This window comes from Diadema antillarum, unplaced genomic scaffold, assembly GCF_040938485.1.
Source record: "Diadema antillarum isolate AM-2024a unplaced genomic scaffold, OU_Dant_1.0 seq00002493_RagTag, whole genome shotgun sequence".
NCBI classification, from domain to species: domain Eukaryota; kingdom Metazoa; phylum Echinodermata; class Echinoidea; order Diadematoida; family Diadematidae; genus Diadema; species Diadema antillarum.
This window is the reverse complement of record NW_027273097.1, coordinates 1-62095: the sequence shown is the minus strand read 5'-3', so window position 1 is coordinate 62095 and position 62095 is coordinate 1. Positions and strand designations below refer to the sequence as shown.

Here is a 62095-nt window from a genome sequence, read left to right as displayed (position 1 = left end):
CCAAAAAAGAACCCAAAAAACCCCAACAAAACAAACCAACCCCCCCCCCCCCCAAAAAAAAAAACCAACAACACAAAAACAACAACCACCCACAGTGTTTCCTAGAGACAACATTCTGACAATGCCATTTTTAAGTGCTGATAAGTATACCAACAAGCTGAAAAATCATGTAAAGTTACACTAGTATTGACAATTGAACCACATCATGGGAAAGGATAGCTAATGGCTCTTTTTTTTTGGGGGGGGGGGGTCATGCCAAGAGGATAATAAACTTGACCTGTTTCAGGCTTTGGGAATTTTTGATATCTTTTTGTCTTAAGAAAACAAGGACCATTGTGTTGTAAGTCGATTTAAATTTTGAAAACCACCACAGACCAACCCTCAACATTTTTTTTTTCACAGCTTTTAATGATTTCGAAAGTAAATATCATTTATTACAAATGTTGATAAGGCCAAAAAAAAAAATTGTTGCATTGGCGTAACATGAGATTTTCAAATAGGGTCGGTCGGGCGGATTTTTTTTTTTTTTTTTTTTTTTTTTTGCTACCTGCATTTTACGTGTAAAACTCGTGCTCAGCTCAGTAAACAGTTACAACTGCTGCACCGAATGTGCTGTGTTCATCTATTCTACAAATCATTTATGAGGCCGATATTACTGGAATTATACCCCTTCACAGAATTTAAAGATGTTGAAATCCCTATCCTGAATGTTATCACTTCATATTTTACTATTTTGACTTAGATAAGATAGATGCAAATTGACCCATATGTACGATCTTTTCATCGCACACGGCGATCTCTATTACAGTCCCACATATACAGATTCGTGTAAGTTCTCCACACAAGAAACCTATGGCAAAACTGTGCACAATACATCGCAGTCTGAATGCTACGTATACACTGAATAAATCTTGTTAGAGTACGTGTCCGTGTTGGAAACAGATGACGTACTGATCAAGGAAGGCTTATGCGAGGCGCTAGATCTCTCCCTCGTAAATCATCCGATATCCCCAGAGCCGTTTCCACTTCTGGGTTTGTGCGATCGCGATCGCAATCAACAAGATATTTGATATCGATAGCAAAAAAAAATAATAAAAAAACATGGGGTCGGCGGAATTTTTAGGGTCGGGCGGGTTACGCCAATGCAACATTTTTTTTTTTTTGGCCTAAGGGCATGTACATGTACACTACCGCTATGAAGTAACTTAATGTACCGTACCGCTAGCCGATCTAAATTCCCGGTAATGCATGTCGCAAGAGCCGGCAGAGAATAACGGTTTTCTATCGGTAAATGAAAGATCTTTACTCTTACCGTACCGTTAGATTCACCGTTAGACGAAGTACCGGTAAATGTCTTTTTTTTTTCTTCCCCACAGATGTAAAATTTACCGGTAACGGCGCGCGAAATTGGCCAAGCGATCGCGCGCACGTTACACACCATTTTAGGCATTGGATTTCATTGTTACGTCACAAAGCAAAGGACAGAGAAAAAAACTTATCATTACCGGCGGAGAAAGATCTGTTCTTGTACAATTTAAATTTTATTGAAACAAAGCCTGAATAATCTATATCCTTGTCTTTTTTTCATTGAAAAGTAGTATACAACCCCTACTCCCCCCCCCCCCAAAAAAAAAAACACCAACAAACACAACAACAAAGCTTTGAATGGATTAGTACGGTGGTTGATTTCCGCCAAAAGAAAAATACTTTTTTTTAATTACGGCGTTTATTACGGTGTAATAAGGCCCTAATTTACGGCGTTTTAACGCCCTACTACGGCGTAATAATGCCCTTATTTACGGCGTTTTAACACCCTAATATACACCGTTATTATACAAATGATGCACAGGATAGAGTGCGTTAGTGTAGGCGTAGTGCACTCGAGGGTATTTACAATTGTGAAACATGCACGAGGCGAAGCCGAGTGCATGTTGCACTACATTGTAAATACCCGAGAGTGAGCTACGCCTACACTAACGCCACGAAATAATCCTGTGCATCATTTGTTTTATAAAATGGGTCGAAAATTCGAAAACTAACATCATTTTTCAGCGTTTTTCATGTACCTTTGTGGGTCAAGACGTCCGAAGATGTTCGTCCCAAACTTTTACGCACGTCGCACTCGCGGAAGTCCCGCACATACAGTATAAGTATAATGGGGGGTTGGGTTTCCGGACACCCGCATGAAAACTTACTTATTTTACATAGAATATGCACCCCTTACCTTAAAGACTTGATATAGACTCCTCATATAGGCCTACTAGACAACATACTCTGAAAACGGCGTGAGAATTAACCTGCTAAATCGTTGGATTTGCTCTTCAAAGTGACTCCATGTACGCGTCCGGTCCCATAACGCTTGGTCTACTATACTGTACAAAGTGTACGTATAGTACAGTATACGTACGTACGCCACATATGCACAAGGGAAGACAGGCCGGCCGGCCAGCAGCCCGAACTAGAAGTTGTTTACAGGATTGACAGCGCGTACGCGTATGCATGCAATTCATCAAAGGAGCCGCCGCGCGCACAGACGATCGGCAATCTACCATAGGATTACAGGCAGTGCAGTTGTACTGAAGTAAAGGAAGGAGGTGTGTCTCATTTCAGCGCTTCCTATTGGCTACAATCTTGAACCCATTTTATAAAATGCCCTAATAATAATAATCACCATGAACCCTTTTCTGTGGTTTGTCATCTGTATAATTTCTACATGTGACTTTGTATCGGTATTTTCTAGAAAATAATGCACATGGTAAATGTGCTTATTACAAATTATGGCACATAAAATACCTTTAGAGGTAGGTTTTTACGCCAAATTGTTGCATTTTCAGCATATTCTCTGTAAACCTTTTTGTCCAGTTTTTGGTGGTCAAGAATGTATTTGAAATGAAATCAACAGAAGTAACCATATTTAGAACAAATTTGAAATATTTCTTTTGGATTGTGTCTGTGCGAGGCAATCACTGATCTTTGTTTTCCATATCCCTTTGAAACTTTTCCATATCTCTTTGAAACTTTTCCATATCCCTTTGAAAATTTTCCATATCCCTTTGAAACTTTTCGCAAGAGGAAGGCAATTTCAAACAAGGAGTAGATTGTGATGGAAGTTATGAAAATACCAATATGGCACAAATGTGTGGTTGATGCATTGCAACATGTTACATGGATGAGTAAGAATGAAGATTGAGATAGATGTCCAGAAATAATCGAACTACAAAAAGACCCAAAAAAAAATTTGAAAAAAAAAATGTGCAACGAACACAAAACAAATCTGAAAGTCACTACTCGTAGAGAGATTGTGAACTTGGAACAATTCCAGGGCAGTAGATGGAATTTTAGGGAGAGACATCCAACGGGCCCGATGCGCAGAAGAGAAACGTGAAATGAGAGGCTTCCTGTTTTTCGGGGTATGACTGTGTTTCACTGCGTAGCTCTGTTTCTAAATTTACTGTGCAACCTGCTGTGGTTATTTGCCCGTTGAGCAGCTTGTAAGGATCAGCAGAGGCAATGATATGTTTTCAATTCTCGCACATGTCGCTCTGTCGAGTACCATGGGAAATGAGGATGGGTCTAATTTTAGCTCATTCCAAATATGTCTGTCCGTATGTCTGTCTGTCTGTCTTTCCCTCTCTCTCTGGCCGTCTTTCTCGCTATTTATCAAAAGTGAGGCCGTTATTAGCAAAGCATTACATATATTTATAGATGTCATTCCCAGCTTTCTTCTTCGCACAAAACAGACTTTGATTAAACCTGTTGATTCCGAGGTACGTGAGTACCCTGTGGCTTGAAGTCATTGCGCATTTGGTTTGGGAACACACGGGGTATTTGTAAGGTTTGGGAAGGCGCAGGGTACTTGTAAGTTTGAACCAACGTGAGGGGAGCTCTTTTGTGTGCGCTGCAACACACACAAATATTTGAAAACTAGACAAGCACTCTGAGAGCGCAGACTTCCGCCAAGCAGCTCATTTCCACCACTGATCGTGTTCTTCCATAGAGATCAGGATTACACATGACATAGGACAGGGGGAAGGGGATGCACAGGTATGTAGTGGTGTTGTTGCATGTGTGCTACTATTTTTGTTTGTTTGTTTGTTTACTTTGACGAGGAGGAAGAGGTCGGTTGGGATTTGGGGCCCCAAGAGACACAGGCCCATTTGTAACACTGAGCTGTCAACTCATCTACAACATGTAATAAGCTTAAATATCTTGCAATATTTCACTCCAAATAATGCCACCATACCCATGTGATGAAGGCAGAGAGAGGGTGAGACGCGCTAGAGAAACTCCTTGTTGTTCGGCGTGTCGAAGAGCGTGTTTCTACTTAGAGCACCTCACATCCCTGGTATCGCCACGAATTTTGTCCAACGCAGCATCTCGTATTTTACGACCACTCCAGCTGTTTCTACTGAGCGATAAAATACGAGGTGATGCAAAGGTGACGTGCAAATGCGGCGATTCCGGAAGTCAGGTATTTTTAAGTCACAGATTTGGGTCACGCGCGCACTGCCTGTATACGATCCGAACCCTGCCTGCTTTGCTACAACTGCGTCGGCTATTTTTTGATTAGCCATTTCTCTTCGTCTTCCCATCCAATATACCCCGAACTAACATACTGGTATCCTGCCACTGACTGATGAGAAATCTTTGGAGATCGAGGGTCCAGTTGAGATTTTCTCAAGGCTGCGACATACTAATGTGGTACTCTCGTGATTCGAGACAACATAAAATGAAATAACGCGGTGTAAAATCAAGTAAGTGATGAGGGTTTAGTAATGCAATGAGTTAGGTTGTTAATCACGCGAACAATAGACGATGAATGCCACAATTCACATGTAACGTAACGTATAGGGCCTATAACACATACACAAGCGAGTTGGTACAAACAAAGCATGATGCGAACACGGTCGCTGTGTGTACACACGTATTTTGTACACATGTGTCGAAGGAGTGATTGAAAAGCGCGGGGAGAAATTCTAGACGTCCGATACATCACGAATTTCGCTACCCGGTGTGTTTCTACTGAGAATCGTCCTTCGCGTCACCACGCATCGACCACCTCAATAGATGGACGACGGAGCACCTCGCATCAGCCGGCATCGGCCACTACCCGATCTGTTTCTACTGAGGAAAAATTCGAGGTGTCACCGCGCATTGGCCGGTATCGGCCGGCATCGGCTGGTATCACCACACATCGGCTGGCATCACCTCGAATTTTCGTCGGTCAGTAGAAACACGCTCATTGCATGATGTTGAAAAGGCACCTCGTAGTCCCGACATTTAATCATTGTCTCACGGAAAATTCCGGTAACACTTGCATTCAGCGACATGCTAAATCCACCCATGGATACCCCAGTGTGGAAACTTTCTTCTGTCGGTTGTGATATGGCTCAACTGACTTCACACCAGACTCGGTAAAGAAGAATTTAAACACGAGTGCATGCCACGGACATTGGTCTCTCACAGGTGAGGATAGGGAAGAGTTGGAGTTCCTGTTCCACACTGTCTGCCAAGTATGTGGTTTCCATCAGACGCGTACAAGGGTTGGACCGTGGGTCTTTCTGTTTCGATATGATTCGCGCAACGTTTGCTCAGCAGAGAGGATATATGTTTGATACATCCATGTACGTGGTGACTTTATGGTTATGCATCTTCCTGTCCTGGTAGATACACAATTGTGGTTTGTTTGATGGGCATGATTCCCAAAATCCCAGAGCATCTTAAGTCTCCCACCCCCCCCCCCCCACACACACACACACAAATTCAGTCCAACTAGGAAGTATCTGATACCCCAGTGCATCCCCCACCATACACACACTCATAATTATAAAGAGCCATACTCTTCAAGTATACTGTAAAACCAGAATGTTTGCATGCATTTTATAGCTCAGTCGGTAGAGCACCGGGCTATCAATCCGGAGGTCTCGGGTTCGAATCCCGATGGAATCCCATTTTCTTTGCTCATTTTTCACTAATAAATTGCATTTTAAAATTGCAAATTTCATGAGAGCCAAGATTCATGAAATTAAAATGCATGTAATGAAAGTTCATGTGTACATTATGTATCATATGCATTGAATTCCAGTGGCAATTTGTCGAAATGTCATGCCGCAAAAAAGGCCGTCGGCTCCAATTCGTGAAGATTTCATGCCGCGAAAAATACCTTTCTTTGTAATAGCAGTAGTCCACAGAGCAGAAAAAATTTCCTTTAAAGACGTAAATAGTCCATGTTCAAGTTGGCTCTTGATGATAAGAATACAATTGAAGTGAAAAGTTTATTGTCAAATTTGCATATTTCTGTGATTGTGATTGATATCGCAGTTAAATGTGAAAACATGGATTATGTCAAAATTTCAGAACATATTGTTAGATGCGATGTATAACAGTTTCTGAAATTGTTGTATTTCTTCTGCTTAAAGTCAAATTTAGAGTGTTTTTTTTTTCGTTATTTTGCACCGGTATGCTGGAATACCAGACTGAAAATGCGAAAGAATGTGATGGGGAAAATACCAGGAGGAGAGATGTGGTCTTGAGATGCCGAGGAGTGATGCTGATCAAAAACCCCTGATACACATACGAGATAGCTGACCTGAGGCCGGACTCAGGCCGGCCTCAGGTCAGCTTTCTCGTACAGTTGTATGTGTAGACAGTCATACAAAACTCTGGCCATCCTCAGGCCGACTCCACTTTAGATAACCTCTGGAGGTGGCCTCAGACTGGCCATGGCTATGTGTAAATGGTACCGGGCCCGAGGGTAACTTTCAGAGCTGCAGATGACTGGTCACATGACCTTCGGCAGGGGCTAGAGCGTGGTAGAGTATCAAAACTAAATCAAACCCACTTAAATGTTTTTTTACTTTAACCCGTTGAGGATGGTTTGATTTGCTACAACACGCATTTCCCATGGACCCTTGCCCGAGTATCCTCGGGACTCGTCCTCGACGGGTTGAAAAGGGTGCTCCTACGGCACAGTAGGTAAAGGCGACGTGAGGCCGGCCCATGTATAAACAGGGTCTATGAGGAGCGTCGTTGCTCGAGCTGGCCCTGATGCTGGTGTGTAAATGGTCCACAAAGTGGCCTCAGGTTGGCCTCGGGGCCCTGCCATGTAAAAAGCAGGCCCCATGTGTAGCTGTAGGGCTTTGTACTTGGTATAGCCTTCATAAAAAGAAGACCAATAACACCACATGTGGTAGCTTTTGTTCCTACAAGACCACTTTCAGGACTTGAAGTTAACAATGAGATTGTAATAGTACCCTCAGACCTAATCAATAATGACACAGGAATAAAAGCTGTGCCTCTGTGTGTGTGTGTGTGTGTGTGTGTGTGTGTGTGTGTGTGTGTGTAACCCAGAGCCTGTCTGAACAGCTCCTTGAGATGCACGGCTGGCTGACTCCATTGTAGCCTAATCTCTATAACAAGGAGGACACTTTGCTCTTCCTTGCAGGACATCTCTCATTGTATTTCCAAATAGATCCTTGCTTGAACTGAATAGTGGTTAGTCTTGCTCCAAGCACCCCCCCCCCATGTTTAAAAATTCTGATCGTTTTGTGCGTCCCAACCAAGCCATTGATCTCAAGATGTTCAAACCTTTTTTTCAATGACTGTAATGAATAACTGTCCTTTTAATATGCTCTTGCACAACAGTCATGGTCGATACCGGTGTAACGGACAAGTACATAGGGCCTATGCCTACTTGTCAACTAGATCGAACTGAGCCTCTATAGGCCTGTCGTCATCAGACGACAGATTTGAGGAAGAAATTTTAGAGTGTGTGCAGAGTAGGGGGCCTAGAGGTAAGATGTATTGCAATACACACATAGACAAATTATGCATGGAATATAACAATCGCATAGTCGCGGTTATTACATACATGTATGTAATTGTACTGTACAACTTACAGAGTTTCGCGGGAGTTGAACCTGTGCCAAACCGAAGTGTCATGGTGGGATCATCCTTCACGCATGTGAAGTTCATTGCAAAATTTCGCTAGTCATTCTTCTGGTGCATAATTTTGCAAAGTTTCTTTCCAGTGTGAACAAACACCTGAAATTTTGCAGTGTTTTGCATTAATCACAAAATTTGCCAGTGAGAAATGACCCACATTTCACCTTTAATAGCAACAATTTGGGATTTACTAAATTTCCTGGAAAGCTATAAATACTGTAATCCCACCTTTTTCTCCCCCTTTTCTGTATGTCCTTGCACAAGAGGAGCTTTCCATATAACAGTGCTCAAAGGGGAGAAAACTGCAAATATCATGAAAGAAAGGAAGTGACAAAGAGAGATTTAGAGGAAGAGTGAAGCCAGGTTTTTTTGCATGCTATTTCTCAGTGCACTTTGTCTGGTGACGAATGCAACCCCATTTTAAGTTGTGAGGTGCGAGGTCATCCCACAGAACTGCGAGTTCAGGATTAGCCACTCCAGGGCATTGTGTTGCTGAAGTTCTTCGCAACTTTGTCATTATTTGCCTGGTCTATTTTTAGCAGCTATTATCCTCCTTCCGTCTGATAATGGGCTATTTGTGTGTGATTGTCTGGAAGCAACAGGCATTAAAAAGGCAAATTTTTTAAGGGGGGGGGGAGGGAAATGGTTGCTTTTGTGCAAAATGTTCTATACATTGGACACATCGTCAACAGATGGCTTGCTTATGTAGTTAGTGACCCATAACGGCAAGTTATCAGCAATGCTAAAAAAAGATTGGGAGCGTCCGCACTGATCTGTATCGCTGTCTCCCCTCGCAGTTGCCAATTGACCATTACTCTGCTTGTGTGGTTGGATCGTTTCCCTGTGGCAATATAATAGCAGAGGACTGAAAGATTGCAAGACGTCTCGTTGCCCATCTTGCTGTGAGAGAGATCACGGTAAAACCAAACCTGAGGTAATTTTTTTTTCTTCTACAAATTCTCCATTTTTAATAGTTAGAAATTGTCTCTTTAGAAAGTATCTGGATGTCGTTTTCAAAACCGTGCCAATTCAAATGCAGTTGATGTGTTTGTAAACTGGCACCAAGAGTTTTGTATCAGTTGCAAGGGACAGATGAGTGTTACTATTAAATGCCCATAGCTGACCGTGTGAAATCCTGCATTCCTCTTTATGCTGGATGATCCACTTTCGATAGCGTGTGGAGGAGAAATGCAAGATCGCGTATTATGCCGTTGCTTGTTATGTACTTTTGTATGGTGCTGCATTAGATCTTTTACGAAGCGCAGTTATTTGTCTCATATTCACAACATACCGCGCATTCACAATTGCCCCCACGTTGCAGGGACAGTCGCCAGAGATCTTATTTTTTTATGTTTTTTGTGACTGGCCTTGCACACTGGTATCTCGACTGTCCCCAAGCCCTGCCACTTGAACCCAGACTTTGTGCATGCGCACATTTGATGAATACAGCTGGGCGCTATCAGTTACAGTGCGGGACTTACCCCTTGTGGTAGGAACCAATGCGAACGCAGTGATAGACCTGAAATGTAGGCCTAACATGTTTGTTTGTGTCTTGTGTTATGGGATATGAGAAATTATTGTCTTCAATATATTGTAGGAAGTGCCATTCTTTTTTAAAAAATGGTTGTGATGAGGGAAATTATAGAAAGGCAGTGAAATGAGGAGAATTTGCTAACATAGAAATTTTGATTTCCTGCAAGTGATTTTGTATGAATTTAGAACACACTATGTGGTATCGATAGGTTATAGGCCTAACTTCCTATTTTTAATACTCATTCATGCATGATAAATGTTTTTTGAAGTAGTTTTCTATCTTTTGTTCAGTGAGATCTCGTAGTGTAATCCTCAAAATGTTCTGGGGGGGGGGGAAGCAGGAGATATTGAAAAAAAAAATCATTAACTGAATCTACATGAGCCACAAACTTAGTGTATGATTGATATACTACTGTACAGATATTGTGATCGAAACCATAACAAAATCATGCTAGGGAATTCTACCCCAAGAGTTTACCGGCAAATCATTCCTGTACAGTCTCTGCAATTATGTGCCTCGGAATGAAGGCAGCCCTTTCTTTAGCGATCATATACTGTAAAAGTGGATATTTTTGTGTGACTAATTTTTCGCGCTCGGCCGGTTGAGAAGAGTTTTTAATTCAGCGGAATCAAGACTTAACTACTAGAACAGTATGGCAGGCAAAAATATTCTCCTGCCCTTATTTTCGTGCTAGCTTCTCGGTGCGCGAAATGCACGAAAATTTCAACGCCGCAAAAATTTCCACTTTCACAGTACCATTTCTGCTTGATCATGTTTGATGATGGGGAGCCCATATCTGGAATAGTAGTCATGGCCCAGCGCATGCATTTAATGTGCCAGTTTGTGTTATGCATGCAATCTGACAATGTCATTAGTCCCCTTTTCTCTTACAGTGTGTATAAACGTGCCTTGGATTGCCTATGTATTTGTATGAATCAGAGCCATTACTTTTGAGTACCGGTATATCACATAGCACTTCATCAGTGTATAGCCCTTGAGAAAAGCGATGTATAATATGGGGGTGGGATAGGATGCTGTTACCACTCTGGAGGGATGGGGGAAAAGGATTTCCTCTTTCTTCATCCTGTGCAAGAATTTGCTTTAAGTTAAATGTTGGATTGTTTAAAGCAGCTACAAAATTATATGTAATGGTAATGGTAATAGTACTAATAATGATGATGATGATGATGATGATGATGATGATGATGATGATATTTGTAATTATAATAACCATAAAGAAGCACTGGTCATATCTATTCATATGTTCACTTGTGTACCTTGTCAGGAAAAATTTTGTGCTTCTCAACAAAAGAGAAACAAAAATTGAGGAAAGTCAACACTGTGCAAATTATATTTAAAAAAGGCCTTTCCACAGAGCAATGTTGCTTGCATAATTGAGCAGTGATGTTAGTGTGCATCGATTGACTCATAAAATGTCCATGATGTTGCTAATAGTGGAATAGTACAGTATCTCAACTGTTTAGCACTAACTTGATAGTGATTCTAACAGGGTGTTCAGATGCAAAAAAATTTGTACTAGCACAGTATAGCTACAAAAACGGTGTAGCAATATGATGAATTTATACATCTGAATGCTGACTGAACGAAACGACGTATAATGTAACGACGTATAGCGAAACAATGGTCAGAGCATCGTTTTGAACTAGAATATGATAATGAATCAGCATTCCATCATGTCTAAATGTGCGTCTGAATGTATGGCGGCCATAGAACGGCATAACTGGGCGGGGCTTAATGGGAGCGCGCACAAATGATGACCCCATGGCTGTCGCTCATGACCATAACAGCATGCGCAGTGGGAAACTGCACATCTATACAACGTTTTCCAGAACAGTTGAGATTAGCATCTGAACAGTCTGCAGGCTACTGTATATGATGATTCTTTATACGTCATTACTTTATCGAGTTTTGCCATAAACTGGCTTGCGTCTGAACAGGGGGTAAGCCACTGCCAGCACTGAGATTTGATTCACAAGTCCTCATAGTGTAAACACAGGGAAAACCTTGTATATCTGTAAGTAGAGGGTTAATGGGAAATGATTGTACATGTAACAGGAAATGTGGAGAAGAAGGACTTGTGTACCGTTCTCGTTGCACTCAAAGTAATGCATTTTTTGGGGGGTTGCGATCCTGATCACGACCCAATTTTGAAATTTTTACAGTGAAAACAGAAATACTGTGCAATCAAATTTTCCCAATTTTTTGCCTGAGTTTTCTTCTGATGCATGGAGCAGCTTCTGGTATTTTGAAACGGCGGCTCAAATTCACGTACAACGTAGCACGATACGATGTACAGCTGGCAACTATTTCACAATTCCGATTTGTGTGAGGAGATTTGCGTGAGATGTCTTTTTGAGTCGTGAGACAAAACGTGAAATTGTATGGTTAAAGTATACTGCGACCATGATCGAATTGCTGTAACACGCAGACATGTATAGTACCTTCAGCATCATTATCCTTGTGTTACACTCGTTTTTCGATCCTCCCCTCCCCATCCATCAGGAATGATGGCTGTTGCTGTGTAGCTTCGCAACTTTGAAATCAACACAAGTGCAAGTAGCATCATTTACGCTGCCTTCAAAAGAAAATGCGCTTGACGTGAATACAAGCTTTTCATGCTAAAATTTATACAATGTGCGATTTGTTTGTCATTTTCAAACAGCATTCGATTGTGAGAAAGTGCATGGGCAAAGATATCAATCTTAACCCCTGCTCATTATTAGATCCTGTCCATGCTTTCAGTGATAATGAGGTGTCAATGCCAACTGCAAATTTCCTTTTACTACTGATGACATGATGTACTCTCCTGATACGTAAACACGACAGTGTCAGGCAATCACAGTTAAAAAATAGGTAGCGTGGGAATGGGTGGGTGGCCCAAAGCATTGGCTGCTCACCTGAGTACGTTGAAAAAAACCACTTTAACCCTTTTTACACTTGTGTTTCTTAACCCCGGACTTTCTCTGACCCAGGACTATCGCTAGTCTCGTACCAATTTTTTCAGCTTTTTACACTCGCCAATTAGTCCCGTACTATCTCTTGTCCGGGGCTAAGGAGAAAACTGACCTTTTTACACTCGTATTTCTTAGCCCCGGACTTTCCAAACCACATGAATATTTATGATTACGCTGTGTACTGTACACGTACATGCACGCACCGGCAGCACTTGATTACCTCGTTTCTGATTGGTCAGTGAGGGTCGGACTTCGTCTCCGTCGCTTAGCCCAGGATTATTTTTTCGTTCTGTTTACACTCACTTGCTTGGCACCGCAATTGCGGTGCTAACCCTGCTATTTTGCAGGGCCAGATAGTACCGGACTATCAGTGCGGCTAGCCCACTTTGGCAAAAACAAGTGTAAGCAGAAAGTGGGCTAAGGATACTCCCGTACCAACGGTGGGGCTAAGGCCCCCCCCCCCCCCCCTTAACCCCACTGTTGGTACGGGAGTAAGCAAAAATTTACAAGTGTAAAAAGCCCTTAATACTAGTAATAGCACCGGGCAGCAAACATGAGCATCAAATTCTACGCACAGTCATCTTGACATCAGTCTAGATTCTTCATCTGGGTGTGTACTTCATGGTTCCACGACATTTGCTCCTGCGACAATTGTTCCCATGAAATATCTGCTCGCTAAGCCAAACATAAATTCTACCCACAAACATACAAGTGTACTCCTAACCCTGATCTCCTCACATCAAGTTTTAAGAAACCTAAAACCCTGTTAGAACCCTAACCTTTATATCGTCGCTGGGGCGACAAGACCTCGTATCTACAAAATGTCAAATGTTCATGAGAGCCAAAAAACATGGCGGCCAAAGCACTATAGCGAACGGGATAGCCTTTCCATGGACATGCCGTGGTGGCTTCATTTTTTGGGTAAGACAGTTAGGATTTGGACAGGACATCACTTAACCGATTATTTGACCATTAATGAAAAAAAAGTCATTTTCACCAAAATTGCAGATACAAGGTCTTGTCACCCCAGCGACGATATGTCATTTGAGAAAATAACATCGGAGCAATTATTGTAGGAGCAAATGTTGTGCCATAGCACCTTACACAGAGATCAGTGATGAAGCTGTCCACTTCATGGTATCCCCACTCTAGTGCATCTTTGAAAGTGTGCGTGGTCTATTAGTGACGAACTTGACACCCATCATCCAAACTTACTTGCGCGATCCTTATGCTTGGTATTTATAGACTTGGGTTTTATGCTCTGACCAAGTGACAGCTCGTCTTTCATGAGTGGATGCATTATCACTGATCTTTGACCGGCCTGGCATGACCTTAGTGGGTGGACTAAACGGGGACATCATCAGTGTCGGAGATTATCTGTGGTGTTATGGGAGGAAGCACAATAATCTATCAATAGATGCTGTTTCAAATTCTCCATACACATGCTATTGCTTCAGTGTTGTGCATTAGTCACTTGAAATGACTAATTTAACCTCTCAGTGCTCATTCATTATTCATGTCAAATGGCTAATGTCGAAGCCGCTGAGGATCACCATCTCAGAAGTTCTGTGTAGAAAGCTGTGTATGATCAGGTCACCAATAGTAATGACAAAAATGAAACATTAAATATGCAAGCATTCTGATATGTTCACATTGTGCTAATTATCTAATTATCTAAAATTATATCCATACGCACATACAGTACGCGCAATAGAAAACGCCCGACGAAAGTGCGTCCAAATTTCGTCCCAACGCTTTTTTCGTTGTTGATTTCGTCGGGGACGTTTTCAACGCTTTTTGCGTCCAGACTTCATGGACGGATTTTGGACGAATTCAACGAATTCAACGAAATCCCCGAACGCTTTTCCGAAGCTGTGGACGCTTTCAACGCTTTCAGCGCTTTCAACGCTTTCAACCCTTTACACGCGATCACACACACACAGGAAAGTTAGCTCTAATCGCGAATTGCTAGCTCTTCTTTCGTCGAAGTTCTCTAGGTTTCCCGTCCATTTCTCTCATTTTCTCTCTTTTGCTTTCGTATCATTGTATCCCTTTCTTTTCAGAGTACAATCATACTTTAGAGAGTATTTTTTCTCATTTTTATTAAGTGATTACCGTGTTTGCCACAATTTGGGGTGAGTTTTTGTTCGAGTGTTTGTTGAGTTTTTCGATTGAACGATGTGTCGATTATCTTCGTGTGTGCGAGAATATCGTACCCACTCGTTTGTTTCCGTGTAAGTATTTTTACCGTAAAGTGTCTTCATCGTTCGTCTTCACGCATCGGGTTTTCACCCTAGTTTTCCTCATCGTAGTTTTCCACATCCATTTTTTTTTTCCGGTGCAAGATACTCTGTGTATTTTCTGCTACGGTAAAATGCCATCGTCGATATTTTTTGAGTATTCATCGTAGTTTTCCACCTCCATTTCATTTTTGTGTGCAAGATGTGTAGCTAGGTCTGCGATGTCTGAATCGTTTACAGATGTGTTTTGTGAGAGTATTAACCACGATGATTTTGAGGATTTTGAGGGTTTCGCGGTGGATGAGATTGACTGGAATGATAGTGATAATGATAATGAATCTACACTATCTAGTGGTGTTGATATAAGAGCTCTTATGATGATGCAATTTATTTCGTGTGACCGACCATCATGACGTTGGCGATGACGAGTACGAAACGAGTAGCCTATACATGTACAATGTAGGCCTGTAATGATCTAAGACGAGAGTGACACTGACGACATGGCCTGGCCCTGGGGGCTGTTTTAGTGTTGCCTGCTGAGTAGGTGTTCCATTCTATCCTTTCAGTTATCTTTCTATCACTTTCTTCTTTTGACCCTGGATGGAAAAAAAAACCCTATCTTGCCATGTAAAGACAGAACACATACCATCATGAAATATCATGACATTACTAAAGTAATAAAAGAAATAAGTAAGCGATGAAAATTCTTGTTTGTAAAATCATAAATCAAAGGTGATTTCATATGAACCAGCTCTTTGAAACGTATTTAATTTGCCTATTGATACTTGCTTTGCAAGTATACATTTTCTCTCCCATGGACTTCGTGTCCCCCCCCTTTTTTTATGTGCTTTAATGATTATTCTAATTTGTTTTGTCAATATCATCATTATTGCTGTATTAATATTACCATACTTTGATATGGTTAATTGCATTTGTTGATTGACTCTAACTTTCATTTTGTTGCCTCCTCTTGGTACTTGTACAGATCCTTTCTAGGGCTTGCTGTTTGCTCACCCCCCCCCCCCTTTGCTGTTGCTATTTCACTCTTTACCTTTCTTTGTCTCTCTGTTGTTCCTTATCTTGTTTGATGTTGCCTCCATATTCATCCTTTTCCTTCAATGGTTGCCCCCTGGCCCTCACGACCATTACTAACCTTCCCCTGCCTTTTGTCTGTCCATCCTCCTGCTCTAATCCCCCTCCCTTTACCTGTTGGGCTCCTTGCCCATGACATCCTACCCTCTCCTTTTGTTTTCTTTGTTCCTTGTCCCTTGCCTGTTCCTGACTGTTCTTGTTGTGTGAAGTCGCTTTACATGTGTGTGGTTGCTTTTTATGCCTATTTGCCATTTTGCTTCTGACGAAGATTCTGCTATGATCGAAAACTTAGGTCCCTTTTGACTCTATCCTAAAAACATTCATGTACACTCCCAAAACTTGCTGGGCTAGTAATGAAAACTTCCATTATCTAGCAGGGGAGAGGGAATGCTTTCATTTTCTCAAGAGAGCTTTTGTGTGAGAGAATGCAAAACTTGATTGAGTGTTGCCAAGTTGTTTTCAAACTTCTTCATTTTATTTGATCTTAAGCATAATCACTTTCGTAAGTACATGTACAGTATTACGATTTCTTCTCCCCTGACTGTAATCGGAAAGTTTGCCATAAGGACGATCGCTAATGTGTTTGGATGTGCCGATATGCGAAACACGTGGTTCAGAAGAATGCACCATGTGCTACTTACAGTTGTACTGCCTTAAAGGTTACTGCAAGTTGAATGGATCGAATGCGCCATAGGCTTAGTTACGGTAAACAGTTTACGTTCGATGCGAATAATTATTACGTCTTTCAGGATCGAGGAATAATACACACAAAACATGCAAACAAACAAATCCACGAACGAGTGTTGATAACCAAAATTCATATGAAAAGTAATAGGCAGTTTTGATGAGCGTGAAATTTTATTGTCATGATTTTGCCGTTTAATCGGGTGGTGGCTGCATCACATAGGACATCTCAGTGAATTTGTCTAGGCATATGAGACTTTTCATATAAATCTGTGATTGCATTTTTGAGTGATTAATCAATTCCTTTTTACAGTTCGGGAACCAGAACATCAGAACATCTTTGCAATGATTCCTTTAACTCAACTCACCCGCGAGTTCTTGGATCGATATACTACACCAAATGCGCGCATTCTTTCGTCTGGCACCTGGGGTCTGGCACGCACCTGGTTTTGTGGAAATTTCCACAAAGGGAGAGGGTGGGGTTTTTCCAATCCCAAGAGACCGCATTATACACAAGAAGACAATCTCGTCGCTTCTATCATTTTCCGTCACTCGTGTTTTCCCCTTATTCTTTGCTAATAATGAACTTAACGATGGTTGTTCACACGTGGTTCCTTTTGTTGTGAGGTGTAGGTATTTTCTTTTTTTATCATTCTTGGGAGGGGAAAGAAGAGTAAAAGAGGGAAAACTTATTAAACGAAGGGCACGTACGCTCAGCATCCACAGCAAGCCGTCTTTTACATCAGCATCGTTGATTATCATCACTTGCACTATCATCAGGCATCACTCGGATAATTTTGTCCTTTTTAGCTCACCTGAGCCAAAGGCTCAAGTGAGCTATTGCGATCGCCCTTCGTCCGGCGTCCGTCGTGCGTCGTGCGTCGTGCGTCGTGCGTCGTCCGTCGTCCGTCGTCCGTCGTCCGTCGTGTGTCGTGCGTAAACTTTTTACATTTTCATCTTCTTCTTGAAAACCCCAAGACCGATTTTCATCAAACTTGGCAGGTAGCATCCCTAGGGGGTTAGGAACTCAATTTGTTAAAATGGGCACCATGACCCACCCAGGGGGCCCCCAGGGGGGCCCAAACCCCCCAAAATTAAGGAATCTTTAAAAATCTTCTTCTCTAGAACCAGAAGTGATAGAGCTAAGTTAATACTATGAGTTAGTTCATTGATGACTGTAGTTTCAAGTTTGTTCATGGCAGAATCAGGGATGCCCCCCTTGGGACCCAGGGGAGGGGGGTGGGGAGGGGTTCTAATGGGGCCTAAATTGTACATTTTCATCTTCTTCTTGAGAACCCCATGACCCATTTTCACCAAACTTGGCAGGTAGCATCCCTAGGGGGTTAGGAACTCAATTTGTTAAAATGGGCACCATGCCCCACCCAGGGGGCCCCCAGGGGACCCCCAGGGGGCCCAAATCCCCCAAAATTAAGGAATCTTTAAAAATCTTCTTCTCTAGAACCAGAAGTGATGGAGCTAAGTTAATACTATGAGTTAGTACATTGATGACTGCAGTTTCAAGTTTGTTCATGGCAGAATCAGGGGTGCCCCCCTTGGGACCCAGGGGAGGGAGGTGAGGAGGGGTCCTAATGGGGCCTAAATTGTACATTTTTATCTTCTTTTTTAGAACCCCATGACCCATTTTCACCAAACTTGGCAGGTAGCATCCCTAAGGGGTTAGGATCTCAATTTGTTAAAATGGGCACCATGTCCTACCCAGGGGGCCCCCAGGGGGGCCCAAACCCCCCAAATGAAGGAATCGTTAAAAATTTGCTCTAGAATCAGAAGTTATACAGCTAAGATAATACTATGAGTGAGTACATTAATGACTGTAGTTTCGAGTTTGTTCATAGGAGATCCAGGGGTGCCCCTCTTGGGGGCAGGGGTGGGGGGGGGGGGGGGGGGGTTGGTTAGGAAGGTCCAAATGGGGGCCTGAATCGTACATTGTCATCTTCTTCCTGAAAACCTCATGATAGATTTTCGTCAAACTTGGCAGGTAGCATCCTTAGGGGGTCAGGATCTCAATTTATCAAAATGGGCACCATGCCCCACCCAGAGGGCCCCAGGGGGCCCCCAATTCTCCAAATTAAGGAATCTTTAAAAATTTGGGCCCTTATTGTACATTTTCATCTTCTACTTCAGAATGCCTGGTCAAATTTTGGTAGAGCTGTGAATAATTTAGATTAGTGACTGCGTGAAAGGTGAACTTGCGATACTCAGGTGAGCGCTAGACCCGCGGGTCTCTTGTTTTTATAAACATTTAGAAACACGATCACCATCACTCGAGATAAACACGTAGCAGTGGCAGATCCAGAGGGGGCGCATGAGGCGCACGCCCCCTTTATTTATCGTGGAAAAAAAAAATAGAAGTGAAACCCGGAAGTGGCACCAGAAATATTAGTTGCGCCCCTCCCCCCTCCTGTACAGAATTCCTGGATCCGCCCATGCCTGTACGAAAATAAATGTCAACAGACAAAGTATCAACAACCTCCCTGACAACCACATAAACATTACCACAGAGCACACCGAAGCGGCTGGCATCAAACACCCTTCGAAATACTGCAGCAAAGCGCGAAATCGCCGTTACGAAAATGCATGTATATATACACAGTGCGAGGCAATTGAAAGATTACCTTTAAATATTTCAGAATATGAAAGGAACAAATAAAGTGATATGAAACGAAAGAAATCGTACACCAAACGAAAGGTATAACGACCTCCAATAGGCCCTTAGCCGCAGCATATCAATAAACATGACGTAAACCAAAGCACACGGAATATGCGTGTTTCGGATTCCTCCCTTCTATATTTCTTTCCTGAACTATTCCCAATGCCCGAATAAAATAATGACTAGTTTGTTACACTGATTTCTTCTTCTGAGGTAAGGAAGTTCGTTCGTCCGAAAACAAAAGGATTGACACTCTGAAGGTTTGCTAATCGGGCAATGCCCCCCCCCCCAAAAAAAAAAAACAGCCCACAAAATGCTCGTTAATCAAAACATTGGTTAATAATGTTAAAGACGATAATAATAATAATAATAAAAATAATGATAATAATAATAATAATAATAATAATAATAATGATAATAATGATAATAATAATATAACAATAGACAGAAATAAAACAATATATGGCCCCCTATAGCAATTACCCGCAGCATGATTACATTTTCGAATCAACAAACATGGATCGGCACAAGGAATGTTTCGGATTCGAAATAACGCCGTAACCATCGGAATAGCGCACCCGTTTTCTTTTTTTCGGAATAATGAACACCACGGAAATGAATAAATGATTTCAAACTAAGAATCCATCGTAATTCTTGCCTTAAAGATTTTCCTCCCTTCTATATTTTATTCCTGAACTATTCCCAATGCCCGAATAAAATAATGACTAGTTTGTTACTCTGAAACATGGTGTTGTGAGTCAAGGAAGTTCGTTTATCCGAAAACGAAAGGATTGACACTCCGAAGGTTTGCTATACCCATCGAACAATGGGGGAAACAAAATAATAGTAATACATTTTATTTTCAAACTAGGTACGAACATCTACAAGGTGTAGGGAATTTGCGTGTTACGGAACATTTTATCACTTTCGCATCAGCGAACTTTACGTGCATTGGGTACTACAAAAATGCCTCCCCCCAAAAAAAAAATGTATATGGCCTTTTTTACGATCAGTGGTGTAACTTTTGTACTCGGAGGGTCAAAATTTCAAACAAAATATTTTTTCATTATTCTGTTTGATTCCTGTTGGAAAGTATTCAAATTTTTGAAAAAATAACATTTCAGACCTTAAAGCTGAAGAGTTATTGGTGTAATTTAAGGAAAACCGTGGCACCTGAAGTAAATTTAAGCAAAATTTTGTTTTCATGAATTGCACCACAATGACAAAACTCTGTAGTCAAACTTCACCATGCAAAGTTTATATGGTTAACAACAATATATATTTTGTGAATCAAAACCATTTGGGGGTTGAATATAAAGTGAATTTAAAAAAAAAAATACATGAGATTTATAAATTTTTGGTAAAAATACCAATTGACATGCAATTTTTAAGATTTTAACTATTTATTGGAGGGCAAGCCAGGTCAAACTCTATACTATAACAAGTCTTTAAGAAGGGCTACCTTCCTATGTAGGTTAAATGAAATTCCAATCATTTCTTTAAATCTTGGATTTTTCACACATGGATGTTTCGGAGGTGACAGTTAACATAATAGAATGTTTCGGAGGTGACATTAATATTAACACTTAGTTTTTTGTAGAATAAGTGACAATAACACAAAACTTCTTCTTTTTATCAATGTTTTTAATAATTATAACTCGAGAACAAGAAATTAACTCCTGTTTCAAGCAGATAAACCACACAGAACAAGTGTTTTTTTACACTTCATTAATTAGCATGGGTACCGGTAGTTTGCCATCCATTTGGACGAAGGATGTAAGCTAAATATTGTAATCTGAAGAAACATGGCATTCCATTTTCTACCTTAAATTGAGATAAGGGTGTGAGATCATTTTAGTAATGTTTCTTTGCTCTCAGAACATTTTATTCCACAACACCAGGGAAGAATCACTCCGTTTCGGAGGTGACATTCAATGTTAACATTGTGTTGAAATATTCATTTACAGTAAGAATATGACGGACATAAGCTAGATATTGTAACCTGAAGAAACATGGCATTCCATTTTCTACCTTAAACTGAAATGAGGGTGTAAGATCATTTTAGTAATGTTTCTATGCTCTCAGAACATTTTATTCCAGAACACCAGGGAAGAATAACTTTGTTTCGGAGGTGACATTCAATGTTAACATTGTGTTCAAGTATTCATATAGTATGTCCCCCCCCCCCCCCCCCCCAAATTTACAATTAGACTTTTTCATTGATAGCACCAAATATGATTAAATCAGCTAAAATCTACTTTGGGGTCTTAAATCATAACATCTTAGCTCTATTTTGCAGAAAGCCCCAGTCAATTTGGTTAAGTGGTCTCAAAGAAATGTGGATTGTTATAAAGGATGTCAGGAGTCTGATTCTTCCAAGTTTAGCACTTGGATGCTCTTGGAACTGCATATTAATGTGTAAACACAATATACAGAACTTGGAGGGAAGGGATTCCTGACATGCTCTACAAAAATCCTCATTTCTCTTTGACCTCTGAAGCAAATTGAATGGGGTTTTCTGTAAGGTGTGGGCAATGAGTTATAGTTTCAATCCCTCAAATTGTATTTTAGATTGATTCACTATCTTTAAAGTTATCGTTGCGGAGGGTACCATTGTAATTTTTTGGTGGGGACATAGGTTATGAATGCCAAAAGCAAAAATTCTTATTTGACTTGTATTATGTTTTTGTTTGCACATAGTATTATAAATAGATTAATTCAAGGATGTTCATGAATTCTTCATCATTCTTGATAGCCACCATACAAATGTTATAATACTGGTGAAAGGTGTTTGGTTCATCTGGGCTAAATTTTCTATATACCAGATTCATTTAAACTGTTGACATTACTAAAATATGTTTTATGTATCTTTCTGAATTGCTTGAAAATTACCTGCAAATCATATATATTAGTCACTTTTGAGAGTAAAAAGTGTAAGATAAGAAAAAAATCATTTTATTGTTTTGGAGGTGACACAACACAGAGACAACCCAACTTCTCAGGTGTTAACTAATAATATATTGTGAACATTCATGTCTTTCCTCATGGCTTTAATTTTCAAATATAAGCTCTTTCTTTCAGTTCTTACTTGTTATTTTGTTTAATTATTCTCTTTCATGATAGTGGATACCAGCTCATATTTTGTTTTAGATTGTAATTCATACTAATCTTTAGCAAGTTTTTACAGTTTGGTTAAGACAACAATTTGTGTTTCCCAGCTGAAGAGAGCAGCATAATGCTTTTGCGTGAACTTAAGGGGATTTTTTTTATTTTGTTCAGTAATTTTCCCCATCAACTTCACAGAAGGTCCCGGACACAAACTGGTCTCAAATACAAAATAACCCCATAAGGGACCGAAAAAGGACAAGTTCACCTCAATAGACACGAGGGTTGAGTAAATACAGCAACATTAGTAAAACACATCAGTGAGAGTTTGAGGAAAATAAGGCAATCCGTTCCAGAGTTATGGATTTTTGAAGTTTCTGCTCAGTCAAAGCTGAATGAGAAGGCTTCTATAGCTTGTGATGTCACACGTGTACAAGGATATAGAGAAAGTATCAAGAAAATTCAACATATTTTCACTTTTCTTGCATAACAAAAGAACACTTGACTTCTCTCTTTTGGAAGGCAGGGTGAATAATATTGCCCTAACATACATCAGTAGCAAGTTGAAGAAATGTGCACTTTTTTCAAAAAGTAAAGTTTTGTGAAATTCACTTATATTCTCTTTATATCGTTGTATGCATGTGACATCATACACTGTCGTAGTCGTCTCATCCAGCAGTGATTGCATAGATACTTTAAAAAGCCCATAACTTTTGAATGGCTTGTCCAATTTCCCAAACTTTCAATGATGTGTTCTACTAATGTTGTTGCATTCACTCAATCCACATGTATATGAAGGTGGACTTGTCCTTTAAGAAACCATTTTCTTTTCCTTGAAATTCTAGTACTTAAAGCCAAATTCTAAGATAAAACATAATAACAAAACAAGGTAAACACGTCATCAAAATTATATTGAGATAGAAGTACAAATCTTGTTTTTGGATCTTTCCCTTTCCAGTCCTGGTGACTTGTTCCTCTGTTCACTTTAGTTGTCAGATAACTTCAATAATCTTAAAAAATACAATGTCATAAACAGTTGGCTCAACTTGGAAAATGTAATAATTATTGTCATATTTAAAAAAAAAAATCACATAATTTTGTTTATGATTACCATGTTGTACATGGAAAAACAACAACTAAGAATTCAAGAACAAGTTGTGCACCAGCTATAGGCATGTCGCCTTTTTGTGGAGTTTGATTATTTTATGATTTTTTTAAGATTGTGGACTAGGGCATGCATGAACTGCCACATGTATCACTTTGGTATCAAGGGAATTCTGGTGAGCTAGGTATACAAAAGTCACTTCTATTGTGATGATTTTGTAGATATTAAATGTATTTGAAAATGTTGATAGATAGTGAAAAGGAACTAAAGTCTTGCCTTTCACTATCACATAACAATATGGTGTTAACAAACAATGTCACCTCCGAAACACAAGAAAAAGCAACCTACATGGAAAGCTGTGATTGGTAAATCTTCACAACTAAATTGCTTAAATTGGAAATCAAGCTTCTAAGATGAAAGCATCTATATGTTTACTTAACTAAATCAGGAGAATTGATCTTGATTACAATATTATATATACATCAAATGGGTGTATTTTGTGCATTCTCTTTGTTAAAAAAGTGAAAAAAATGTAAATTTGCTCTAAAACCTACAGTATAGTAATAAAAATAAGAGTGAGAGTGTGTTAGTTGATTTCTCCACTTTGAGACTTATGTTACTAAAATAAATGAAACCATTGGTGTACATAATATGGTTTCTCTTCAATAGAAATGAGCAAAAACTCTTGTTAACAGTGTTTTGTCACCTCCGAAACAGTAATTTTTAGTTTTTATTAGATCTTTTATTAATATCTAGAAAATTCTTACTTCCTGTTGCCATATTATTATTTTCATCCAAAAGAGATTCCTGTCAATTGGACAGAATCAAACAAAACTGCTTTGTCTTCGAGAAATTATCAAATATAATACGCTTGTTGTTTCGGAGGTGACGATTGTTTCGGAGGTGACAAGTGTTAACGGAAAATTGTAAATTGCTCCGAAATGAAAACAACAGGCTATATTTCTACTACCTTCCTTCAGAGATAATGTGAGGGGATATGTTACATTTTTGTAGATGTAATGTATAACTGATGTCAAGAATAAAAAAATCAAATGCGTAAATCTGTTGTCTCGGAGGTGACAGAAAAGTTAACGGAAAAGTTCAATAAATTTATAAACACTCACCAAAAAATGATAAGCTATTTGAATCAAATAATCTTTGGATCGAAGTTAAGTCAGATTGATTACTATTCTGTTTTGATGGAAATTAGCAAAGTTGAATTTTATAATTGTGAGCAAGAGTTAACTCAAAAGAGGGGTTAATTGTTAACGGAAAATGTCACCTCCGAAACATAAAGTTTGGACAATTTCAGTCTTTAAAGAAGACAAAGCAGAACCTGGTAAACATAATAGTTCTTAATGTTGAATACCTGTCTATCACCACAACAAGAAAAATAATGAAAAGGAATAAACAATTTAATATGCTAGGTCTGACAAAAAAGCCATGTCAGAGTGCATACACCAAAAGTGTTGGATTTCAAGCATGTAAGTGCATGCCACATCTGAAAGAAAAAGAGAGGAAAGTTCATTAAGGTACCCAAGGTAGACACTGTGGGTGGTAAGTTTATGAGAAAAAATAATGCATATCTGTCAGTGCATAAGAAAGTTATGCACCAGTTAGTGCCGAAACCGTGTTTTACACCACTGATTGTAAAAATGGCCATATATAATTACACCAACGCTTGAGCATAACAACAAACAAGCAATCGAACAAACAAATAAACAACTTAAGATTTAATCTCATAGCTGCTTTGAATATTTCACGTTCCGTCTGCATGACTGTATATATACTTCTTTTCAGAATTATCTCTCGCTTCCCGCTTCACAACTAGGAAATAAACGATGTCAAACTACAGGTATATAAGAATTAAACTTATTGTCTTACTCTGAATATAAAATTCATTATTTCAAAAGTTCGTTTATCCTTGAATACAACAGGCTCGATACTACAGTACTCCGAAGGTTTGCTAATCCGACAATAACGCACCTATCCAATCACAAACATTCGTGCATTTTCGAATTATGAATCATAATTTGACTGTCACATTTACGAACATCTATTTTTCGTGTAGGGAAGTCGCGTGTATCTGAATGTTTCATTTTCGTCCTAATGAACCTTATGGGTGCATGGGTACAACGAACATGAACCTCAAACCCCCCCCCCCAAAAAAAAAATAAAATAAAAAAAGAAAGAAAGAAAGAGCCAAGTCAAACTAAGAATCAGTCTGAATTAGTCGCTTTGAAAATTCCACGTACCGTCTGAATTATCTCTCTGTCCAATAAAGAAATAAACGATATCAAACTAAGAATTAAACTTATTGTCTTGTTTTGAATATTATTTTTTTTTTTTTGCTTTTCTGGGGCCCGTTGCATAAAACTTACCATTGAATTTCAATAGTAACTACCGTCAGCATCAATGATTATAAAATTTACCGCTGATTTAAGACTTACCGCATAGAAAGGAGCGGTAAGTCCAGCGGTAAGGGTTTTATGCAACAGGGCCCTGATTCAATAAAAAAACGGGCAATGTAACGCGCAATTGCTGAAGAAAGAAAATATATTTAATGACCAAATAACGGCGAACAAATCCTTCTAATTTCTTTTTTCCTCTTTTTGGGGGTTAATTTTCTTTCTATACTCAAATGGATTTTACATACACGCAATTTTAGTGAAACCATTTTCTTTTTGGTCGGCATTCTACGATAAGGTTCCTGTGGGTTCCTGTGGGTTCACCCTCGCCAAAATTGCGTGATTTCTCTTAAATACTATGAACCCGAATGATCTCTGATTGGTAATTTAGTCTATTTCATGATCAACAGTTGTTTATTTTCTGCTTGTAAAAAAAAAAAAAACAACACGTGAACAATTAGTAGGCCTTATACTGGGTCTTGTCATGTATCGTACATCTCTGTTTCGTTCAGCCGAGCGAGCCATCACATGGCAATTGCGACGCACATATGGCGCACTCGCCTTTCCCACACGTGCACATTCCCTGGTTACATGCAGCCCGCATACCAACATGTGATGTATCAGATGACTTACAAATGCAGTGAATAATCTGCTAACGGTGCCATACTTACAGCTAGGGTAAGGGAAACTAAAACTTTTACAAATTGCTTCAATGAAAACGGCATCGATGTATGTATACATGTTACCATTCTTAATAGTATTATGTGAATCAGGTGAATTCCACGCCTGTCTACTGTTCTCATTCCCGACCGCTGTGCTACTACTAGTACTTGTTGAGTCTAATCTTGCAGTGATTCTTGCCGGCTAGCGGCTGTGGATGTGGCCACTACACACACACACGTGTGTACTGTATTCCATGTGTGCCTTGGATCACGGACGCTTTTAACGAAATTTGGACGAAACTGCCGAGCTCCGAACACGCATTTTCCGAACGAGCAACGCATTTGCCGAACGAAATTGAGCGGGCGGTCGTGCGTGAAATGCATCCACAAAGCGTCAGAATCGTTGCTACTGGATCGATAACGAAATTTCGTCCAAATTTCGTCCAAATTTCGTTGCTACTCGATCGATAACGAACTTTCGTTGGAAAACGAAATTGACGGAGGCGTTTCTTATTGCGCGTACTGTATCTACTCACACACACACACACACACACACACACACTCACGCAATGTTTACACAGTGGTAATGGTAGCAGTGTAGAAAACTTGAATGAGGCCACATCAAAAATGGTCTTGTGCAGTTTTTATCATCAAACATATTGTAAAACATGTTCTGATTTATATTTAATTAATTCTGTTTAAGTCTGCTGTAAAGAGATCATTCTGTATAACATACAAAAAGCTAAAAAAATAAAAATAAAAGGGCAGTGGGACAGGAGAGCACATGCCCAATGGCTAGAAAGAGCAAATATTTGATTGACAGAACAGCGCACACCCCATCATACCCTGTATCCTGTTACGGGCATGATGTCATGTCTTGCGATGTGTCACATTCTTTCCAAGTACGTGGAACTTGTTGATGTAAACCCTAGAATTAGCCAGTTCCTGAGAATTTCTCAAATTTTGCCGAGAGGAAGGGATGGAAATAGGGTAGAGTGGCTCCTTGCCAAGAGAAGCTCCTTTTTCCCCCTCACCCTTCCCCATGGTGAACAACTACGAAGTTTGTTTTTGCCAATGTTTGCACAACTGTTCCGTTATTGGCCATCATGCACCAATTATATAAGTTTGTGACGATGTATGGTTAGTACTTACAGAAGTACATAAATTGCATGCACTGAAGCACATAAATTGTACGCACGAAAGTACATAAATTTTTACCTTGTTTTGTATGTACAAAATGCATGTACAAATTTATGTACTTCAGTGCGTCATTGTTTATTTGGCTTTTGATGTCCTATCCTTTATAGCATATGTTTGGTTATGAGATAGGTAGACTGTATCTAGACAGATTCAGCTTGATTTTATTACTCATTTCTCCCTTTCGTGTGTGATGCATGCAGTCATATGTCTGTGCATTATGTTTGCGAGGTGAACCTGTCCGCATAGTGAATCTGTACGCCTGGCGAAAAGTTAGTACATTGTAGTAGAGAATTAGTGTGGATGGACGTATTGCGGCTGTATAGTGAGTGCCCACAGTATGGCGCGCCGGGCGAATGTATAGGGGCTGTAATAGTTTGTGTATGCAGTATGGCACGCTTCAACTAAAAACTATTGACCCCCCCCCCCCCAAAAAAAAAAAGAAAAAAAAAAGAAAAAAAGAAAAAAAAAAACAGTCCAGGTAGTGGACTAGGTAGACTGTTTAACGTAGTGCATCAGTAAAGAACATTAAAGGACAAGTTCACCTTCATAGACATGTGGGTTGAGTGAATGCAGCAAGAGCACATCATTGAGAGTTTGAGGAAAATCGGACAATCCATTCAAAAGTTATGAATTTTTGAAGTTTCTGCTCACTCAAGGCTGGATGAGAAGACTTCTATAGCTTGTGATGTCACATGAGTACAACGATATAAAGAAAGAATAAAGAAAATTCAACATATTCTCACTTTTCTCGCATAACAAAAGAACACTTGACTTCTCTCTTTCAGAAGGCAGGGGGAATAATATTACCCTTAACATATGTCAGTAACAAGTCAAAGAAATGTGCACTTAATTCAAAAAGTAAAGTTTTGTGAAATTCTCTTTTTATTTCCTTTATATGGTTGTACGCATATGACATCATACACTATAGTAGTCTTCTCATCCACCAGTGACTACGCAGATACTTTAAAAATTCATAACTTTTGAACGGATCGTCCAATTTTCCCCAAACTTTCACTGATGTGTTCTACTAATATTGCTGCATTCACTCAATCCACATGTATGTGAAGGTGGACTTGTCCTTTAACATCCAGTTGACTAGTGTGTTAGTTGACCACCCTGTATACATGTGCAAGTCTTTGCACTCTTCACAGTGGTTTATTGGCCAGCAATATTCTGAAGAGTTGTACGAGTAGTGCATGGCGATCATCTACATGCATACCCATTAAGCATGTGTGTGTTTGTGTAGTCCTGTATTCCACAAAGTGAAAATTTCATGCTGTATTTTTTACATTCTCACTTAAAACCCCGTGTGTGCTTTGAGTGCTGATTGGCACAGAAAACCCCACAGCATTGCATACACTGTCCAATGTCCCTGGCACAGACAGGGTTAAAGCTGTTTATAGTTCATCAGAACAACACTCAATGCTGACTTCTTGAACATTATCTAGAGCGCATTCTACCCACACACAGTTTCTTGAACTTTCCGGCGCTTTCTCATCCCAAGTGTGCACAGGAATCCATTGTTTGTGTTCCGGCGAACTTTGGAATGTTTTCTGTTTTGCCTTATTCTGACGTCAGTCGCAACTTGAAGGTTGCGTTGTGCATAGGAAATGCTCCAGTTGTTTTCTCCCGCAGAGCTACTTGTACATGTAGAAATGAGCAGCTTCCCAAAATGGCTTGAAAAATGGTGGCAGTTGAGTCAAAACTGTTGAATACTATACATGATACAGAGCAGTGTTAGGTTCAAAACTTTTCCAGCCCACGAGCACACTTCACATACATTGTATTAAGATTAGGTGCAACCTCTGAGCTAAGACTTGGGATCCTTTTTGAGTTGATGGACAAAGCGCTAGATAAGTCTATCTTATTAAAAGATGCAATGGGTAACTGTAAAAAGAATACAACAGTGATATTCTCGAGAGCAGAACTCAAATTATCAGAGTATGTATAGGAAAGATGTAAACATAGATCATAGTTACAGAAGTACAGAGATTGAAGAAAAGTAGAATAGTATCTACATGACTTATTGACGAGTAGTTTGATGAAGGTACAAAAAGAAAGAAAGAGAGGGAAAGAGAGAGAGAGAGAGAGAGATATAAACAGACAAAAGATATGATATATAAAGGGGGTAGTAGACAGGAAGATTCAAGATGACTTAAAAATACCTTCTCATATTTGTTTACTATGGCTGCATGCACACAATATGCAGCGGTGCTTGGCATTACAGCAGCCACTAGCAGTGCTTCACTATATTGGCGAGCCACAGAAACGACCATCAGTGCATCAGTGTGTGTACATGTATGTGTGTGTGTGCGGTGCGTGCTCCCTCTTGATTTCTCTCTCTCCTCCTCTGTTGCTCTCTCTCTCCCCATTCAGCGGTGCAAAATATCAACGTCACTCGCTTTCCCCTGCATTCTTCGGCTGACTGTCTGAGCGAGCGCCAGGGCAAGCGTCGTGTCTCTCGCTTTGGTTTGTTTTCCAACTGTAAGCCCACTTGTGCGCACTACATGTAGCGTAGCATCTACTACGAAGCTGGGCGTCTGTGTACAAACAAGTTTCCCTTTGAATGTTTGTAAGTTTTTACTTGGAAGTTCTTGCCTGGCCCCGCAAGGCAGAAATTGGATTACCAGATGGACTTTTACAGTGTTGCTCTGAATGTGAACACTACAACTGTGTGAACGTCTTGTGCCACCCGATAGGCCGCAAGCCGCCAGTCGGTGGTGCTGTTTTCTGTTGTGTTTCGGCAGGGAAAACATGCATCAGGTTGCAGGATCTTGGACGAGTTGCAGGCAGTGAGAGTTGTGTGCCAGCTTTGTTGACAGGTTGCTTCCTCTGACTTGGCAAGTTTGGCCTTCTCTCCTGGCCCCCCTCCTGCCCCCCCCTTTTTTTTAAATACCTTCCCTTGCTCACTGAAGTGTAGACTCGCAGTTCCCCGAATCCACTGTTTTGTTGAATGTGTCTGCCGTCTTTCAGCGAAGTGGGATCAGAGTACACTGCTGTTTTGGTCCTATTGTCCCTCACTTGTGGAACTAATCACCCCCCAGGACTCCCGTGAATACTGATATGACCTTGTTCCTCTCCGTGAAACCTCACTGTCCATTGTCGTTGCACATTGATTTTTCTACTCTCAAGCACATGATCGCCACATAGCTTGTCAATCCCGCCGCCACTTTCTAAATGCACTCAGAGTGGATAAACCGCATGTTATTTTCTCCTTTGAGCGGAGGAGCTGTGTATCAAACCTTCGGATGCGCCTTCAACAGATTTCTCAGAACTGGTTCCATGCCATGCGACAATGTGCTGGTGACATTCGGCAGGCATAGTCGATAACTGTCGTGAGTATTTGTTGGTGCGTGTGAGTGTGCGTCCACCTCACACTCACTGGCATTGCAAGCAGAACAGCAGATTCTGTCCATGCCAGCAACTCTGCAAGGAAAAATCCGACCGCTCTATCACCAGCACAGCTCTGATCATCATCATCTGTCGGTGAGCGACCACACCGAGATTGAGACGTCCCGTGAATGCCCTGTCCCCGCAATTGCCCGGACCCTTTGGCATGCCAACGGATACGGAACTAAATTCCACTCAGGCGGAGCTCTCGGAAATGGCGACGAAATCCGCGGTGCAGTTTTCCCCCATGAGCAAGTTCAAACCGGTGCCCTGGGGACCCGGCTTGCCAGGTATGTGCTTTTCATGCTCATCAGATGCCATCTTGTAAAAGAGGGCTCTATGCCGGTGAAAAGCTTGCATAGTGTTTGAAATACTTGCCATCTCTATGATGGCAGTTACCAGCATTGCTTGATTTTCATCATGCTGTGTCATGGGGAAAAAAAAAAATCCTCTTCAGGGAAAATTAAAGGGTGCACAAGATAATGCACTCTGACCATCCAGAAAGAACTATTTTCACTTCAGCTCTCTTTCTTTTGAGGCTTTGCAAACAACCAGTTTCTTGATGTGTACTTAGCAATTCAGAAGCTTGTCATTTAGTAGCGCGAGACTTACTTTTCTCTTTAGTGCAATGTACACTACACGGCACTTGAAAAAGAAGTTGGATTGTTAATGAAATCCAGGGCAGTGTTGTTTTTTTTCTGTTTTATTTGTGTGCCATACAGGTGCTTATTATTCCTAGCAATTGTGTAGGCTACTATGTTCAATGCTGTACTACTCTAAAATGATCAAGTCCACTGTATCAGTAATAGCATCAGCTGCTTATATGCCCATTATGAAGTAGGTGTAATTGAGATTAGATGAGCTCTTCTATCAGGCATGCATGGGCCAGCAATATATTGCTCTATGTTGCATCAATTGCATCGATGGCTAAATGGTCGTAATATAGGTCCTACATGGAGGTACAATTGTATGTTATAAATATGAGCAATGTGTCTGTCAAAGTGTCATGTAGCGAAAGCGGAATCCTTGCTCCCCAGCGCCATTGAAGGTTATGGCTGGCAAGCTTTTTCTGAGCTTGGGCATAGAATGTTTTACCGGTAATCCTCTGAATCAGAAGTGGTAGGCCTACAATGTACAAAGTTGTGCCTCATGTGCATGTACACCCCTTCAGAGTCAGATGGCTGTGAAATAAAATATAACAAAATAAGTCAGAGTGTTTGTGTTTTCCCCTTGACTGTGCTGCAAGAATGTTGAGAAAAAGTTGGAGCTGTCACTGAAATTTATACACACTTTGTATCACAGTATTTCAGGCCTGCAGTATTTGCAATGTCACATAGTTTGACTGGTTGTGTCCATGGCTCTAGAAATTAGTGCACAAATTCAAAACGTAATGCCTATATACAGTATACAGTGGATGCATCTGGTGTGTGTTCGGGATCAAAAGGAAACAAAACTGCTGCTCACTTTATGCATACAGGTGCTAGTTATACCCCATCCCATCATCATGAAGTATGACAAGTGAGTGTCAGAGCCATATCAAATCCTAGGACAAATTGTGTCCTAGCTCATGCTACTGGTTATATTTTGCTGTGTGATGTTTCTATCGAATAGGAGTTACAGACTTGTTACATATGACATAATGCCAAAACCGATGTATTCAATTCAATTCAATTTATTTCACATCTTTCAAAAAACAAACAATGATAGACATACATGTATGTATAAAATGTACAGAACAGAACACAGAAATATACACAAAACAAAGCATAAGCAGTACAAGGACAGTTACAGTGAGGTATAAACACAGTAAAACAGTAATAACTGCAGCAGATGTGTGGGAATGACAAAAGGCCATTGGCCTGTCAAAGGTCAAACCCTAGATGGACTGCATCTTATTCTTATAAGTTTGCATTTTAAAAATTGTGTTTAAATCATAGAACATATAGGAAACAAAAAGAAAGACAGTAGAGAACAATATTGGCAAGAATAAGATAGAGAGAAGTAATGACAAGATTTACATACATGTACTAAACTCAAAAATACAAATACAAACAAGCTAATGAGCTCCAACAACAATAACAAACAATACATGAACAAACAACAGGCAATCAATGAAACTTAAAAATACCTCATAATATATTGCATATTATTTTTTCTGTAGTAAATAAAATTTATACTTCCTTTTAAAATCACTTAAAGTGGAACACTGTTTGAACTTATCTAACATATTATTCCAAAGTACAGGACCTTTATATGAAATCACTGTTCTTGAGAATTTATATCTGTAAAAAGGAATATACATTTTATGGGAATTTCTAGTAGCATACATATTCACATCAAAATTATAAATAAAATAATCATTAAAAGCATAAGGTAATAACTCTTTGGTGAAGGAATACATAAAAGAAGCAATCTGAAATTCATTAATACTATAAATATCCAATAATTGCAACTTTAAAAACAACTCTTTAGTGTGTGCCAAATAATATGTTTTAGTTATTGTACGTATTGCACGTTTTTGGAGTTTAAAAAGTTTCTGCGTTAAATACGTTGCACAATAAGTACCCCATACAATATTACAATATGATAAATGTGATAAAATCATACTATTGTAGATATTCACTAAAATTTTCAAAGGCAATATATGCTTCAAATTATGCAGTACTCCAATTACTCTTGATATTTTAAAAGAAACATGATTAATATGATCTTTCCAACTTAAACATTCATCAATAATAACACCCAAAAATTTAATACTTTTGACTCTCTCAATCTCAACATTATTAATCATAATATTAATTGAATTCGCATCAACATTTACATTCCGAGATTTAAAAATCATATAATTTGTCTTTGTATAATTGATCTGTAATTTGTTGGCTAAAAACCACGATTGCACTTTTTGCATTTCAGTATTGATAAGCTCATTAATCGTTACAACATCTTTTCCAGATAAAAACAGGCTGGTGTCATCAGCAAATAAAATTACAGATAAAATATCACTTACATATTGCAAATCATTGATATACATTGAAAATAATAGTGGTCCAAGATTTGATCCTTGTGGCACACCAACTGGAATATCTCTAAAATGTGAATTAACATTGGTTATACAAACATATTGCTTTCTCTCACTCAGATAACTCTGTAACCATTTCATTGCTATACCCCGTATACCATAAAAACTAAGCTTATCAAATAAAATAGAATGGTCTATACAATCAAAAGCTTTCGATAAATCTAAAAACACTCCAACTACTATTGCTTTATCTTCAAAAGCTTTGGCAAGTTTATCTACTAAGTCAATTATTGCATGTGATGTACTGCACCCTTTTCTAAAACCAAACTGTCTCCGATATAAAATGTCATGTTTTTGTATAAAACAGATCATTTTTTCATAAACTATTTTTTCTAATATTTTACTAAAAATTGATAAAATAGAGACAGGTCTGTAATTATTTACAGACATTTTATTACCATTCTTAAAAACTGGTATCACTTTGGCGATCTTTAATGCACTTGGAAAAATACCTTGTTCAATAGACGCATTAAAAATATTGCACAAAGGTGACAGAATTGCATCAATAGAAGTTTTTACTACTTTTGTGTTAAATCCGTCATACCCTGCTGCTTTATTTACATCTAATTTAAAAACTACATTTAAAACATATGAAACTGTTATAGGACTAAAAAACAAAGAATCAGTGACCTTTCCACACATATATTTTTTAAAAGAATCATTTTCAGATATGCTTAACTGTGCATTATCATGAATTTCTTTTCCAATTTTACTAAAAAAGTAATTAAACACATTGCATATATCTTGTTTATTTGTGATTACCTTACCATCAAACTCAATTTCATTTACCGACGCTTTCTCTTTTTTCTTACTCAATATCTCATTTATAACTCTCCAAGTGGTTTTTGCATCGTTCATAGTATGTTTGAATTTAAGATCATAATAATTTCGTTTTGCAGTTCTTATCATATTATTAATTTTATTTCTATATTGTTTATACAATTTCCTTCTACTATCTATTGGGTTTCTTAAATATTTCTTAAACAAAACATATTTTCGTTTACACAATTTTTTTATTTCTGCAGTTAACCATGGCTTTCTTTGCATATGTTTTCGTTGTCTAACCTCTATTTCAGGAAAACATTCATTATACAATTCAGAATAAATGTCTGTAAATCACAGAAATGTATCACACGAGCTTGCATACTTGAAGATGAATTAGTGTGCTATTTATTATAAATGATGGTGTGCTTCGTGATAGGAATCACGCAGCGGTGGTGATGAATGCTGCCGCAATTGCTGAATCCGCAAAATGTATGTGTGATGACGTCTGCTTTTGCTGGCTCTTCATGGCTAGAAAGCAAACAGGTTTCATGACATTGGGGTCACAATTTACATCGTCATACAGTACTTTTCTCTCTCTATTCATGATAAATGTGGGCTGTGTGCATCATTTTATAAAGCTCCTAAAGTTACAACAATTCTAAGCAATGATAATTGCAGTTTCTATGGCAGCACACAAGCAGCAACCAATCAGAATTTAAGTAATCAGATCATTTCCGTGGTAACTGCAACTGCTACATTTTTCAATAATCGCAAATGCTTCCATGAAAGGAACACCTGGCCATGTAAAAATGCAAGTGTTGCTTTGACAGTCACTTTTCTAGACAGAAAATGGTGTTGGCCATGCTTTGACACACTCGATGGCTATTCCATGTTTCTAGACGTATAAACTGTAGGCTGGGCATTACTTTTCATCTTGATGCTCCTGATATTAACCAAACTGGACAGGTGATATATGATCAAATGCCAAGATGAATTCAAAGCTTACTGCAGGTACATGCCCTGTGGGAATGATCGCGGAGACAGTACTACACAAAGATCCGTAACATCACTTGGATAGGTATGCCTGACTTTGATTGATGTCTGGAAATAAGACTACATGTATATCTTGCTATCCAGCTGTGTACATCAACATGTCAGTTGCTAACATCAACTTGTCAGTTGCAATACCAATGTCAGTATGTTATCGAGTTTAAGAATTGGTGACTGCGTGATGGGAGTCGGTTACCCCACGGTAGTCATTTTCACGGCACCGTTACCACTCTTGTGCATAAACTGACCTTTAGATGTAAGGACTATTCAAACGAGTTGGCCCATTAAAAGGGTGTCAGAATCTTTATGATGATGTCGTGTGAAGGGGGAACGGGTTGGACTAATGTTGTTCAGCACATTCGATTGCTATTGCATCTGGCCTGCCCGTGCAGTCGCGGGAGGGAGGGAGGGAGTGCGGCAGGGTTTGTGTTGAGAACCTCCTGACTGAGGTTTGTTGTATGGATCCTGTGCTCAGACGTTTTGCGACTATTGTCTCCCAAGGTGTACATTGCTCCACTTCCAGTGTGTGTACATTATGTGTTGATAAATAGGACATAATACCGATCAGTAACAAACCTAACAGACCAGGCTAACTTCTCCCTCTCTCTCTCACTCTGTCCTATGCCCCTCTTGAGGCAACAAGGCATTGACGTCACCGACCTTCCTACTTAAATTATGAGCAGCAGCATGTTTTTTGTCATGCGCCATAGATCCAGTCACCTATGAGACCTATGTTCTGTGTTAAATACATGATGAAAAATGTTTTCTTTTGTGGTGTACCCAGCTTGATGTTGTTCATTTTTTTTTTTTTTTTGGGGGGGGGGGGGGAGGGAGGGGCTTGGTTGTAGGGCTAGGGTAAAAGTCATTTTTTGTACTTTTTGAATCCTTTGTTTTAGCCTGAAACAACAGAGATCATTGTTGTCTGAATTGCCACAGGGAAAACTGGCTTAGGAGGAATGTAATCAAATTTTGATCTTGTAGCACTTAATACCGAGGGCCAATCAAAGTCTTGGAATTATTCCCTATCATTTTCCTTTTCTTCTTCTTCTTCTTCTTCTTCTTCTTCTTCTTCTTCTTCTTCTTCTTTTTTCTATGTCATCCTCGTCATCTTCTGCAGCCACTATATTTCTCTGGAGAAGTTGCACATCATATGTGAACAGAGGCCTGAGCACAACAATAATGTGCATGTCTATTGTGATTTCTCAACTTCTTGTTGTTTCAAAATAGCATTCATGATTGGAGTCTTGCATGCTTCTTGAGAAGGAAAGGTCTATGAATTCATTTGCACTCTCAATTAGTGGAGAAATGGAAATTATCATATCTTTTTTTATACCAGTATCCATCTTGAGAATCTCCAGCACCTCAAGTGTCTAGCTATTTGGTTTTGATGTTTATAAACAAGTGTGTTACTGTTATTTATTTATTTATTTTTTTATTAGTATTATTATTATTATTTTTTTTTTTTGGGGGGGGTCCACCTTACCTAGAATGCATGATTGTTTGAACAAAGGACTATCAAGATATAAGATTTTATGTGCGGTTTGTAACAAAGTCATGCTGCATTATCTGAAATGTCAGATGCTATTCAGTGGGAAGAAGGAGCAATAGCCTGTGTAGTATTCAGAGCATGATCAGGGCCCTGTTTTAAAGTGTGTTTGGAGGAAAATTGAGTATCGGTATGTGCATATGTGTGTTTGTGTTTGTTTGTGTACGCGATATATCTCTGTGATCTGAATGAAATATGGATGTATTGGAAAACCACGCTTGTAGAATATGGGTCACCTGCTCCAAAAGCACGGATAAGTCCACCTGTCCGGAAGTCAAAAAGAAAAGGAAAGATAGTGGGGGTGGGATTTCCCAACTGGAAGTATTTGTGTTCCGTCAGTCAGTGTGAAGTGTTGCCTAGCAACAGCAATGTGTATTTCGGTGAATGGTAGTGCCAGTGTACGTATGAGATTGCGTGACACTTGCCGTGGTAGTAAACATCTTGTTTAACAAACAAGAATTGCTCTTGATGCTATGATGTCATTAAACAAAAGCTCTTTACCACGAGTGCAAGTTACAATGATTGCAGTTGTCATGGCAGCATTCATGCAGCAACCAATCAGATGTAGGATTCGAGTCACTACCATGGTATTCATTACCGCAATTATAGCAGCATTCAAGCAATCGCAAATGAAATGGGCACCTGATGTAAATTTCCTGGTATTAAACACGCACACGGGAAGGCAGCAGGCTTGTTTTGGTCATTATCATTTCTAGGAAATTAATGGGAGTTCTGAATCAATTAGTTTCTTCCGCTCATGCGATGATCGTGGTAGTTGTATAGTCATGTTTCTTTTGGTTTCCTTCAGGAATGAGCAGTTCATGATATAATAGAGTGTCTGCCAATAGCTGTTTCCATGTCTTTGTGAAAGTATCTAATGATAATGACTCGGAACTTTGTTTCTTTCCCTACACAAGCTCCTTTCCTTGCGAGCTTCTGCCTTCATAATAAATACTATATGGATAATGACCACATGATTGAAACCAAATGGGAAATTTGAGCTGGAAGTGCAGTTTGAACACAGAGACACGATCAGAGCATATGAAAAATTAACACAGGGTACTTAACATCAGAAATGTTTGCTATGTATTTTAATTTCGCAAGAGCCAAGATTTGCGAAAGTAAAATGCATGCGAAAGTTTGTGTCTATATACGCTATACAATTGTAATATATTTGGATGCCAGAGGCAATTTGTGAAAAACCGATGCGGCGAAAAAGACCAACGGTTCCAATTCGCGAAAATTTCATGCTGCGAATATTTCTTGCTTTACAGTGTTGAATCCTACACACTGCACTGACCTGTGTATGATGCATTGTTTAGATTTGTACTTCTCCAGACAAGCTTCTTCAGTATTCAGGAACAACGCATTGTATGTGTTTGTGGGGGGGGGGGGGGGGGGGGGTAAAAATAGAGAGACTGCCGAATCCGTACTTTTCCAAAATTAAGTCATGCGGTGCTACACATACAGAGATTGCGGTATTCATCTAGCTCATTAAAAATCTGTGATAGTGTGAATGTTTTGTAGCGTAAGAAGAGATTTTCACATTGCTCGACTTGCTGCACTGGTCCTTTTAATAGTCAGACATTGATTTCCATGAACAGTCAGGCCTATTTGTTAAGTGTATAGACCAGGGGCCCGTTTCATAAAACTTGTCATTAGTGACAACTGCCACATTTCTATGAAAGATTTGCTCTCAGCCAATCAGATGCAAGGATTTCAGTAGCTTGTCACATCTATGACAACTTGTCACTGATGACAAGTTTTATGAAGGGGTCCCAGGTACAGAGTATCTTGAGTTATGCAAAGCTGACTGATTCAGGGTTGTTGTTGTGGTTATTCTTTTTGTGTTTATATATATATTAATATAATATATTAATATACATATATATATAATATACAGTATTTATATGTTTACATTATCTCAGTGTTGGTTTCAGCCTTTTGTGTGTCATTGCTGTATTATTAATTGAAAGCACAAGACAAGACTATCTCAGTTATTTTATCTTTGTTTTTGCTTCTCCCTCCCTCTTTCTCTATCCTGTCTGTGTGGTATCCACTCCAGAAGCAGCCTTAGGCCCAAATTCTGAAGCGGTCAACATCGCAAGCCAGATCAGCAACATGCATCTCAAAGGTATTCTTTCGTCTTTATCGTTTGTTTCTTTTTTCTTTTTTTTGAAACGCTGGTACTTGATGAGAACGGTGAAAAATTGTTGTCTGTAAATTTGCATTCTCGCTCATAATGAGTCCCGAATGATTTTTTTCCAAGACTAATCACAAAGTAATTACATGAAGATTGAAAAGTGAAATTCTGAGTCGAAAATTCCTAATATAGAACCGAAAAGACAATTTTCTGCCTGAAATTCTCCTCATGTATCACTTGACTTTCAATGCACTGGATGTAATGACATATGCGCATGAGCAGGATCTCACATAAATTATCAAAGCGAGAATGACAAAATTTGTATTAATAGCAATTATATGCTGCATAGATGTAATATCATGAAACACAGACTGTGCTTCTTTTTTTTTTTTTTGAAAAGCAAGTGACAATGTTTGCTCATATATTTCTCAGAGATATACATGTATGAGGGAAAAGATATGTTGTTCACACTGACATCAGTGCAATGCTATGACTTCACAACTGAGATATCGCCCAGTGTTTCTATGCAACATAATATGTCACATCAGAGTACACTTACCTATTATATTTCCTTGAATTGATAAAGTTACTTGTGCAGAAATGTACAGTTTGAATTGAAGAAGATTTTCCTTTTATGAAAAGCAGTCAAATAAGAGCAAGATAATATATGCTGTCTTTACCATGTCATTGGCATTATATTCCTGCAAAGTTGTCATGGATACTTTGAGCAACTAAGATATTTTGTATAGATTTCATGTTATTATCAGTAGTAGTAGTAGTAGTATTTCTTTGGTATTTCGACATTGGCAAAAATATGAATAGAAAATCATATTACTTGATATGATATTAAAAATGTGGTGAGTCTAGGTGCATACCTTTAGCCAGGAGAGAATGTCTTGTTTTTGTTCTTAAATTTCAACAGAATTTTGATGAAAGAATTATTTGTTTTGCAGTATTCAAACAACCTAAACATGTTAAATATAATATTTCTTTAAAGTTTTATTTTTGAAGATGAAATGGGAACAGGTAGTCAGATCTTTTAATATGCTTCTTGAGCGTAATATTAAAGACTTAAAGTGTATCTTTGGCCAAAAAAAAATATTTTTGGATATGTGAAAGAGACACATTTCAGTAATCCATTGCACCATCTTTCAGAGAAAATGGGTCATTAATTAGTGAAATGATGCATCTCAAAGTTTCCAAACACACTGTGTCTGGGAGATTCAGGAACCGCTGTGGTTCTGTAATCCAGTGCAAACAATAGGGTTTGCTGTAGTCTTGCCTCCCAGACCCATCACCTTCATCAACTAGACCTCTAAATCTCTTTCTGCTATTTTGTAGTTTAGAAACTTTCAGATGCATTATTTCACCAATTAATGACCCATTTTCTCTGAAAGTTGGTGCAATGGACTCCTAAAATGTGTCTCTTTCACATATCAAAAATAATTTTTTGGGCAAAGATACACTTTAAAGTTTCAGCAACTTTGTGTCAGGTATGCTGAGGAATTTGCAGATTTTATGTTGCTTTTGTGCCTCTTCCTGCGAATATATTCATAACCTGCTGCAGCCTATTAATTCCCGACTAGGAATACATGCTGGCTGTTCATTATATACATCACAAAACTGTAAGAACAAAGTCATGTAATTAATGTTCAATGTTCATAGCAGGTCAATGTTTTGTTGTTGTGTAGGTTTAAAAGTCATAGCACCTCAACGGAATAAAAGAAGCCACCACCACCTTTTAATGCGTTCAAACAAGTGATGCTCTTCACAAGGTCCAAATAAGAATGCGAGTCATTGGTTTTATTGCTGCCGTAATATTATACAGCTACTAGAGTTCCTTCTTCTTCTGTTTTTCCAGAGCTTGGATTTAGTAGCCAGCAGGAAATATGATGCTACCCCTAAAAGTCATTCCAGTTTACATGTCTGGCACGCCAGAGCATTGCTCTACGATTATGTCAGTGTGTGAACATATGAGATTTGTGAATCCATTGCCTGTCCGGCAGAAGGGCCTTAGCGTAAACTTTCTTCTGAAAATCATGTGTTGTAATCATCAATGTCTTTATTGGTAGACAAGAACAAAATAAAGAACATGTTAGTGTAACATGATATATCAGGTCCATTGTCCTTTTCTGGACACATGGCAGGTAATGACACACTTACAATTTATGCTAACAGTGAACAAGTTATGATATAGTATATGTAACAAATTTTCTATGTGACATTTGACAGAGTTTTGAAAGTTCTTTTGCATGGTGCAATCATAATTGTTTGTGATTTTCCAAACCTGCGCATCTGAGGGCCCTTTTGCTGCGCAGGAGATTGTAGTCCATGTAACACTCTGTAGAACTTGATGCTGAAGTCGTAATGGAAGGTGTGCAGAACGCACTCAACTTCCATACGTTTTGCTGTGGCGGGAACACCACCCACCAGTATTATTTTCAGCATCACCTGCTGTTTAAAAGCTTGCGTTTTGTAGGCTTGTGACTGAACATTTTTAAGTGTGGACATACAAAATTTTGTGTCTCTGAATCAGATTGGCTCAAGTGCGACAATTGTGAACATCTTAAAGGGATAGTACAGTATTGGTGGATATGAGAATTGGGCTTTTAACTTTTTGCAACACACCAAGAAAACACTTATGAAATAGTACAGAGCATACCATTCTAAGAGGAATTCAAAGTTTATTTGATGAAAATCGGGTTTAGAGTGACTGAAACATCCAAAAACAAAGTAAAACAAAGCGATCATAAAAAAGTGTGGGTCCCACACTTTATTAGAATGGCTCTGTTTTGGATATCTCAGCCATTTCAAAACCAATTTTCATCAAATAAACGTTGAATTCCTCATGGAATTACGTGCTCTTTTTTATTTCATATTTGGTTTCTCATTATCTGACCAAAAATTGTTAGAAACCTGAAATTAGATCTCAAACAAAACTATACGATCCCTTTAAGGCCTGGGTATATTTTAGAAGCAGCAGTAAACCTGCCTGTGTGTTGTCTTTTACCTCTGGCGTGCTATTGATCTAATTTCAGTAAGAGGTATTTGAATGGAAGTAGATCATGTCCCCTCAGTTCTACTTGTAGGCTGTAGGCCAGGGGCAGCCAAATGCTCGTCTTACACCCATTTGTTTGGCAGTGTGCTGCTGACAAGGCTTTGCTACTGTGGGGGCTAGGCAATGAACTATATATAAAGTGGGAAGAATTTACCTTGTGTTGAAGTAAACAATTGATAAGACCAAAGTTTCCTGACAGCGCGCCAAGTCAAATCGACCATAACCCCAGAAAAGAATGAATGGACCGGAGGTGTGTGCTTTTATGGTATTTACATATAATGTGTGATATCTTGCTGAGTTATAAATGTAGACTACGGTATCTTTTTCTTGTTGCAGTTGTTGTTAGTCAGTAAACTGTTCAAATCCTTGACGGAAGTTGTGTCAGGTTTTTATGGAGTCAAGGAGTATTTCCAGTAGCATTTGTTTGATTAACATTTTATTTTTTTTCCCCAATGAAACCAAAGTGCATGAACCAACAAAAGAAAGCTTCTTTTTCTAAGGTAATAAAGTGAGTGATATGAATTCAACGTTTGGTGTTGATGGCAGTTGCTGGTGTGCGTTTCAAAGTTTGCGACACAAAGGACTCTGGAATGATGAATGTCATTGTAAGAAACATGAAAGTAGAATTATGTATCAATCTTGTTGCAGCATCCTTCAACCTTTCTTGTCTTTTCTATCTTTCTTCTCCCGTCTTCCCTTGCCCCTCCCACTATCATCATGCCACTGCCTCTACCACTACCCTAACCAACTCCCTCTCCTCCCAAAACAATGCTTCAACGGCTGCTACTACAACCTTTTCAAACACTACTACTGCCACCTTCATCTCAACAACCAACATTATCACCAACATTTGGACAACCACATACACGATGAAACCATTCATGCAACCACCATAACCACCACCACCACTACCACCATTATTTCCATCACCACCTCCGCCTCCATCACTGATACACCGAATACTACTACTACCACTTCTGTGTGGACTGCCCCAACTCTCCCACCATTCCTACAATTACCACCACCACCTCCACCACCACTACCACCCCCCACCACTCCTACAATTACTACCACCACCTCCACCACCATTACTACCACCCCCACCACTCGTACAATTACCACCACCACCTCCACCACCATTACTACCACCCCCACCACTCCTACAATTACCACCACCACCTCCACCACCACTACTACCACCCCAGGTGATGTTGCCTCGAGCCAGGTTCAGCTGGGCAGCCAGGTGCCGACGGACCACGTGGCCAGCGACCCGCGGGCCCTGCCCCAGGAGTGGATGGCGCTGCAGCAGCAGCAGCAGCTGCAGCAGCACATGCTGTTCGCCCAGTTCAAGGAGCGGCAGACGCAGCTGGCCCAGCAGCACCAGAAGCAGCAGCAGGAGCTCATCATGGTAGGTTATCACTGGGATGACCTCTACCGGAAGGTAAAAGCAATTCGGCTGCACCGCGGCACATGTTTCGGCTACCACACCTGTGAATAAATTTTCCATAGAGACTCGTACCTGAGAGCAACCCAAACAAAACATATAAATGAGCATTAAACGTTCAAACAGCTACGTTTTTGCTGTCATATGGAACCTTCTTGCTTCACTTCAATTCTGTCAATTCTAAGGGAATATAGTCCTTTTTTCAGTCCTTCTCAAAAGCCATGCAAGTGCTATTTAAGACATATGGTACTGTATACGCCAAATATTTCATGAGGTTTTTATTTTTGTGAATTTCGCGAGTCAGGTGCTATTTGCAAATTTGAAGACACTAGAAAGTATTGATTCTCCTCCCAATATGGATGTGATGTGCACATAATTATGCATTTCTCCAGTCATCACTTTACTCCAACTCCATGATCGCGAATTTGACCACTCGTGAACCCGTCGGGAAGTCCCGATTTGCGAAAATTTAGACTTGCTAACATGACGTATAGTGCTTTGTGTTCTCCACTTGACTTTGCTTTGAATTTTGCGGAGCTGCATGGAAGCAAATACAGTCCTAAATTTCAATGAATGGGTGTCCAGTCTGTAAATCAAAGGGACTTTGTTGAAGAACTCACCTTCATCAAGTAAACCTATAAAGCTCTTTCTGCTATTTACCAGCTGGCATGTTTGTACAATAACTAAAGCTGTTGGCATCCCATATTTGGTATTGATTTTTTCCGTGATTGATGTAAATATTTTCGTAGAGCTGGTGTGAAAGGGCCTGGAAAGAAACAGGACCAGTTGATTTACAGGTGTGAAACCTACATGTTTGCCTTCTGCACACCCACACACAGACACACACACACAAATGAATGAAGAAATGCAACAGCCAGTACTGGCAATAACTTTGCAATTTGTGCACCTTTACCATTCGTCAAATCGTAAGTGTTCATACTGTACGAGTCATTAGCATCAGCTTTAATATCAGAGGGGTACTGGCAGCAGGGACAAATTTATTCGCTTGTGACCAAACAAAACAATGAAATGCAAAGCTGCAAGTGTCATGCAAATGATTCTGTTTCCACTGCTCTGTGGATCGTGAAGGTTGATATGAAGACCTTTAAAAGATGTTCTCTGTGTTTTGAGCCCTTGCTTACGTTTCTATTATTGATTAGGCCAGTGAACGCAACACGTTCGTTCTCATTTCTATTGGAGAAGAATTTCTGTGCCCTTGTGATAATCTCCAAGGTTCTATCATTCTATGCTATATGACGCATGGATAAACATGTATACATTACCATTCATCTTCAGAACTCAGCAGTTTAACTTTGAGACAATACCAACCCACTTTAAAAGGCAGCCATGAAAGTATTTTGGAGCATTTTGGTTCAAGCTGCTACTTTAAAGGGTGTGTACAGTTCTGGTTGAGGTGAGGATTTAGCTTTAAACATTTTGCGAGATATTCAGAAACCACTCTATGAGATGTCAAAGAGCATGCAATTCTAAGGGGTATCAAAAGTTTATTTGATGAAAATCGGTTTTGAAATGGCTGCGATATCCAAAAACAAGGTGAAACAAAGAGATCCTAATAAAAGGCGCGGCCTGTCGCCTTTTATTATTATCACTTTTTTTTGATATCTCAGCAATTTGAAAACCAATTTTCATCAAATAAACGTTGAATCCTTCTTAAAATTACATGCTCTTTCATATTTCATAAGAGGTTTCTCCTTATCTCACTTAGGAATGATATAAACCAGGGGGGGCATTTCATGAAGCATTTTTGTCCGACAACTTGTCGGACAAATTTGCTCTCAACCAATCAGATGCAAGGATTTCAGTAGCTTTTAACATTTTGTCAGACGAAATATCTGACAAAACGCTTCATGAAATGCCCCCGTGAATCCCCACCAACCAGTACTGTACAGTCCCTTTAAAATCTTCCTCTCTCTAGAGTGGTATATGAATCAAATGTGTATCTACAACTGTATGTCAGTTTCATAAATTAGATGTGATGCGGGATCTGCACATTCTGTTCTCATTCTATGCTGTGAATATGGGTACATATTTTTTTGGCATGTTTTAGTTTGTTTTGTTTTGTTTTGTTTTGTTTTTGTTTTTGTTTTTGCATGAAAGAAGAGGTGTAGAGAAGAAGCGGAAAAGTTCATATCTTCAGCTGAGAGTCAGAAGGTTGCTATCACGTTCTAAGATTTGAGAGTAAATGAAAACGAAACAATTAATTTTCATGAAGTATAAAGTTTATCTAATCAAAAGTGGGTAAATTTATAAGCACCTTTCCAAATATAGGGTGACATAGTACCCTTGTGGTTTTAATTTTTAAAAAGAAGCAAAGCTAGTGAGCCACCCACCTTGCAACATGAGAAATTTTGTTGGAAAAATAGAACCTGATCAGGGGTCGCACTTAACTTTTTTTTTAACTAGCCAGGCGGACTACTTAGAATCAATTTTGACACTGAAGCAATATTTTGGCTAGCCAGACGGACTAGTAACTTCAGAATATTTCGATATTTAGCTAGTCCGACGTGATTTTGGGTGGCCAATGGCCAGCGGACCATCGCCAATTTCGAACCCTGCTGATGAACAATGGTTTTCACTGAGAAATCAGCATTATTCTCAGTGTTTGATTAGGCGCGGTCAGACTGGCAAAAGATTGAGAAGTTTAAGATCACGAAGTGTGGGCCATTCGTACGCACGCAAGAAAGAGCACGCTGTCCGATGGCTAGTGATTGTGATGTAACAATGCACATCTGTACATGACAATGGCCTCGCGCTTCAACCGCCCGCAAACAGATCGAGAAGTTTCGCGAGAAGTTTCGCGGGAAGTTTGCGGTCACATCTTAAAGATCGCTATCTTAAACTTCGCGATCTTTTGCCAGTCTGACCACGCCTATTGATTGCTCGATGTATACATTTTTTCATTCATGTGTGTAGGAATGTGTGTCTGTGTGTAGTTTGTCTGTCAGTTGAGGGGAAAGGGGATGAATGCCAGTTTTAGTTCCTTTAAAAGCAGGGGCTCACTGAATATGTGCATGCGAAATACAGGATACTGTAAAAGTCGAAATTTTCGCGGTGTTGAAATTTTCGCGCATTTCGCGCAACCCGAAACTAGCGTGAAAATAAAAGCACGCGAATATTTTTGCTTGCCATGTGTTCCAGTAGTTGATGTCTTGATTCCGTGGAATTAAAAACATGCGAAACTCTTCTTACCCCGCCGAACGCGAAAAATTAGTCACGTGAAAATATCCACTTTTACAGTAGATTGAATATTTGTCACGATGTGAAAAGCAGGAGTTACCCTCTATTTACGGAGGTAACCCTCTTTTCACCAGTTGCTCCTCTGCCACACAGCCCGTTTGCTGTACGAGGCGTCAACCCTCAACAGAATATGGCAGCAATGGTGCCGCCTGTTACAGATTGTGCGGTGTGATTTTTAATGGGAATGACAAAATGCCTGCTGGATACCTTAATAAGTGCTGCGGGTTTGTGTCAAGAGGTGATGCGCTATTAGTGTGTATGATGCAACCGAACATCATTGCCACGCATTCAGCAGGAAGTCAGTGCTTCCAAAGGGGGGCTAGCCAAAATTTTTACAAATTTTCTTCTTTCTTGCAATCCCTCTCTACCCCCCCCCCCCCCCCTTTGATTTCAAAGTCCGTCTTGCATAGGATGTATTTAGAATTGATCAACAAAGTGTGGTCAGTAGAGACCGGATGCCAATCTGCATGGGTCACCATGGTAATGCAGGGGTGGATGCCTTCTTGTGTAGGAACATTTGCAACCTGCTATGTTCTGCATTAACTTCGTTGTGTAGATTTCTAATGTTTGTTTGTGTTATTGTTGTTTTTTCTATGCAAAAGCTTAAAGTCTTTGTATAGCTTTGTCTTAAATCTCCAAAATATTATTTGATAATCATATTTGATATTTGCTTGTTTCGTGCAACCAAATCATGCTCAAATCATCTGTGGATTATAAAGCAGAGAAAGAAAATCAAAATTATGTTATGCCTTTCAAATATAGGACCTACTCCAATCTATGTGCTTTGAGTAGTGAGGATAAACAGGATATGACTTTACAGTCTGAATGCTACAGCAGGGTTGCGAATTTGATAAGTGTGGTAGTTGTTGTGTCAAATATTCCTGGTGCATGATCACTTTTCTCCCGGCCTCTTTTGGCTTCTCAAATGTGAGGGCTGCAAAAGCTGAAATAAAATAGGTGTTTGTCTATTAGTAAACGGTCCTATTCAGTGTGCCACTTACCTCTCTACTGAAAAAAAAAAAAAAAAATGTTTCACAGCTGTCATGCCACTGTAGCTTATTGTGACAGCCCAATAATTATACTGTAATGAACATACTTCGTAATACATGTACTGAACTTGTAGTGCTACGGCATGTTTTTCAGATGAACGAAGTTGACCCTGTTTATCTTAGGATGACTGCAAGGTTAGATGTTTTGTATCCTGAAAAGAAAGTGAATCAGTTTTAGTTTAACAGTGCTGTTGACTGCTGGATTTGTTGTATGTAGTGCCTATAAGATGAGATATTGGTTATGCCATGCTACATATTTCAGTTTTTTCAAATTTTGTCTGTATTGTTTTTACAGCAGTCGGGAGGGCTTGCTCATAGCAGCTTGTGGCAATGGGGTCGTAACCTTTCAAGCGTTGTCCCTTGGGTTGTTACCTGATAAAAAAGGGATTTGTGGTACAGTTCATAGATGGGTAGGCATGGTTAATGTTTTTTTTTATAAGTTACAGCGGGTCTGAAATCTTACCTGCCCTGCACTGCGTTGACTGTCTGCAGACATAGCCAATCAAGTAGGATTCATGGGGGAGAGGAAGCGTTTTGTGCCACGTGAAAAACATTGCCATGGTTCGTGCTCCAGCTGTATTTAAGTGGGTCCGAAGTGGAGTGATCTGTTGCCGGCCCTTCTTCTTTTTCTTTCTCCTTCTCCACTGGGCTATTTTTAGGAGCCGCATCAGCTCAATTACCGCTTTCGCCTAGCTGTCACGCTCCTCGGGCACACCTGCCTCGCCTGCGGTTAGCGCGCTGCCAACAAGATTTCTAGGAAGCGTCAAATTAACTCGTCGTTCTAAGGGATTTTTCGCTCACAACTGAGATCTTCCCTTGTCTATATTCCTCTCAAGGGGTATTTCTGCTTTGGATGTATACCTAAGTGTTTATTGTATAATCCTGAGTGTGCCACCAATGTTTTTATCATTTTTTATTCTTGACAGTAGTATAAAAGATTCTGTTTCTGTTGGGGGCATAATCATGGTCATATCTCTATTCAAAGCTTAAAAATTTGGACCGAAATTGGGCTGGTAGAATGCATGTGTGCTTGCTAGAAAGTTCATTGTTGTCTACACTGTGCTAAGTTCACATCTTGGATTTGAAACTTTTGCAAGATGCACATCACAGTAGTGATATTGGCTCGTCCAGGTTACTTGCATTTTAGGCGCGGTCAGACTGGCAATAGATCGAGAAGTTTAAGATCGCGAAGTTTGGGCCATTGGTACGCGCGCAAGCAAGAGTACAGTGCTCCTTCCGATGGCTAGTGATTGTGACGTAACAATGCACCTGTACATGACAATGGCCTCGTGCTTCGGAGACACCACCCCCAAAGAGATCGAAAAGTTTCGTGGGAAGTTTCGCGGGAAGTTTGCGGTCACACTGGCAAAACTTCGAGATCTTAAAGATCGCGATCGTAAACTTCTCGATCTTTTGCCAGTCTGACCGTGCCTTTTGTGACAATGAACTTCTGTTCTCACCAAAGCCGTAGACACACACTTTCGGTATCTTGAATGCTACTTGAGGTAAATCGGGCATTTATATAAAGAAAAGATGTTTTTTAACAATATGCAAGGATTTATTGTTTGTTCAGCTCCGGTGATGGTCACAGCTATGGGCACACTAGTTTAAGAGAAAACAGATATCCCAAGTCCTGCATGGTTTAAAAATGATACTGAAGATGTGGTGATTTAAATTCCTCACAGTTCTGCTCTGAACAGATGACAGTGCCTGATGTTAATAGCACAGATTCTAATCCTGAAATAATTTTTGCAGCACTGTATAAAAGAGGTTTAGTTTATGAAGCTACTACCCAAGTCATGATAGAAATGTATGATATATTCCACCCTCCCCCCCCCTCCATCATTTTAATGTGAAAAAACAACCTCACCCTGCATACTGAGGTGATGTCATGTTCTTCAAACACAAGAATTCAGTCTCCAAAGAGCATCAATATAATTGATGTGAGTGAAGACTCATCGTAGTTTTGTCTCTCATTCCTATACATTGTATATACCCATGTTTACGTTGTGACAAATATATATGATATATTTTTTACTAGTACAGTCTGATAGTTTTAGAGGTCAACAGAGTGCATACATGTATATTACAGGTATTGCAGTGTCTGCTACGTATATGTGAGCTTACAGTGTACATGGACTTCATGATCATAAGCCGTCAACTGTGATTTCCTGTAGAACTGATAGTCAGTATTAGTTGTGGGTAAAATAGTTTATGTCATTTTATATTGAATAGTTAGATAGTAATAGTATGACTAGCATTGAATCAGGCAATATACTGTAAAACATGATATATTCGCGGCATGAAATTTTCGCGAATTGGAGCCGACAGCCTTTTTCGCGGCATGAAATTTTCGCGAATTGCCACTGGCGTTCAATGCATGTAGTGTAGACAAAAACTTTCGCGTGCATTTTAATTTCGCGAATTTTGGCGCTCGCGAAATTCGCGAAATTAAAATGCACGCGAAAATTCCTTGTTTTACAGTAATACTTGCATGATGTACAGATAATGAAGTACCTACAAATTGTTAGAGGCTTTGGTTTGACTGAATAGTAAGGTAGACTTTAATATGTAATTTTGCTTTATATACAATGTAGGTGACTGTAAACTCTTTTAGGGACAAGGTTTTCTTTCAAATGTTATATCATCCAGAAGTAAAAAGCTGAAAAGTGAAAAGTTTTGGTGGTGTGCTTTGATTTGATAGCAATTGATGTCACCCTTAATTGAAATATCTGATAAACTGTAAGCATGTTTCTAATCGTGTTTTAGCCAATCAGGTCAATGTCTTAGAAATCCGCTTGCAGATTGTTCAGATTTCACAATTTATGTCTGGCCGACTGAGGTCCCTGTAGGTTCTTGATTCTACAATGCATTTGAAATTTGAAAAGTTTGAATTCATCATCACAGGTATTAAAGGAGGCATACTGTAAACTTAATTCTGTCCCCATCACTCCTTTATGTGGTGCATGCATATAAATTAGACTAGTTACACTGTATATATATAGAGTAGCCCTAAAGAAGCTGTGGTGGCTCTGTGGATTGGTGGATAAGACCACAGCCCGTCAATCAGGAGGTCTGTGGTTCAAGTCCCTTGGCTGGACACAGGTTCGGTTGTGCCCTCGGGCAAGACACTTCATTCTTATTCCCTAGACTGCCATAGGAAGACTTCTGTCAATCCTGGGGTTGCGTGCTTACGAGTACTTGGTTCTTCCGTATCGGGCAGAGCAAATCAATTCAAATTTACACTCAGTGCAAGCGTATGCTTGATTGACAAGCCACAATGTTTGTAATGCAGCTTTTATATCGAATATCATTTGCAGTTTTCAGTCAACAGGAAAGGTTTGTGTCGATGTGCTAATAGCACGTACGTGGCACATTGAAAGAGAAATTCCAGTCCAGTTATAAGTTAGTCTGATAAAGAGTAAAAATCTTATGGGTATAACAGTGAGAATTTGATCAAAATGGGATAAAAGGTAGGGAAGTTGTGAAAATATGAAGTTTTGTGCTGATCAGTTCTCGTACAGTTGATATGAATACTTATGCGAATGATTGAGCTGATAATGTCCTCACCTCACAATTTTCTGTTGATTGTGTACGACAAAAAATGACACTATTTCAATGTTTCTTTTATTGAAGTGTGAAACATGATGTTAGTCCTGGCTGAATAACTTAAGAATGATAATCAGTTAGATATAATGAATCAGGATTTGAGACTGAGACATAATTACATTTGAATGAAAAACTTAAAATTTCACAATTTCATGCACAAACTTTGCAATATGACGAGTTGTGAGGGGATGACATCATTACTTTTATACCATTTGCATATATTCATATTGACTGTTCAAGAACTGTTTGCTGAAAAATTAATGAAATATCAAAATGTCTTAATTTCTTTATTTTTCATCCCATTTTTCATAAAATTTTCATGTAGTGCTGAGAAGATTTCTACTCCCTTCTTTTTTGACTAACTTTTAACTGCACTGGAATTCCCCATGAAAAGGGACACTGACAAAATATATTTCAAGAAACATGATTGCGTGAAAGAATTCTTTGTGGAACATCAAAGGTCTCAAGAACATCAATAAAGGCTTCAAGAACAGATTTCAGCCATGCACCCTGCGGTTCAGTGTGTTTCTGGGCTTCCTTATTTCTCTACCAGGCATCATATTTGCTCTCATCTCAAGTGGATTTAGTTTTGTTGACTGGCCTTTCGGAGAATGGAAGTCATCGTTGTGTTGTTTGAAGTCAGCTCGTGGTTACCGTTTTTCCCAGTTTCAAGGCATGGGGACCTGGGTTTTATGTGTCGTGTAAACAGTGCCTCGAGTAGAATTCCCCTAACTCCCTTTCGAGGAATTTGGATGTTAATTACCGCGTGAACAAAAACTTAGGAGGAAGTCGTCATATTTCCTGTGATATGACTGCGATAACTGCAATCCAGATCTGACATTGTTTGGACAGACTGTTGCAAAGGATTTTAATAGAAGAAGGAGAGTGCAAAAGAGGAAAAAACCCGAGAGAGAAAACCAACAGGTGATGTCTACATAAAAATTGTATGAACATGCCTGTACATGTCCTTGAAACATATTAAAGTGATACATATGATATAATATATAACAAAAATGCATATTATGACATTTCCATTTTCATTTTTGTTGTAAGAGGTGCTGCCGATAATCTTTAGCTGTTGCAAAGGGTTGACAATATGATTAAATTTTAGCTAGTATTCTTGAATTCATGACCTGTCTTATCCATGGATATACTTGTGCATGATCAAGTTTTCACAATCATTGTTACACTTAAGAGTGTGTGTGTGTGCACGTTAGGGAGAATTACTAAAGCAAAGATCCAGTATACTATTTGGTACAAAATCATACTTTCATTTCTATCTTCTGTAGACATGTGCAGTTTTAAACGTGAAGTACAAGGAGTTACTAAATATATGAAAGCGCAAACTTAGCAGCGTGACAAACTGCTCTTGATTGTTTGAATCACAAGATATTTAGGGAGAGGGCACCTACTAGAACAGTTGGAACGTGTAGTCCCATGGACGTGTGCTGTTTGAATTGGCTGCGATGTCAAAATAGATGGACAAGGAAGCTCAAACTCTCGACAGACCTAAATGTTGAAAAAGTACAGTGAACTTGAAACTGACACCATAGTACTGTATTGTATCATGATATACACTTTAATTGGTGCAAAGGGCTCAACAACTGTGAGAAGTTTATCACAAAGGAGGATTGAGGAAGCATAGAGTTTTTAATAGTACATGTACATGTACACTGACAGTGGGAACCAAAGAAACCTGTGCATGACTTATTCCAGAGTATTAGCTAGGTATTCTTGTAAAATCCCTGTTTATTTGGAATCTGTTTCAGACTATTCTATCATAGTGCTACTTGGCCTTTGTGTGTATTTGTGGGGGGAGGGGGAAGGGGGAAGCAGATTATGACCAACTCATTTAATGGAATTTTGTGCTCTAGAGATGGTTATGCAGGGCTCGACAGTAGCAGTGGCCTGATGGTTAAGGACCACTAAAAATTGATCTTGGGCCACCAAATTTATCTTTTAGTGGCCCTATTGGGTAACTAAGATTCAGGATTGTTACAATGTACTTTTGCTTCTATTTTGGGCCACTGAACATAGCTTTATCAGGCCATCAAAATGGCAGATTCAGAGATTTTATTGGCCCAAGTGGACCACTAGACAAAAAAAAGCTAGTGTTGAACTCTGTTATACAGCATTTGGTTTAGAGTGAATATTGGGTATCAGTTCTGTAATTTGCTGGGTCTTTGCATAACTTAATGATCCCTGTACTGTATGTGATTGAAAAGTCTGTCCGCATGGTCTCTTTCCATAACTCAGATTAAAAAACAAACAAACAACAACAAAACAAGTGTGATTAGAAATTTTGCATCAAAATCAGTTTTGAATGCTTACCGTAAAGTTCCGTGTATAAGACGCACTATTTTTTCGTCGGAAAACGTTGAAAATCGGGGGTGCGTCGTATACACGGGTACAGTCGAATCACGGAAAAAAAATCTGTCATGTACACCCAATTTTATAAGGCCAACTTGGGGCCATGTATGCCCATCGACGTTTGGAAGGTAAGCAATCACTAAAACTTGCGGATAAAAGAGCGATCTTTCAATCTGGACACACACAAAAGCTGCAAATACGAGATAAACTTACATCGGCCTTGTGCAGTAACGATGTATCAATCTGGCCATAGACAACAGCTGTAACAGCACTGCTTTACATGCTACCGATGTCAGTCTACCAAGCTACCAACAGCCAACCTAGTAGCTGGAATACGCGATGTACAGGTATCATTACTAAATTACCGATACCGGGTACCGTAAAACTTATCAATGTGCTAGTATCAATATGGCCATAGACAAAAGCTGTAAAATACGGAGTAGGATCGACACTATGTCACCGTAAATATGAACGATGTGTGAAGCATGCATGCATATCCATGTCGTTCGTTTGCTCTTCTTCACGAGTGCGAAGCCAGCTAGGATACCATAGCTACACTGTAGCTAGCTAGCTAGCATGCAAGCCTTTGGCAAAGGCAGCAGCTGCAGAGAGGCTTTTGCAATGGACTCGCGTGCACACAGCGATCGGATCGAAGCGCGCTTGCCCGTTGCGCGCTGTGTGTGCAAGTCCATTGCTCTCTGTGAGCGTGTGCTGAAATTATAGCGAGCTGCCTTTTGCAAAAGGCTAGCACTGTGCATACAAGCATGGTACAAGAGACACACATGTTACTGGTAACAGTGCATGAGTGTAATTACCGTACGCACCGTACGTCTTGCCGTATGATCCCTCTGCTACACTTGTTGATGTTTTTCTTATTTTTCGTAATGAACCTTCCAGTCTGACATGCGTCAATAAGCGAGACACCCTCTGCTATGTATGACAGCAAAGATCGTACTGTACACTCATGAGTACGATATGCATGACACATGTACCATGATTGAAAGGCGAAACAATAGCAAGTGAGTACCGAGACAAGTCTCGCATTTTGCGTCTTCCATATTTTGTTGATGTCCGATGAATACCGTTAAAAGAAAATATAAAAGGAAACGAAAAATAGAGCAAATACATGCTGCATTCTAGGGAAATTTTGAGCTGAAATAATATGTATGACACACGCAATATTTGCGTGGACATTTTCGTGTTTTTTTTTTTTTTTTTTTAATTTTAGGTCCGAAATTAGGGGTGCGTCTTATACACGGGTGCGTCTTATACACGGAACTTTACGGTATTGACATAGATTATGCTTAGAAAACTCTTTCCTGCTACAAGTGTATATCAGTAACCTTATTTCTCCTAGATCAATTTTCTTGCAAAGTCTGAATGATGATCCCCAATCACAATGTTCTTGGGCTCACTGTACGTCAAGTATACTGTGAAACATGATATATTCGCGGCATGAATTTTTCGCGAATTGGAGCTGATGGCCTTTTTTGCGGCATGAAATTTTCGCGAACTGCCACTGGCATGCAATGCATATAGTGTAGAAAAGAACTTTCGCGTGCATTTTGATTTCGCGAATCTTGCCGCTCGCAAAATTCGCGAAATTGAAATGCACGCGAAAATTCCTCGTTTTACAGTTGGCTTAACTTGCTCCCTAGATTACAGTACATACTATTTCCATGGAAAGGTACAGTTTTCTTTGAGGCACACCACCATCGTCGTCACAGTAAAGTGAAGTGACACATCCACTGAGTTACATTCATGCGCTGAAGGCAAGTTTGGTTGCACTCGACATGGGGGGGGGGGGGGAGTCATGAAAGGGATATATTTTGGAATGCTGCGGTGATGCAGGCATGCTGCGCCAAGTGCAGCACCAATGGTCCAAATGAAAATGATTTGTTAGGGAGAGAGGGAGATATTCTTACCTTAAAGGCATTTACAACTTACCATTTGCCGATGAAACAAAAACTCAGCATAAGCTCTTTAATAGTTCTAGAATGTGAGTTAGGGATAGAAGCAACCACTGTAAAAAATTTTAATCGGTAAAATTGATGTTAAGTATTGTTAAATATACAAGATGTGAACAATAGTTATAATAAACATGTTTCCAGACTGAACTGTCTACAGTTACGGTTTATTGAGAAAATACTGATATCACCTTATATTTTAAGCTTTATCGCGAAAATTTTATATGGTAGGATGTTTTGTGGTACAACAGACCAGTTGTATACATGCATTAAATATCATATCTTGAAAATTTTAAACAGGACCTTTAAAGGGATGGTGTAGTTTTGGTTGAGAGTGGGATTCAGATATCATTAACTTTTTTCTGAGAAAGCTGAAAACTACTTGCAAAATATTAAAGAACATAGAATTTTAAGAGGAATTGAAAGTTATTTGATAAAAATCAGTTTTGAAAGGACTGAGATATCAAAAACAAGGTAAAAAGAAAAAAAAAAAGGTCCAAATAAAAGGTGGGTCCCACCTTTCATTCTGACCTCTTTGTTATTAGATCTCTCAGCCATTCCCATACTAATTTTCATTGAATAAACTGCTTGTATGAATTTCTCATAGAATTGTATATATATTCTTGAATATTTCATAAGTGGTTTCTAATTATCTCACAAAAATTCAAATCTGAATCCCTACCTCAACCCAGACTATACCATCCCTTTAAAATCCATAACCAAATGATGCCTACAAGGTATCATATCACCTCTTGACATGGCTTGTGATGCTGATTTAGAAATTGTCTAAGTTCTTGAAGTCATTTGAGAGATCTTGAAGGACTGGTTTGAGATCTTGCAGGTACATGTATTGAATGAATCAAAATCATTTAAGCTTGAAATAATTTTTGCATATTGTTGACCCTATTTTTGGAGCTGTACCACATACCATCTATCTTGGTCATTAGCTAGCTCATTCTCCTTGGAAAGAAAAGCAACCTTTTAGTCCTATCAAAATTTGCAAAAAAACAAAACAAAACAAAAACAAAACAAAACTAAGTTAGGAATGCTGTTTATATATCAGGGAATAGAAAGCTTGATTGCAGGAAAAAAATAAAACAAAGAAATCTGTGAAATGCTATATGTCACTATGAAATTCCTGAATGCACCGCCCGATCCCTAGAAACTTAAACTTGTGGGAGTGCATATAGGCATACGTCATCGGGCCATGGATTATCGAATCTACACAACGTATGGTAATGGATTTGCTTTATTGCAGCTTAACACAGTCTGTGCAAACAGTGCGCTGACTGACTGACTGACTGACTGACTGACTGACACGAAAAGGTCTCGTGGTACGACGGGTGCGCGGCTTCATTGCAAATTGAATTCACACATGGCTCAAATTGATGGGAATGTGAAAATCATATGAAAGACCTGGGATTGCTAGTGATCCTGCTGTATATAATGTAACAGCAACACATGCTTGTGTGTGTGTAACATGTGTATAGTTTAATGTATCACTTTCACACCCCTCCTCCCACCCCCCTTTTTTCCTCTCTTTTTGAAGGAAGGAGGGGGTGGGGAGAGGATCAGTTTGTGCTGTGAATCATTTTGTAAGAACCAGGCTAATATTTGCTTGCCACCATAAATGATTTTTCATGCCGTCATCTACAAGGGAGCGTGGCGCTGCCAGTTGCATTATCGGCCTGCTCTACCTCCTGCGTATGTGTGTGTGTATGTGTTCGGCTGATGAGGTGTTGAGCGAAGACCTTGGAATTGCTAATTGATCGATTCATTATTCATCCGACGACGGAGTTTTCGTTCCTCGACAAAACGCTTGACAGACATGATTTGGTGAACACACATTGCGGGGTTTTCTCCCATGTAGATGCCAAATGAAACGGAACCCGTTCTCCTGTGAAAACAAGCTTGGAAGCTGTGAAGCAGTTTTTGACACACTATCTCCCACAGGAAATTATGACAAGGAAATCATGCATATAGATGTATATATGCCTGCCAAACTTCTTCCAAAATGTGTATCAAAGTATAAATGTCGAGGTCAACATCTCAACAGGTTTTAGGTTGTGAGGAATATCCTTGTTATGATATTTCATTCTGGTTTCTATTTAATTTCTTTAAGCATGGGGATTAAAAACAACATCAAATGAACTTACTTTTAGCTACTCTGGTTTTCAGCAAATTTGTGCGAGTCACATGACATGTATGAATATGTTTGGTTTAGCTGCAAAGATATTGATGTAGCTAATGAGTCATTCCAGAAATAAAATATTTGATGTGCATTACTTTATCATGTCAAGCATTAGATAGAGCAACATGTGATTATTATTTCAACCACTGTTCATCCCCCCCCCCCCTCCAAAAAAAGGAAGATATTTTGTATATAATTCCTTTTGTAGGACAGACTACACTTTGGCTGTACTTATACTGTAAAAGTGGAAATTTTCGCGGTGTTGAAATTTTCGCGCATTTCGCGCAACCCGAAACTAGTGCAAAAATAAAAGCACGCGAATATTTTACTTGCCGTATGTTCCAGTAGTTAATGTCTTGATTCCGCGGAATTAAAAACACGCGAAACTCTTCTTACCCCGCCGAGCGCGAAAAATTTGTCATGCGAAAATATCCACTTTTACAGTAGTATAATATGCACTATGTGTGTGCATAAATACACGACTATACCTATATAGTGAATGACCAATTCTTGCCATGATAGCTAGAAAATATCACATAGGAGTTGTTGTGCACGTACAGGCTTTTCTGTCACACTAAAAAACAAGAACAAAAAGAAAACAGCAGCAACAACAACAATAACAAGCGTTTAGAAACCTCTTGCGTAATGATACGTAAGTTGTAAACAGATAGCCAGATGGCTGAGTGACTGCTTGTTGCCAGTAATAGTTGTTGTATGGAGTTGTTGAATATATTGCAATTGGAGTCTTAAGTGTACCCATTATAATACTCTGGTATGATTGAATTGATACCAAGTATACATTGTGCACGGGTACAATTTGTAATCATCTTTTCATTGTCGAAAGACCTTTAGTACCTCTGTGTTTGTCTATAGAGTGGCACACTGTCCTTTCCCCGGGGCGATCTGGCACGAGAACTTGATCATGATATGACAGTGACTGAAGCTGCCCTTGTATAGTGGTCATTGTGTATACGATTATCAGCCTTGTTTTTATTGTATCTTTGGCGCATCCACATAGGCCCTCAAACAGCAGATTACTTGGCAGTTCTACTCAACGAATGATTACTATCAATGCGGCATCACTATCAAATTGTCAATAACAGTCGGGCTAGATCTAAGTTTTGTATCCTGTGATAGGATGATTCTATGTAGTTACTATGAATTTATTAGTCCTTGTGATACTGATGAACTGCCAAATCAAGTAGAGTGTTAACATCACATAAACAAAACAGTAAAAAAAAGAACAAGGGGGGGGAGGGGGAGATGATGAGAAAGGACAAGCTGTGAACTGGCATAATATCCCAAACAACAACAACAGCAGCAGCAGCATCAGCAACAACAATAACAACAGCACAGTTACATGAAGTCACGGATATCAAAGATGAGATGGATTTGCACACATTGTATGCAATGTGTCATGTGAACATTTGTCCTACTTTTTCTGAAATGTTAGCACATTCATCTGTCTGTAGGTATTAATACTTTTTTTTATTGGTTCATCTATGTTTTTATGAGGCGGGGGTTGTGGGTGGGGGAGTTCTCTGAGGAAGTACTGTATACGCCGAATATTTCGCGAGGTTTTTATTTTCGTGAATTTCGCGAGTCAGGTGCTATTCGCAAAATTAAAGACACGCGAAAATAATGACTTTGGTCAAGATGTGAATGTGGGCTATTCCACAGGTTGGTGGACATGAGCTTAAAAATTCAAATTCAATATTTTTCTGTGTTATTTTCATTTTTAGTCCTTCATACATGATATTTTCAGGAACCAAAAATAAAAAGTTAATTTTCAGATGTTTACTTTGGGAAAAAATGGTTGAAAGTTGTGACTTCCATTCTGTACCAAAATACGAGAAAAATAGAGAAAAATGGAATATGGCATATTACCATTTCATTATTGCAACATCATATCAGTTTATTCATTTCTGAATTTTAGAAGACTCAAATTACCTAAAATACACAACAGCTTTTCAAGTAAATTTGTAGAACTCGTTCAAAAATAAATATTGTAACCCACTTAGGCGATGTAACGTGAGTAACCAAAAAAACTGACTTTGTTTTCTGAGAGAAAAATTCTTCACATTAAATTGGTGGGATTTGAAATTCTCTTCCTTCAAACAAACTTTGACAAGGTGATGACTATCAAAATCACAACAAAATACTAATCTTTATAAAAATGATGAAGAAAAACTGTAACGTGAGTAACCTTGTAACATGAGTAACCATTTTGTAACGTGAGTAACCAGCAAAAAATATGAATTTAGGTAACATTTACTGTGGGATGGCAAATTTTAAGTCTCATGGTAAGCTTTGAAGTTATTTTTGGTTAATTAAAAGTGAAATGAGAGTACCCCTCTCTGATGTGACTCTTTCCTCATCAAAAATAAACAAATAAATAAATATGAGCTTGGTACATGGCATTGTCAATTTTGGAAACGCATGTTCTTTTCTACAAGGTGTTCCCAGATGTCAAAGTGGGAAAGTATTTATAAGTAAAATTTACTGAACTTTGTCTCGATCATGTCCAACTTTCAAACAAGCTTCCCCACAATGTTTGTTTTTAAGATATGTAAATATCACAAGAACTTCATCATGGAAATTAGTGCTCTTCACAAAGTATCATCACCATGTCCCATTCTGCATGAGCTCCCAGAGATCTAGAGATTCTTGTGTACATAGTGAACCTACACGTAAGTGAGCATGCTGGATGAATGAGTGCAATTTGTGCAAGGATGGCTGAGATTCATAAGAATCATGAACTCTTACAGTGCTGGTACCCAGCAGTACATTTGGAAAACTGTGCACAGAAGACAACAGATAAATGAAAGCTGTTGAGGAGAGCACCACACATGACCTAGTCGATTACAACATACTGTAGTTTGGTGCCTCAGTTCCTCCAACATAACAAGCGTCACCAGGCATATGAGGACCAGACATGCAACCAGACAACCAACAATAATTATCTTAAAGAAGCCCTCATTTAGGTTCATTTCAGCAAAAATTACACCTGTGTTGCTCAAGATAACATCCAGAGTACCTACTGGAATCAAAGGCAGGTTAGTCTTTTTTACAGTGGCAGTGTGGCATTCTGGGTCTCAGCACTCCCACGTCAACACATCAGACAATCTTGCCCACAGAAAAGGAAACTGTGTTGGATGGCTTACCAGATCATGTGTAAAAGGATTTCTCTGGTCAGATGGCCCAGCATCATAATTAAAAAACAGAAACATTGCAGCATCGCTGTACACACTGCATAGATAAACTCTAGATTTAGTGGAACTTTTTAGACATATCCCATGGCCAGTGACTAGTGGACAGGATAGGTATATTTGTGAAACATCAAATGTGGGGTAAAGTAAGGATCAGAAAAGCTAATATGTGTGATGCTACTACATTTGTTGCTGCAGTTAAGGGCTAAAGGGTGTAACAGTGGCAGTCCTGTCACCAGCTGAGATGAAGGCTAGAAATTTTCTTCATATTGGTATCATATATGAAGCCACACAGCCCATTCCAGGAATCACAAGCATAAATCGTATCTATTTTTTCAAAAGCTGAGGAG

At 39.3% G+C, this 62095-nt stretch overlaps 1 protein-coding gene and 1 non-coding gene across 2 annotated transcripts; both read left to right on the top strand.

Annotated features, from left to right (window-relative positions):
- Positions 1 to 5876: 5876 nt before the first annotated feature.
- Positions 5877 to 5951, top strand: Trnad-auc (transfer RNA aspartic acid (anticodon AUC)). The gene has a single exon. It is a non-coding gene; the product is annotated as a tRNA-Asp (tRNA).
- A 24090-nt stretch (positions 5952 to 30041) lies between these two features.
- LOC139714878 (uncharacterized) lies at positions 30042 to 44623 on the top strand. Its single transcript, XM_071626527.1, has 3 exons — positions 30042 to 31297; positions 39513 to 39581; positions 43854 to 44623. Exons 1-3 carry the CDS (start codon positions 31174 to 31176, stop codon positions 44144 to 44146), a joined length of 486 nt encoding a protein of 161 aa, XP_071482628.1. The 5' UTR covers positions 30042 to 31173; the 3' UTR covers positions 44147 to 44623.
- Positions 44624 to 62095: the final 17472 nt, after the last annotated feature.

Bases quoted from the DNA above. Each gene is read 5' to 3' on its own strand.
- LOC139714878 (XM_071626527.1), top strand. From the start codon at position 31,174: ATGCCAACGGATACGGAACTAAATTCCACTCAGGCGGAGCTCTCGGAA. The intron at 31,298-39,512 runs GTATGTGCTTTT...TATCCACTCCAG, and splicing joins CTGGGGACCCGGCTTGCCAG to AAGCAGCCTTAGGCCCAAAT. The intron at 39,582-43,853 runs GTATTCTTTCGT...CTACCACCCCAG, and splicing joins CAGCAACATGCATCTCAAAG to GTGATGTTGCCTCGAGCCAG.